The 72,089-nt window shown below is 32.2% G+C and overlaps 7 protein-coding genes across 11 annotated transcripts; 4 read left to right on the plus strand and 3 right to left on the minus strand.

Moving 5' to 3' along the window:
- Positions 1–3,455: 3,455 nt before the first annotated feature.
- Positions 3,456–8,906, plus strand: LOC102623670 (26S proteasome regulatory subunit 6B homolog). Its single transcript, XM_006464896.3, has 6 exons — positions 3,456–4,028; positions 4,530–4,760; positions 6,978–7,136; positions 7,303–7,455; positions 7,554–7,637; positions 8,464–8,906. The coding sequence occupies exons 1-6, from the start codon at positions 3,552–3,554 to the stop codon at positions 8,596–8,598; spliced, it is 1,239 nt and encodes a 412-aa protein (XP_006464959.1). The 5' UTR covers positions 3,456–3,551; the 3' UTR covers positions 8,599–8,906.
- A 327-nt stretch (positions 8,907–9,233) lies between these two features.
- On the minus strand, positions 9,234–9,908 carry LOC127898873 (uncharacterized). The gene has a single exon (XM_052431371.1). The coding sequence runs from the start codon at positions 9,636–9,638 to the stop codon at positions 9,234–9,236; it is 405 nt and encodes a 134-aa protein (XP_052287331.1). The 5' UTR covers positions 9,639–9,908.
- A 7,114-nt stretch (positions 9,909–17,022) lies between these two features.
- LOC127898874 (uncharacterized) lies at positions 17,023–18,288 on the minus strand. Its single transcript, XM_052431372.1, has 2 exons — positions 18,277–18,288; positions 17,023–17,853 (listed from the first exon to the last, which is right to left on the minus strand). The coding sequence occupies exons 1-2, from the start codon at positions 18,286–18,288 to the stop codon at positions 17,023–17,025; spliced, it is 843 nt and encodes a 280-aa protein (XP_052287332.1).
- Positions 18,289–22,276: 3,988 nt separating this feature from the next.
- LOC102622990 (probable inactive receptor kinase At5g58300) lies at positions 22,277–27,038 on the plus strand. 5 transcript variants are annotated; one of them, XM_006464895.4, is made up of 3 exons: positions 22,277–22,806; positions 23,565–24,919; positions 26,121–27,038. In XM_006464895.4, exons 2-3 carry the CDS (start codon positions 23,641–23,643, stop codon positions 26,747–26,749), a joined length of 1,908 nt encoding a protein of 635 aa, XP_006464958.1. In that variant the 5' UTR covers positions 22,277–22,806; positions 23,565–23,640; the 3' UTR covers positions 26,750–27,038. The 5 variants fall into 5 exon arrangements, with proteins under 5 accessions (XP_006464958.1, XP_052287381.1, XP_006464956.1 ...); XM_052431421.1 differs by having other exon boundaries at positions 22,277–22,763; XM_006464893.4 differs by having other exon boundaries at positions 22,277–22,755.
- A 2,409-nt stretch (positions 27,039–29,447) lies between these two features.
- LOC107176304 (uncharacterized) lies at positions 29,448–30,215 on the plus strand. Its single transcript, XM_015528595.1, has one exon. It carries the CDS (start codon positions 29,448–29,450, stop codon positions 30,213–30,215), a length of 768 nt encoding a protein of 255 aa, XP_015384081.1.
- Positions 30,216–41,816: 11,601 nt separating this feature from the next.
- Positions 41,817–43,135, plus strand: LOC102622695 (pathogenesis-related genes transcriptional activator PTI6-like). The gene has a single exon (XM_006464892.3). The coding sequence runs from the start codon at positions 42,069–42,071 to the stop codon at positions 42,861–42,863; it is 795 nt and encodes a 264-aa protein (XP_006464955.1). The 5' UTR covers positions 41,817–42,068; the 3' UTR covers positions 42,864–43,135.
- Positions 43,136–51,801: 8,666 nt separating this feature from the next.
- On the minus strand, positions 51,802–53,000 carry LOC107176301 (uncharacterized). Its single transcript, XM_015528591.1, has 2 exons — positions 52,466–53,000; positions 51,802–52,394 (listed from the first exon to the last, which is right to left on the minus strand). Exons 1-2 carry the CDS (start codon positions 52,998–53,000, stop codon positions 51,802–51,804), a joined length of 1,128 nt encoding a protein of 375 aa, XP_015384077.1.
- Positions 53,001–72,089: the final 19,089 nt, after the last annotated feature.

Genomic DNA, 72,089 nt, shown 5'->3' on the forward strand with positions numbered 1-72,089 from the left:
CAAGGAGAACAATTAATGGAGAAATTAAGGCAGTGTGTAATCATTGTGGCAAAGGTTTTGCTGGACAGCAATCAAGTGGAACTTTGCATTTGTTAAACCATATTGATAGGTGTCCCAAACGGATACAAGAATTAGCTCCAGCTCCAGCTTCTAGCCCTAGTCAAGCATCTAAGGTCTACAAGAAAAAAGATGATGAAACTTCAACAATTTCAGCATTTGATTCCACTGCATTTGATAAAGTACTTGCTAGACAGAAAATAGTAAGAATGATAAACCATCTGTTAAGTGGAACTTCGCATTTGTTAAACCATATTGATAGGTGTCCCAAACGGATACAAGAATCAGCTCCAGCTCCAGCTTCTAGCCCTAGTCAAGCATCTAAGATCTACAAGAAAAAAGATGATGAAACTTCAACAATTTCAGCATTTGATTCCACTGCATTTGATAAAGCACTTGCTAGAAAAAAAATAGCAAGAATGATAAATCATTTGTTAAGTGGAACTTCGCATTTGTTAAACCATATTGATAGGTGTCCCAAACGGATACAAGAATCAGCTCCAGCTCCAGCTTCTAGCCCTAGTCAAGCATCTAAGATCTACAAGAAAAAAGATGATGAAACTTCAACAATTTCAGCATTTGATTCCACTGCATTTGATAAAGCACTTGCTAGAAAAAAAATAGCAAGAATGATAAATCATTTGTTAAGTGGAACTTCGCATTTGTTAAACCATATTGATAGGTGTCCCAAACGGATACAAGAATCAGCTCCAGCTCCAGCTTCTAGCCCTAGTCAAGCATCTAAGATCTACAAGAAAAAAGATGATGAAACTTCAACAATTTCAGCATTTGATTCCACTGCATTTGATAAAGAACTTGCTAGACAGAAAATAGCAAGAATGATAATCATGCATGAGCTTCCTTTGAGATTTGTTGAGTATGAAGGGTTTAGGGATTTGATGAGTTTTGTTCAGCCTTTGCTTGGTAAAATTTGCAGGAACACTGTGAAAAGAGAAGTTTTTAAGCTGTTTGAATTTGAAAAGGCTAAGACAATGGCTTTGTTGGAGGATATTACTAGTAAAGTTTCCATTACTATGGATATGTGGACATCTAGCAATCAAAAAAAGGGATATATGGTCGTGAGAGCGCATTTTATTGACAATTCGTGGACTCTACGGAATCAGATCTTAAGGTACCAGTTTAAAAGTTTAATAAATTTATTTATATTTTATTATATGTACTTTATTTTATTTATTCTTCTAGCGGTAATTTGTTTTATTTTTTATGAATTGTGTAGATTTATATATGTGCCTTCTCCACATACTGTTGAAGCACTTTCTAATGAGTTGGCTAAGTGTCTATTGGATTGGAATGTAGATCGAAGGTTATCTACAATAACCATTGATATTTGTTCTACTAATGATGTTATGATTCTGCTTTTGTTGGCTAAGTTTCCTCCCGATTCATTCTTATTAAATGGAAAATTGTTGCATGTGAGATGTTATGCTCACATTTTAAATTTAATTGTTAAGGATGGGTTAGATACGATAGGAGATGGGATTGAAAAAGTTAGAAACATTGTTAATTACTGGACATCATCACCTAAAAGTATAGAGTTATTTGAAGATACGGCTAATCGCCAATTGAAGTTAAATTGTTCTAAGAGTTTAGTGCTTGATTGTAAAACTAGGTGGAATTCGACATATTTAATGCTTGAAGTTGCTTTGATTTATAAAGATGTTTTTACTCGTTTGAAACATCGTGATAACCAATATAAGCACTTGCCTACTGAAGTGGAGTGGGAGTTGGCGAGAGTAGTATGTGAGCATTTGAAACCCTTCTATACTATGACTGAGATGTTTTCTGGCACTAAATACCCAATAGCTAACTTATTTTTTCCAATAATTTGTGAAATTAGATTATCATCGAATGCTTGGCTTAATTCTTCATGTGATATGATAAAAAAATATGGTGAAAAGTATGTTAGAAAAGTTTGGAAAATATTGGGATGAAATCCATGTTGTGATGGTTGTTGCTGTTGTATTGGATCCTATATACAAAATGGTTCTAGTGGATTATTTCTTTCCTCAAATTTATGGTAGTGATGAATCAACTCATATTGATAGAATCCGTACTCTCTGGTCTGACTTATATTCAAAATATATAAAAAAAAAAAAAAGAGTATGGTTGGATCGAATTTGGCTGAAGGATTTGGTGAGTCTAGTGTTGTTTGTAATTCTAGTTCTAGTTCGGTTGTGATGGGCATGTGGGATGTGCAAAAATTTAATGCATTCAAAAACCAATATATTCATAAACGAGTTAAGTCGAAGTTAGATACTTACTTGGAAGAAGAGGATAAGACTACTCCAGACTTCGATATTTTAATGTGGTGGAAGGTGAATAGAAGTAGATATCTGATATTTTCTGAGATTACTAGAGATTTGCTGGATGTTCCGGTCTCTATAGTTGCTTCCGAATCTGCTTTTAGTGCGGGAGGTCGATGTTTAAGCCCACATCGTAATAGACTTCATCCGAGTATAGTAGAGGCCTTAATGTGTACTCATAATTGGATATGGACTCAATTAAAAGGTATCGAATTCAGCTCACTTCTGCACTTATTTGATTTTGATAGTATTTGTTTTCTTTATATTTTACAAGTTTTTTTTTAAATTAGGTGAGATTCCTAAAGATAAGGTGATGAATGGGGAAGAAATAAATAGAGAAATGATTGATAATGATGATGAAGAAGAGACCCAACCATGTTCTGAATAGTGTTTATTTTATTTTTTATTTTTTTTGTATGTGCTTGATGCTGATTGTGATGTTCAATTATGAATGATCATGGTCCTAAATAATACAAATTATTTAGTTGTTTAATGTTTTGCTTTAATTTGCAGATTAATGATGATGATCTAGTTGGAGATTAATGATGTGTTAGAAGATTGGAGATTAATGATGCGTTAGAAGAATGAACTTTTTGTATTTAATTTTAAATTAATTTTTAATTTCATATTATAATTTTTTTTAATTGATAGTTTTGATATTTGTTATGTTTATTATTTTTTATTTGACATTAGAACCTAATACTAATTTTAACTATTCTATATTATTATTTTTATTTTATTTTTTATTATTTTTTATATAATAAAAATTAAATATCCATGAATATCCATATCTATATAGATAAAATCCATATCCATATCTAATATTAAATATTAGATATAAATATAAATATATTCATCATGAATAATTATGAATTTGTATTTGGATGGATATTATCCATCTATAATTGGATATTTATCATCCACGGCCCAACTGCAAATTGGACCCGAATTCAAGTCAGAGCCGAAAGGCCCAACCCAAATTGGATCAAATTCAAGTCGGTTTTCCCTTCGATAGAGTATTCGAATCTTAAGTAATCTATATTTAACGACGTCATATATAAAAGGGGCTCGGTTCCTTTATTAAGAAAAAAAAAATTTTGACAATCATCAATCGACCAATCCTTCGTTACAATTTCTTGCTGGTCACTCCAAATTCCTCTCAACAAAACAATGGCAGCCTCAGCGATGGTTCTAGACCCGAAGCCAGTATCGGAGCCACCACCGTCAACAAGATCCGATCTGACGGAGCAATGGTCGGACGAAGACGACCTCTACAGCCGACTTAAATCCCTGCAACGGCAGCTCGAGTTCATCGACATCCAAGAAGAGTACGTCAAAGACGAGCAAAAGAACTTGAAGCGTGAACTGCTACGCGCCCAGGAGGAGGTGAAGCGGATCCAATCGGTGCCGTTGGTAATCGGACAGTTCATGGAGATGGTGGACCAGAATAACGGCATCGTGGGGTCCACCACCGGCTCTAACTACTACGTCAGGATTCTTAGCACTATTAATCGGGAGTTGTTGAAACCGTCCGCTTCCGTCGCTCTCCACCGTCACTCTAACGCCCTTGTTGACGTTCTTCCGCCGGAAGCCGATTCCAGTATTTCTCTTCTAAGCCAGTCCGAGAAGCCCGACGTTACTTATAATGTTAGTTATATAAATCCTTTTGTTTTATTTAAAACTTCAATTTTTTTTCCTTTTACTTGCTTCTTCTGCTAGGGTTTGGTTTTTAGTACTAGGGCTAGGGGTAATTGTGTATGTTTAGTTAGTTTCGAAGTAACTGAACTAAATTAGGGCAACAGTGTCTTAAATATTTCTTGCTTGAACTAACATTGCAATTGCTGCGGTCTGGGCTAATTCTGCAAGGTTATTTGGGTTTAAGTAACTGAAGAGAAAATTACTTGTGTTTTTCATGTTTGGATTGAATTTTCCTGAATTATTGCTTGTTTTTATTGTAGTTAAATGTATAGTTGAATTTTTTTTTTGGTTTCTTCGGTTGGGTGAATTCACTTAGTTTTCAAATAATTGAAGAAAAAATTAGGGGCAAGAATAAACTTGAAGAGGAAAAAATGGGTCTTGGTGCATTTCTCTTGTTTTTGGGGATTCAATTCTTGTAGCTAATGTTTGGACTGAACTTTATTGTGCTAGGATATTGGAGGATGTGATATTCAAAAGCAGGAAATTCGTGAGGCTGTGGAGTTACCGCTGACTCACCATGAGCTATACAAGCAAATTGGTATAGATCCTCCACGTGGTGTTTTACTTTATGGTCCTCCTGGAACTGGTAAAACTATGCTTGCGAAGGCTGTTGCCAATCATACAACTGCAGCATTCATTAGAGTTGTTGGCTCTGAGTTTGTTCAGAAGTACCTGGGTGAGGTATGGTTGAAACATAAGCAAATATTCTAGTTTCACATTATAATTTCTATTCATATGCTATTGCTGGATAACTACATAAATTATGCTATTGATAGAAAGTAGTATTACTCCCTGGGGAAGGTGATCAGGAGAAGTATACTTATAGAGATAGTTGAGCTGTGACTAATGCTTCACTATTTTGGCAATCTGACTGGAGAGTTTTATATCAAGTTGCGTAGTTTAAGTGAACGTTTTCATTTTGCTGGCTTTTTTTGTTGTCTGTTTCTAGAGAAAGTGATGTCTATGCTTGAAATATGCAATTATTATAACTAATTTACTTCCTTTACAGTATTTCTAACCAAATTCCTTTTCCAATGATTTTCCGCCACACCTGTTTTATGAGTCATACTTATTATACTTTTTTTTCTGGTGATGCCATATGTTCATGCAAATAATCTAGAGAAAGTGATGTCTATGCTCGAAATATGCAATTATTGTAACTAATTTACTTTCTTTACAGTATTTCTAACCAAATTCCTTTTACAGTGATTTTCTGCTACACCTGTTTTATGAGTCATACTCATTATACATTTTTTTCTGGTGATGCCATATGCTCATGCAAATAATCTGTTTATTTTTGTTTCAACTACAAACCTTGTTGCCATACTCTATTTGAACCACAATCATAGCTTGTTTTCTCTCATTTGTGAGCCATAATTGACTAGGGGTGTTTGCGGATTGGATATCAATCCATATCCGATCAATGATTTTGCGGATTGTAAATTTTCAATCCAATCCAATCCAATCAAATCCACAGATTGGAGAATTCAATCCAAATCTAATCCATACATCTGTGGATCGGATGCGGATTTGACCAAATCCATATCCAATCCACTATTTTGCGGAGTGGTTTGCTGATTAAAAAATTTAATTATGTTCATTCTACGAACTAATTAAGTAAAAAATCTAATATAAAAATAATTTTACTACCGATTAAATTCAAAATTGAATAAGATTTAATAAATTAAGTGTTTAAATAAAGTTAGAATAATACATTCAAAGTCTCGAAATATAACACAGTGAAAAGAAAGAATCTCATTTGTTTAAATCAGTACATGAAAATTAACTAAAATTATAAAAATCAACTAAAATTAATTGTTTAGAAAGGTATATTTGTTTATTTAATTATTCAGTTATCTAATTATGTATTATATATTATTATCGTATAATACATGTATAGTTTTAATGTAACTACATTTTAACTTATTTATTTATTAATAAGTAGTAACACCACATTTACAAGTTTTATTTTTTAATTAAATAAATATATATTTTTAATTTTTTTGTCGTAAATCCTTATCCAATTCACCGATTGTAGATTTTAAAATTTTCAATCCAATCCAATCCACCAATCCGCAGAGCGGATTTTTACAGATCAGATTTTTGCGGATTAGACGGATTGGATTCTGAACACCCTTCAGCACTTCTTCTGCACTGCTGGTTACCAGGCTATAAGATGGGCTTCTTTTTTTTTTTTTTTTTTTTGCTATGTGTAAAGATTGCCGTGTAAAGATTGATTTGTCATTAAAGTTTCTGTATAGGGGCTAAATATTTGATATGAAGGGTGGGATGTCCTGCTATTGCGTCTCTATATATGACTTGATTATTGGGCCTGTAAAATGTGTGGATGCAAAATCTTAAAGCCTACTTTTAGTTGATGATTTGGGATCCCTTTGTCTCTTTGGGAAGAATATCCAGTATTTTAAACTGACTTTAGGGTATTAAAAATTTTCTTATGATGTCATTTGATGAGTTCTTTGGGGTGGCCTTGAGTAATTGGAATATGATTCTGAAGTATTCTTTTCATGTTGCATTATTCTTATTGTAATCAGGAACCTCTGTTGAGTTGCTTTTGTAAGTATTAGAGTGATAGCCAATGGTCTTGATGTATCACATTTATGGTTTAAGCAACAAATAATCTGAAGGCCATCTTTCGTGATTTGTCCTCGTGTTTGCATGTGCTTTATCTTTCCATTTTCTTTCTCTTTCATATATATTTTGTATATCTGGTAATTTTGAGTTTAAGTTGTGTGAATGTTTCAATCTGAATGGATTTTGTTAAACAGGAAGTTGGTTTTTGGTTAATAAAGTAAATGTTACAATATGATTTGGTGATTTTTTCTATTGTTTTATATCTGTTTGATCTGGCACTAATTGCCTAATAATTTTTGGGTTAAGGGTCCACGAATGGTTCGGGATGTTTTTCGTCTTGCTAAAGAGAATGCCCCTGCTATTATTTTTATTGATGAGGTAGATGCTATAGCTACAGCTAGGTTTGATGCTCAAACTGGAGCTGATAGAGAAGTTCAACGAATCCTTATGGAACTCCTCAATCAGGTATGGCTTACTATCTCCTGAAATTCAATCAACTAGTTTTGTTGATATTTTTGGATATTTATTTCTATAGAGATTATTATTTTAGGTTTGCAGTAAAGAAATCAGGAAATGCTATGAAAGTTGTTTATCTTTCTAACTATGTTGTTTTGATTAAATGCAATTCTAGATGGACGGATTTGATCAGACTGTAAATGTTAAGGTCATCATGGCAACAAATCGGGCTGACACATTGGACCCTGCACTTCTCCGTCCTGGAAGGCTTGACCGAAAAATTGAATTTCCTTTGCCTGATAGACGACAAAAGAGGCTCGTTTTTCAGGTGGCTTTTGTATGCATTCCCATTTGTAATGTCTTTCTTTGTCATGAATGGCTCTCAGAAGTCTAATCCATTTTATGCCATGGCCTGGTTTTGCCCAGGTTTGCACGGCAAAGATGAACTTAAGCGATGAGGTAGACTTGGAGGATTATGTTTCCCGTCCGGATAAAATCAGTGCTGCTGAGGTCAGTTGATTTTTTACTTCTTTGTACATATTTGTTTCAAAAACTTAAGTTATTATAGTTGTCACTTTGTGTCATAAAGCACTGGAACTTTGAACATTTAACATGGTTCTTCTTTCGGCCATTCCTCTCTTGTCACGTAGATGTACTGTTTTGAATCTAATGGGATGGAGTAGTAAAAGCTGTATAACCTCTTGAAAGTAAAAATTCAAGAATAGAATACAAATTTGAAAGAAGTATAAGCTAGTAGAAGTGTAGAACATTGCCTTCAAAAGCTCTCTTTCCAGCCATTTGAAGGAGGTTGCTGACCGCACGAAAGCCTTTCATTTCGTTTTAGTTCATTTAGCAGGAAAAGCTCTTTTGTCATTTTGTTCATCCTTGCATTAAAGTTTATTAGTTTTCCGACAAGAGGCAGTTTGGTCAGGGATGCAGGGTAATTGACTTCCTTTTACCGTGTATGTACTTCTTTAGCACTGCAGATGTTAGGAGGCTGAAGATTCTAAAGGATTATGATATTAAAACTAAAACAATTTTACCGCAGATGTGATGTTGCTAATAAAAATTATGTAAAGTGTACTTCATGAATCTCATTGACTTGCATACGGATGATCTATGCTTTGAATTGGCTGGTGGGTTAACTTTTTGCCCTTCTAATGAAGGAGAGAGAGCAGGGGAAGGTGATTTTTGGTGTGTTGTATGGGATTGGTGTAAAATTTAGGTCATTTATGCTTAATTTATGATTTAAGATTTGTTCACATCATAAATTATTTAATTTCTTTGCTTATATTTGGGATTGTTAGTTAATCTTCTTGGTGTTCTTTGACGACAGATTGCAGCCATCTGCCAAGAGGCAGGAATGCATGCTGTGCGCAAGAACAGGTATGTCATACTCCCCAAGGACTTTGAAAAGGGTTATCGGACCAATGTGAAGAAGCCCGACACCGACTTCGAATTTTACAAGTGAAGAGGGCTAGAAGAGTTTATGAAGATCACTTTGATAATGTTTGTCAGATTGTCTCGCTCACTATGAACATCGTTGCCATTGGTCATGCATCGCCACAACTTGTGATATGGCTTTATTAGACTTCATTGAGCATTATATTCCAGCTTAAGTTAGAGTAGCGTTAAAAATCAGAAAAATCTGAATTAATGGTTTGATTTATGTCTGATTTTGCGCCATATTATGACTTTGAATTAATATTTTTACGAGGCCTAGTGTGCACAAGTACGTTTGTATTTTTTAAATTTTATTATTATTTTTGGGCTTCATTATATGCATATTCAATTTACCACATATAGACGTCAAGTATTTCATTTTGTATTATCAAATGGCAGCCTTCTAGTGTCCCCCGCATTGGTTTTTGATCCTTGGATTCGGTCGAGGGCTAAAAATGGCTGTCCAAACACGAACAAAAATTAAATGATGAGATTCATAAAAGTTTGTGTACAAGTGCATGGTCAATTGGGTTATTTTTACATACCTCCCCTGAGGTTTCACCTAATATCAGTTTAATAAAAAGTATCTCTGTATTTTTACATCCCTCTCCTGCAGTTAGTATAAAGTTATGTATATCATCAGTACGCTAAAATCGTAAAAGTTCATTTAAAATTCGTTTTAATCGTATCAAGTGGCATCATAATCAAAGTCGATAAACCACCAACCATGGCTGCACTCACTCCCTGAAATGCCATCACAGTTTTTGAATCCGGCCTAATCATCATCATATCACCCTCACGGTCACCATATTTCCTGCGCAAGAAACACCCAACTCCACCCCAAACAAGCCTTTGAGCAACGGAATAAGACGCCCACCAAACTGCATTTGATGGTGCATTTGTCAAGATTGAAATCCCGAAACCCATATACAATCCTCTAACCCCATCATTTCTAACAATCTTCCTAAACATATCAACCCCATTTACGTATCTAGCATCGGCCCCATTAGCCACCATAAGCCTCTGAGTCACAACATCAACTGGGGTCCAGACAAGCTGAGCAGCCATGGCAGCACTCAATCCACCAACAGCACTAGCGACCGTCGCCGCCGCAGTAAACCCTAAGTCACTAACAGCAAAGCTGCCAACATTAGTTAAATAAAATTAATTTATTTGCTTTGATTACGATTAACAGATGCAGATCTTTGTGAAAACTTTGACCGGCAAGACCATCACTCTCGAGGTGGAGAGCTCCGACACGATCGACAATGTCAAGGTTAAGATCCAGGACAAGGAAGGGATTCCACTGGACCACCAGCGGCTGATCTTCGTCGGAAAGCTCATCTTTTCATAAACTTTAGGAAAAGACCCCATCACCATCATCGTGACCATCTGCTTCCCTCCTTGTTTGTTCTTCCTTCATTTTCTTTTTATTTCTTCTTCGTGGAACCGATCTTATTTTCTTCTTTTCTCACTGGTGCAGGTTGTTGTTGGCAGAGGGACGAATTGTGTTTATTTGCTTTTAGAATTGGCTAATTTAATTGATATAAATTATTTTGGTTGTGCCGCGGACATAAATTGAAGTTTAGTCGACAGTGCTTTCATAGCAACATTTGGTGCTGTTGTTATGGATACCAAGCTAAAGTTAGATGACGTTGGACATGTTATGAGGTTTAGTTTTTTCGAATTGATTTTTTATTTGAATTTTTGGGGAAAAATATCAAAAATGGAAAGCTTGATTTTAAGAAAACAAGGATGTGGTTTTGTTGGTGAGGTGGTACAGGGGATTTGAGTTTTTGTTGGATGAAAGAAGACTGTCAACCTTGAAAGGGTATTTTCGTCCTCTTGTTAGTCCACTAACGGTCAACTGACGGAAATACTAACTGCAGGGGAGGGATGTAAAAATATGGAGATACTTTCTATTAAACTGATATTATGTGAAACCTCAAGGGAGGTATGTAAAAATAACCCATGGTCAATTAGCTTATCCCTTTGTGGTCATGTAGGGAAATGGTTCATTTATCTTACATCATGTATATTATAGCCATAACAAATTTTATGATTTTGTTACTATGTCCAATTTTTATTATTTTGTTACAATGTTCAATGTGATCATTGCCCTTCCAAGTTTTGGGTTACAAGACACAAGTCCGTACATGGAATGAAGCTTTTGGAACTGTAAAGAGAACTTGTGGAGGGTGCAGCAAATTTGTAATGGTAGAGATTTTGATACAAGCTAGTGTCTCATTTTCAGTCGAAGATGGTGACAAGAAGTGTGTGTGTGTGTGTGTCTATATATATAATGGAGTAAAGAACTTTTTTTAAAAAAAGGTCAAAATTCGTTTGTTAGGAAGTAGGAGAAATGTTGGTATCGTTATCAAGAAGAATAAGAATTAGGATTTATGCATGCGTGATGTGATGCGATTGAAAGATTCTGATGGCTCTGATGAACAACTTATAAGTTGGACAAAGAATGTCTGTCAGGTAGCAGCCCGCTATCTTTGTCGCTTGCCTTGTATTTTTCTTAATTCTTTTCAGACGTTTTAATCTCTATGTTAATTCTGTAATTGGCGAGTCCTTGTGCTTGATTAGTTAAAAAAAATACTATATTCATCTCTATAAAAGGACAAAAGGACGGGGTGGCAGATATATTGAGCCTGACAAGCCTCTTTCTCCATCAATACTTTTTCTTTTATTTTAGGAAAATTGAAATAAATATGCAAAATTAGTTGTAATTTTTATTTACTATTCTTTGTCGAAATGGAGGTGTTTATCTATGTATTTAATATAAATTAAACATCACACTAGCCCTTTTTAATAAGATTCAAATTTGATTCCAAGAGCTAGTTCTTCTGCTATCGCAACAAACCAAACTATTAATTTGGAGCAAGAACTAGAAAATGTTAATTCACATTTACCAACTCAAAATTCACAATCAATGATGTATATATTATGCCCTTTTTCTATAATCATCTAGAAAAATGCAAAAGCAATTTTAGTAATAAAATAAAGGTAAATGATTCATCAAGTTATTGGAAAATTTCTTAGTACGTTGATAAAATTAGAGTGATGCTAATTAAAGCACCTCAATAATATCTTGATTATACCTTTTTTCTGAATAATGCACAACTTATTCACTCATCCAGTGCATCTGGCTAGCTTCATATAATTATCAAGCATGCATATTCTCTAAATCATGTAATAAATAAATTAAGACACTATTTACTTTATGGGAGTCACTTAGTTAGCTGGGAGTGTACTGTGTATACGTGGTTACCTAAATTCGAATAACAATGGAGGACAAGAGTTGCTGTTTGGTAGGTGAGATTTTGATTCATCCAAATTTAAAAAATAAAAATTAATACAGTATTCTTATTTTTTTTTAAATTAGGTGGGACTGCTTGAAACTACTAAAATACTGTCTATACCAATTAGTCCACTACACTGACTATAGAATTTTAAAATTTCAAAATTTTAACTTTTACTCTATTCACCTATTTAAATACCGAAAAATATCCTTATAAACTAAAGTCAAAGAAATTTGTGGACAAATTTTTTTTTTCTCTTCTCTCGCTTTCTCTCTCTAGTTTTTGTACAATTACTTGCACCTCTCTTCCTCAGTTGTCAATAAAAAAATACACAATTAAAATAAAACTTGGGCTTTATTTTAACAAACTAAGATCCCATCAATGTAAGAATAGCGAGAAGTAACGATTAAGCTTAGCAATCGAAATGTTATAACTCACGTTCGTTGATAAAATTAAATTTATTTCAATTGAATATTTGCTATTAGGGTTATTATCATTTTAGTACTTTAAAAATTGTTAAATATCAAATGACTATAACAAATATTGTCTCCTATCATTTTTCTACTATATCTTTATAAAAATATCATTTTACTATTTTTTCGTTACAACAAATATCATTTTACTACTTTTCCGTTACAATCGTTAGTTGACCCGTTAGTTGATCAGTTAGTTGACTAATAAAATATCAATTTTACCCTTCATGGTTAAAAAAAAAAGACAAATTTATAATCCATATATCATAATTCCAGCAAAAAGAATTATGTTGATATTATATATCCATTTTAATAAATATATTACAAATTTATTTTGTAAATAAGTTTCAAGTATTTATTTTTTAATCATGAAGGGTGAAATTAGTATTTTGTTAGTTAACTAACGGTTATAGCAGAAAAGTAGTAAAATGATATTTTTATAAAAATATAGTGAGAAAATGACAGGAGACAATACTTATTGTAGTCATTTAATATTTGGTAATTTTTGAAGCAGTGAAATGATAATAACCCTTTGCTATTATGTAGACTTGCTACTTGTGGCAAGAACATTACCAGTTTATAAATACGAAGAGAATAAAATGGAGAAATTATTTCAGCAATCGTCATCATCTATTTAACTCTTATTATTAAAATTCTAAGTTTTATAGCTAGAATCATATAACGATGATTGATATTGAATAAATTTAGGGTTTTAAGATAGAAAAATTATTGACTCCGAGTATGGATGACTAATATTATTTATTTCTTAACTTATAATATCTAGTAAGGGGAGTGTTAGAATCGATTGCCCACTGACTTAGTCGCTGACTTCTTCTACTGACACAACGTGCCTTATTTTTTAGTTTGTGTGTAATTTTTAAGGACTCTTAAGTAACTTACAACCACACACATAAACAATACGTGATCCATGCAATGTGGTTAAAATTAATGTTGAAATATTAATAACTTTTAGTTTTGTTATACTATTATTATCTTTATGTATAGTAAAGATACCACAATATCCTTATCTCCTTCTCGCCAAGTTTTCTCTTCTTCTTGTTCTCCTGCCACTGCAACTTCCCTTTCTTCTTCTTCAATTTCTTTTCTTTCTTTTCTCCTTTAATGAAAGCTTGAAAAAAAGAGACATAGGTAAAAAAAAAAAAGAGTTTAAAAACAAGACACAGGGAAAAAAAAAGTTTAAAAGCAGAGTCTTCTTAAAAAAAAGTAAAATAAATAACAAAATATTCCTTTTGCTTGAAAGATTACCGTCTCTCCACTTGTCCGACTTCAGATTTGATACGATATTTTGTTTTGGGTGTGTAGTAGGATCTACATGATTTAGATAATTTTTTTTATTTATTTTTAAAATAAAATATTTTTTAAAATTTTATTAAGAAAAGTATTTATTTTTAAATTTTTTTCCTCTTTGTCTCTTTTTTCCAAGCTTTTATTAAAGAAGAAAAGAAAACAAAGAAATTGAAGAAGAAGAGAAGCAATTTGCAGTGGCAAGAGAACGAGAAGGAGAGAGAAAAAAAAATTGAAGAGAGAGAGGACAAGGATATTGTGGTAAATTCACATACATAAAAATAATAATATTAAAATAAAACTAAAAGATATTAATATTTTAACATTAATTTACAATTACACAGAAATTAAAAAAAGACGTGGCAGCAAAGGAAATGGCGACCGTCGCTAGCACACCTCTTGCGATAAATTACTTAATAAGTTTTATAGTAATAAAAAAATTGTTAATAAATGATTGTAAAAATAATTCTAATGGATTTAAAAAAATCCCACCCTTTTAAATTTTGGTCACTTAAAAATATAAAATATGTAACCGCCGTATATTATCCTTATGTATGGTAAAGATATTTGTTTTATTATTATTATATTTATTTTTAATTCCACTATCAAATATGTGGATCCATGGCCTTCCATGCCCTTGACCTAATTTAATTCAAAAGTCAAAACTGTTGTTGTAAAATTTGAGTAATCCTTTTCACACCCCTTTAATTTCCTTATAACACCCATTCCTATAATCATAGTTTTATTATTACTTAAAATTACATAACATGACGAATACAATTCTAATTAAACTAGAATGTCTATACAAATCATAAACTCCTAACTATTTTTTAATCCTAATATATAATATAATTAATTTTTTTGATAAATAATATCATAATAATTTTGAAACAATAAAGAAATAAATTAGCTAGTAGTAATAGCTTTATTATAAAAATGTATATTTATAATTTGATTAGCTTATAGTAAATAATAGTAAAACTTAATTAAAATTATAATTATATTCTTATTTGTAATTTCATAAAAGAAAAAGTTATTAATATAAAAAGGGGAGTTTGAAATTTCGCTCTTAGAATTTTTCTAGCCAAACTCTCCGGCCCGCCCTACCAAGTGACTTTGAGTTCCCCTTTTATACACAAAATAATAAATAAAGGAGCTTTAAAAATAAAAGTAATTGCAATTACTAAACAAGCAAAAGTTAGATCATTGTGGAAATTCATGACTTCCAAATTCCAATATCAAATTTAAAATTCTTCATATTGTCATATGAGTAATGCTACACATCTCAAATTTTTTTATCCCAAAAAGTTATCCCAAATGATGTGTCATTTATCAATTGATTGGTGAGATAATACAATTAATTCACTTGGATCTTATAAAGAATTATCAACCACTCAATTAATGACACATAATTTGGGATAACTTTTTGAGATAAAAAATTTAGAATGTGTAGCACTACTCATTATCATATAGTGGCCTTTCAATTTAAATTCTATCTAATTTTACAAAACAATAAAAAGAGTTTAACAATGTACAATGCTGCACATACACTGCTAGACAAAACCTTTTTCCTTCGTTTTGAAATTCCTAATGATGAGGTAAAACATTTTGTGTGAGTCCGAAAATTGTTTTAAGAGATTTGAAAGAATCACACAATTAGGACAAATATTTTCTATACTTCTTCATTACAAATTAGTGGACATGAAAATCGAAATCTCTATAAATTTCTTTTTTTTCTGTATTTTTCTTTTTTTTTAAAGGGTCAAGATGGCGAATGGCCTAATTAATTTGTTTTGGATGGAAATAAAAAAATTTTACTCACAAAACACCAACCCTTACCCCATATTATTATTGACTGTAGATGCAAACATACTCACAAAAATATTATTGACTGCTCTTTAAAATTTCTACATATAGAGATTAAAAAAATTAATTAAATAATCCACTACTTTCTAGAATTTCTTAATGACGTAGCACGTTATTTGAAAATTTTAAGATTTTAGTAGTAGTAAAACTTTTTGATGTTTTCATTATGGGGATCCAGCTGTGGTACCATACAACTGTGGCACCATACAACAGTGGTACCACAGCTGGATCCAACCATTGGATCTAGCTCTGGTGACAACTGTGGGCTAGATCCAATGGTTGGATCCATCTGTGGTACCATACAACAGTGGTACCACAGATTTGTCCTCATTATGGTATTTGTTTAATCTTTTATTTCCAGTTTAATTCTAATTTGGTTTTTCTATTTGAATTAATTTGGAGAAGTAAATTTATCCTATTATAAATAAAAAAGTATTGTTATTATTTTTGCAAGCTATTTTGATTAATAAAAATCTCTGTTTATTTTGTTCTCCTGGTGGGTTTACTATCTTTATCTATTACTAAGTGTTACTATAAAAATCTCACAATATTAATGGGTTGGGTGAGGCTATTTGAACTCATTTAATTACTCATTAAACTCATTTACTAAATAAACATACTTTTAAAATTTAAAATATGCAATTTTGCTTTACTAACCCATATTAATACCCAAAATACCCTTATTGAACTAAATTATCATAATTTCTCTCATCATTTTCTTTCCACATTATTTCTCCTTTCTTTGTTCTTTTCTTCTTTATTTCTAGATTTCTTCCCATCAGTATTTTATCCCAAATTCTTAAACTTGTTATTTTTAATTTTTAGTAGATGTTTTCCCCTTGATATTTCATGCATTTGGAATAATACACTTAAAAATTTTAAATAAACAACTGATAAGAAAATTACAAATACATTTATAATAAATAAAACATTCAAATAATTGCAACAGTTCTTGCATGGTTTTTTTTTTTTTTCATTTTCTTACATAGAAGAAAGCTTACTGAATGAGAAGAAGATTCGTTGTCCTATCCAAAGAAATTGGAAATGATGAAATTAGATGGTGGAAGTCAAGAGGAATTGTGCTAGCTTTCATCCAAATGTATTGAAAATTCATTAAAACTTCGTTCCATTAAGAAAAGTCAAAAGTGTAAATAAGGAAAAATAAATTTAATTTGTGGATTAAAAAAATCATTGACAATGTGAAAACAATACATCGAGTAATAAAGAATATGTGAGAAAAACTGTAATTTTTTATGTAATTTAATTATATAGTCTTGTCTATTATAGTAATTTTCTATATGGACATTTTAATAATTAAAAAATTTATTAAATATTGGATTTAATAAGTATTTTGGTGAGTTCAAATAGCCTTGCCCTAATGGATTTACTTTCTTTATCTGTTGTTGAGTTTTATTATAAAAATCTTACAATATTAAGTCGATTGAATTATAATATTATCTATTATTATTATTTTTTGAATGAAAGTAATCATTTCATAAATCAAACAACACTGTTTAATACATTCAATATCTCGGCTGGAATGTGATCCAGCCAGACAGCTGAAGTATTTGCTCCTATAGCAAGCTTTGCCAAGGAATGGGCACAAGTGTTACAAGTTCTTGGAATATGTCTGAACTTGACATCTTTAAAGTCACGTCGTTTCTCCTGGATGTATGAGATAACCCAGCTTATACCTGTTCTACTGCCCTTGGTGTTGTTAAGTAAGTCCACCACTTCTTTGCAATCTGCCTCCATGATCAAAGCGGATAGAGAGAGTTCTTTTGCTACCTGCAAGCCCCACTCCATCGCTTCATCTTCTGCAAAGCTCACTCCCTCCCTCAGTGGAACTTGCTTTGTGCCTGCCACCACTATCTTGCCACTTGGGTCTTTTATAACAGCTCCCAACCATGCTACTTGGTCCCTGTTATTTATTGCTGCATCCACATTAACCTTGAGGAAATTTCCAGGTGGGGGCTCCCACTTTTTCTGCACAATCCTTTTGACATTATGAATGTGAGATGCATCTGGTTTTCGAGCTCTATGGTATGCTTCTAGAAGTGATTCAGCCTTTGCTGCTGAGGCTCTTGGGTCTAACTTTTTTCCTTCGAAAATCCTTTTGTTTCTTGCAAACCATACTGCCCAACAGAAAGCTATTGCTTGCTCAGCCTCTGTTTTTCCCCAAGTGCTCCACACCTCATAGATGAATTCTAGAATATCATGATTCTGGGCATTTGGTATTTGGACTGAAGAAGTGGCATGATACCAGATTTTCCTTGCTGCTTTGCAATCCAAGAGTGCATGACTGACTGTCTCCACCTCCCTGTTGCACCCCTGGCATATTTAATCCATCATAAGTTAGATTCTTTTATCAAAGTGATTCACAACCATCACATCAAACTTAGATCCATATACTTAATCTTTGTGTGGAGTGAGTGGATTTTGTTTTAAAATTATTCTACTTCCGTTATCACGCTGCCTCATCACTTATAGCTATTGCTGAGATAAATATGAACCCATCACTCGCTCAAATCTGTTTATTCAATTTCACGACTAATATGATTTCGTGCGATGAAATGAAGTGTGCCAACTCAAGATCAAGAATTTCCAAATTTAACTTGTTTTCAAAGCATCCAAATCGAGGTTATTATTACATTCTCCGCCAAACAAGGGCTATTTTATAGTAAATAATAAATATGGGCTCAAGTATAATAAAAAGCACTTTAAAGGTTAAATTAATAAACATGTAATGATAACCAATTCGGCCATGATATTCCCATTTTATGTTTTCGGCACTATTTTTATTTATTAGATCTCCAAGCTCTTGACAACTCAATACAAAATTTTAATTACAGTCATCATGATTAATCAATAAAAAAAGTACTTTTTGACTTTTTGTCTTTTTAAAATGTTAATGAATTAAAAAAAATCTCTTTTCAATAATTTTTTAAACATATATTAATATAAATTTTTGCTTATTTTGATTGCTAAAATTTACATTTAACATAAATCTTCCCCTCCCTAATGATTATTAATTAATTAGTCAAAATTAATAGTTGAGATATCACAGTTTATAAAGGTGGATCTGATCGATCATGAAAAAGTTTCAAGAGTTAGCTAATTAATTGAGCTTCATTTATTTAAAGATAACCTGGAAACATCCATCATTATCATATATAAAATTGAATTTTCACTTATTATTCATTTGACCAGATTCAATAGCAAAGATTATGACTTAATTAACATGTGCTTTGCAAAATTACAGATTAAGAAGTTAAACGTTAATAATATTTTTTAAAATTGAAACTTAATTAATTTCTTAATTACAAATATCATATTGATTTTTTTCTTCTTTATGGGGTTTTATAAATGTGGGTTGAATTTTTTTTTTAATATTCAGAATCAAATTAATCAGACCTATTTTGAGCTCTAATCGAATTGAACTAAATTTTCTTTTTGTTAATTATAAATATCATTAGATTTGAATGTAATATTTAAAATCACATATTGATACTATCCATGTACAAACATATAGATGGAATTTGTTGAAACATTGATAATCTCTTCTAATAAATTATCAATCGTCAATCATTATTAATAAATTTATGAGAGCATTTAAACCACTATTTATTAATAAATTTATTCATATAAACATGATCGTCAATCGTTAGTAGAAGAATCCATGTTGCATGGGTACAAGAAGAGCATAGAAATTAATTTGTTGGGAGTGGTTAGAGTAATGAAATATATAAAGAGGGAGTAGTTGGATCAACATTATCATCATCACAAGTACTCCTTAATTAATCAATTTAATCTTCATTTGCAGCTCCTCAATTTGGTTATTATTGTATTAATGCTTTCAATACTCTCTCAATTTAAAAGCACAAATTCGAAATCACTCCCCCCCCCCCCCCCCAAAAAAAAAAAAAAGATCAAGGACCACTCATTAAATGCTAATGGTTTGCGAAGATGCATAGTACCAAAGTTGTTTATATATTTATTGAATTCACATAATTATGGACCCAATTCCACCGTCATCACGAATTTCTGCATCAACCATTTCAAATATGCACTCCTAAAATTATTGCGTTTGTTATACATTTATACTCATGTGAAATCTACAAATTTTAGTGCAAAAACATAGTGGAAATTTATGGAAATTAGCCGAAGTTTTGGCCATTTATAGATTTAGGCAGCTTCCCATTTCCTTTCTGCGTACGTATTTGTGGATATAAATATTTTAATTTCTTTTAAAAGGTAGATGAGTGGATAAACAAAATCAACTTTTAAACATCTTTTTTTTTTTTTAAGATTTGACTTGAACTGAGGTAACTAATTCAATAATCAACTAAATAAAATTGTTTGATAACCGCTCGATAAAAATATCTTTAAAAAAAATATATGTTCTAAATTTTTCCTCTCAAACCAAAGTCAATTGCATTAGTTTAGTTAAAAAAAATTTCATTTTTTGTCTTTTAATCAAGTGTCAATAAATTAACGTTTTGACTTACAATGATTCTTTTGACTATAAAAATAAACGAGATGGTTAGTGGGCTAACATTATATAAATAATTCTTAAATTTTGAATATTTTCATTTATTTTTCAAAATATATATAGAAATGCAACTCATAAAATCTAATAAGAAATGGTAATTTTTAAAAACCTCCCCTGAGGTTTGGGCTTGTTGCAAGTAGATGGCGAGAATTGATTTATTTGTAAAAAACCCCCTACCGTCAGTTAAGTTTAACATTGACCGTTAGTTGACCGTACAAAGACAATATTATCCTTAACAATAGTTTGTAAACGAAAATAACTAAAAAAAAACTAAAATTATTGGTGCAAAAAGCACAAACCCTATTTTTTGATAATTTTATCCTTGTCAATTCTAAAAATTTACAATATCATAGTTAAAGATTATGACTATTTCATTTTTAAATTTTAAATTTTAAATTTTATCTTTCTTGTAGGAATTTTAAAGAAATATCAATAATTTAAAGAGGATTTAATTTTTTAATTTTAACTTTTTTATAGAAACTTTAAGAAAATATCAATAATTTAAAAAGTGTAAAATAGCTAATAATTTTGGTTTTTTTTTTAGTTATTTTCGTTTATAAACTATTGTTAAGGGTAATATTGTCTTTGCACGGTCAACTAACGGTCAATGTTAAACTTAACTGACGGTAGGGGGTTTTTTACAAATAAATCAATTCTCGCCATCTACTTACAACAAGTCCAAACCTCAGGGGAGGTTTTTAAAAATTACCCAGAAAGAAACGAAGAAAAATTAACGTCAAAATTTGAGGATTTTGTGTTTGCGTGTCTCTCTCTCTCTTTCTCTATATATGTACATATAATTGAATATTTTAAATGCCAACCACTTTCTCCCCTTCAATTGATCATCCATTATTGCGAATGAGAATGAGATACGTGAATGCATTGAAATACAAGAAAAATAATTAAATTTCTGACAGCCATTAAATAAAATAATTCAGAAGCATTATTTAACACACAAAAATATATGTTGTTGTTTAAATATGTTATTATTTTGTTTCGAAAATAAATCTGTGAACAAAGTGAAAAAAAAAAAAGCCCTCAAACATCATACATTTCAATGATGATCATTACTATTATTATGCAATATATATAATTAACAATGCAAAACGTGAATAGCAAGCTAAACAGTTAAAACATCGTTTAGTTTCTATATTTTAAAATTAATATCTGTTTAGTTTATGTATTTTTAAAAGCATATCAAAATATTCTTATTGTCAAACTAGTTGACACTCCTGCTATTATTTTTTATTCTTTTAGTTTATTTTTGTAATATTATCCTCTTATAATAATTTTTTTGACATTAATAAAGAGAAAAAAATTAAATTATCAATTTAATTCTAAAAAATAAAATAAAATAAAGAGAATATATATTAGTTTTTGTGGGACATTCCGTTGAGAAGTTAATATATTAATTTTTTTATTATGTCTCAAAAAGTGGTAATTTAATTTTTTTTATAACATTAATTTTTTTGACATACGTGAACTTCTATAAAAATTAATATTTATTTTTTATGTTTTGATTTTATTTTGCAGTTAAATTGATAATTTAATTTTTTTATTAATGTTTAAAAAATATTATTATAAGAGGATAATATTATAAAAATAAATAAAAAAGAATTAAATATAACTACAAAGATGTGATGCTAATAATAATAATTTTTTAAAAATTAAAATATTTCTAAACTGATGCTAAATTAATAAATAAAATAAAAGTGAAGCTACTCACCCAACGCCGGTGTGAACCAAGGACAAAATAGATTAGGTCATGTTTGGGATTGAGGTGCTGTATATTTTAAGTTACGCCTGTTGTGGATAAAAAATTATAATTATAAAATAAAATTTAATAATATGTAGTAAACATAAATTTCAAATAATTATTAAACATATAATAGATTTTTTATATTACAAGTAAAAAATTATATCAACATAATTTTCAAGTTACAGTAGTTAGTGTTTACCAAACACTTTAATACTGTAACTTAAAAATTACAACTGTCTAACTTTAATTTCAAACGCACCCTTAAAGCCCAGAACAACGGTAAAGAAATGCGCATGTAAATAAATAAACACACACACATATAAAATTAAAAAGTGTATAAATAAATACATTTTAATGCCAATACTAATTAACTATTAAATTAAAAATAATAAAGAATTGTTGTCTGTTGAACTTAAAGTTAAATAAAGATGGAGGACGGACACTTCACTAATGAAAGGCTACAGTCCCTGTTGCTCCGTTGTCCTTTCACCCTCACTCACTAACTCTCTCCCTCTCTCTGTCTAGCTCGCTCTCGCTCTCTCTCTCCATCTTCAGTCAAAGCCTCTTCTCCTTTAATTCTAATTTTATAATTAATTTCCCCCTTTTATTTATTTCTTTTTGTTTTCAAAAAATAAAAAAATAAATTCTCTTCTCCAACCTCTCTGGTACACACAAAAAGCTCAGAACAACTGCTTCTAACATGTTACACAACCAGGCCACGTGTTTCGTTTGAGTTGAGTTGTCGAGCTACAGCTTCTATTCTAATCTAATGTCGGATCTGGAACCAACCAATGCCGTTACAAGAACAACAAGCAAATCTCATGTTTCAGCTCAACGGTAACTTCTCCACTGAGCTGAGCTGAGCTGAGCTGTCAACTGCCTGTTGGATGAGAGGTCTTGCTTCTTTCCCCCATGTTTCCAGGTTCACTTGTAATTTGCAGATCTGATTACTTCTCAACAATGTTATTTGTTTGTGGGTATTTCACTTTAACAAGTGTTGTTCTTTATAACAATCTTTTTCTCTTTTGCATTGAATCTTTTTTCATTTTTTTTTTGGCCTGCCTTAGTCTTTTAGCTATTAGATATTTTTTTAAATTGATAAAGATGGGTGCATTTTCTAATGGGGCCTTTCAAATGTGGTTCATTTTTCCTTTATTCTCCATATCTACTCCCTTTGGATAATGCTTTGCTCTCTTTTTTTTTGTGTACTGTATTTGTTACTTAACATATAATTTAATACGAAAAAGTAAAAAAAAAAAGGTTGGATGGTTTCCCTTTTGAATACGTTTCTTGATCCATATGTTTCAATCTCCAAAATTGTTGAATTAGCATTGGAATATGAAATATGGAAAACTGACCGCACTGCCCTTGTTTTTGGGTGCTCATCATACTTAAAAGAATTTCATATTTTTACATTTAATTATATGTTGTTTAACTTTAGTAGGTATGAACCTCTTTCAGCTCTGTGCTCTTAAAGATTGATGAGTGCTGTTAGGCTTAGATGTAGCTGGATTAAAGGTCATATTCTCGCGAAATTTGCATTTGAGATGCTCGAAATTGTTTGCTGCATTTCCTTTTATGATTTGAAAATCTCTAGTAGCTTTTGACACACATCATGGTTTGAGTAGAGATGGGACTAATTGTCATGTTTTTGGAAGATGAGTGTCTGATGGTGGTCTTTTTCTTTGTGCTTCTATCAGTCTAATGTTGTTGGCTTTTGGCTTTATTCAGGAATATAGAAACGCTTCTGGGGTTACATTTCTGTTACAGCAGTCACTTACTTATACCCTGTATTAAACAACTCCTCATGAAGTTCAGCTCCGCTGCCCCACTGTTTTTTCCCCTCTGTGTCATAGTCTCTCTGCTTCCCCTGGCTTTTGCTGATCTGAACTCAGATAGACAGGCCCTTCTTGACTTTGCTGATGCTGTACCCCATCTTCGGAAGCTCAATTGGAGCTCCACTAATCCCATCTGCCAGTCTTGGGTGGGCATCAATTGCACTCAGGATCGTACTCGTGTGTTTGGTCTCCGGCTACCAGGAATTGGACTTGTGGGACCTATCCCAAACAACACTCTAGGTAAACTAGATGCCCTTGAGGTTCTCAGCCTTCGATCCAATGTACTAACTGGCGGTCTTCCTTCTGAAATAACCTCCCTTCCTTCTCTGCGCTACCTCTATCTCCAACATAATAACTTCTCTGGCAAAATTCCTTCCTCCTTTTCCCCTCAACTTGTGGTATTGGATCTCTCATTTAACTCTTTCACGGGGAACATTCCACAAAGCATACAAAATTTGACCCAACTCACTGGATTGAGCCTCCAGAGTAACAACCTTTCAGGATCAATCCCCAATTTTGACATCCCTAAGCTAAGGCATCTGAATCTAAGCTACAACGGTCTTAAAGGTCCAATCCCGTCATCCCTTCAAAAGTTTCCCAATTCCTCTTTTGTAGGTAACTCTCTCTTATGTGGTCCACCGCTAAAAGCTTGCTTCCCTGTTGCACCTTCTCCATCACCTACTTATTCTCCACCCCCATTCATTCCTCGAAAGCAAAGCTCGAAACAGAAACTTGGATTGGGAGCTATCATTGCCATTGCAGTAGGAGGGTCTGCTGTGCTACTTCTTGTAGCTCTAGTTATCTTATGCTACTGTTTGAAGAAAAAAGATAATGGGAGCAATGGTGTATCCAAAGGGAAGGCTTCTAGTGGTGGCAGGAGTGAAAAGCCCAAAGAGGAGTTTGGAAGTGGGGTGCAAGAACCTGAGAAAAACAAGCTAGTTTTCTTTGAAGGTTGTTCTTATAATTTTGATCTTGAAGATTTATTAAGGGCTTCGGCTGAAGTGCTGGGTAAGGGTAGTTATGGCACGGCATATAAAGCTGTCCTGGAGGAGTCAATAACAGTTGTGGTGAAAAGGCTGAAGGAGGTGGTGGTGGGGAAGAGGGACTTCGAGCAGCAGATGGAGATTGTGGGACGGGTTGGACAGCACCCAAATGTTGTGCCACTCCGTGCTTATTACTACTCAAAGGATGAAAAACTCTTGGTCTATGACTATTTTGCAAGTGGCAGCTTATCCACACTCTTACATGGTATGGTTTCTCCACTACTATATTATTCTTTTTCTCATAGTTGAAAATAGTTAAAAGAGCAAAGAAGGGGTAACTTTTAACTTTGATTTTGTTTTACACGTATAATTTGAAAGCTGGTAAATACATTTTAGTTTTTCTTGTGAAAAATCTTATGGCCAGAAATGTGGTGGCCTTTGAAATCTGATGCCTTATGCTTTCTTATTAGAGTGGAATGCATAATTTTTTTACCAGAGCACCGTGGTACTCTAATCTGACAACCCCCTTTATGATGTGACCCACATAAGTAGTCAATTTTATTATAACACTTAATCAGTGCAGGACACTAAATTGAATTTTATGCCATGTCTTTGTATAAGGATTCTTTAAATTTGATGGTACTAGAGGTTTTGAATAATTCTGTGTTACTATTGGAAATTCAAAATTTTTTAACGGCTAATTCCGAAGAACTGACAATAATATTGGCGATAATATTGTCACCAAGAGCATGTGGGAAGTATGCAGTAATTTTATGTAAACATGTTAAATATGAGCATATGGTTGGGAAAAGAACTTGTATTATTAGAGGTGATGACTTCTAGTTTGTATGGACTCGGAGAATGTGTCCTATTTTGACATAAATTTTGATATTAGATGAATGAAGTTGTTTGGTTGGTAAGACCAATACTTGAATCTTTCTTATTGACTTTACCCTGGTCGTTGAGTCTAATAACTTTCATAATTTGATTACGAACAAGAATAAGCTTATGTAGGATATCCTCGTAAGTATCATGCCTTAATAGTTCAAATGACTTGATTTGAAGACATAATAGATTTATTGGAACGATGTTGATGCGAATGATATTGAAAAACAAATTGAACTCTAGGAATATAAACCGGTGAGACAAAGCACGTCCACCTTAAGTTAAAACAGATGAGTGGAGGCTCAATTACAATATATCTAGGCTTGAGGAGTCTTACTGCTTTTCTTGCAGGACTATTAACATTGACTAGAACTGTAGGTCTATATGTGAAGAATTGCTCCGCATTGTATCCATAAGAAAAATGAACATTCAACTTGCACTTTTTGATTATTCTAGTCAAGAAGTGCTTAAACATTCACCTGTCATAACTCAGACGGGAATATCTACAGGAGAGAGCTATCCATTTGCTCATTAGAAGTCATGTCTGTATAATCCGACACCCAATTTTTACTTGATGACAGGAAATAGGGGAGCTGGTAGAACTCCACTGGACTGGGAGACAAGAGTAAAGATATTGCTTGGGACAGCAAGGGGCGTTGCCCACATTCATTCTATGGGTGGTCCAAAATTCACTCATGGAAATATTAAAGCCTCAAATGTCCTCATCAACCAAGATCTTGATGGATGCATCTCTGATTTTGGACTGACCCCTCTTATGAATGTCCCTGCCACACCATCTCGGAGTGCAGGCTACCGTGCTCCTGAGGTGATTGAAACCCGTAAGCACAGTCATAAATCAGACGTGTATAGTTTTGGTGTCCTTCTCCTTGAGATGCTGACTGGGAAAGCTCCACTCCAGTCACCAACGCGTGATGATATGGTTGATCTCCCTAGGTGGGTTCAGTCTGTTGTTCGGGAAGAATGGACAGCTGAGGTTTTTGATGTCGAGTTGATGAGGTTCCAAAACATTGAAGAAGAAATGGTACAGATGCTGCAAATTGGCATGGCCTGTGTGGCAAAGGTGCCAGACATGAGACCCAACATGGACGAAGTTGTTAGAATGATTGAAGAAGTCCGGCAATCTGACTCAGAAAACCGGCCATCTTCTGAAGAGAACAAATCCAAAGATTCAAATGTTCAGACCCCGTGATTGCCAACAAAGTTGGTGCTGTTTGATTTCAAGTTTTAATATTAAGATTGAACATTTTACATGCAAACATGCACAGAAAGGTTTTCTCGAGCATCATTCGAAATTTACATCCATTTGTGGCTTCTTATAGTGTGAATCTGTCCTTTGGGCTATTTTTCTTAGGGGCATAGTTTCTGATTTTTTTTTTCAATTATTATTCTCTTTAGGTGGGTTTTTCATTACATGATTTGTTGTAATAATTTTTATTCCAATGTTATGAATCGATTGATGAAGTTCAATTTATTTTTGACATCTCTCTGGGGGTGGGGGATTCTGGAGATTTATCAAATAACCAGCAAGCCATCAATCTAAAAGCAGACCTGTGCTTTGTTATGGGATCTATTGTACGAGGATAAATATACAGACATGCATATGTTGTTAATATTCGAATCGAATCATGGAATTGATGACAGTTCCCAAGGCTACTAGATTTTTCTGAAATTGTTACCACCCATATGATTAGGAGTCCGGAGGCATCATAATTCATTCAATGTCTAAAAAGTGATGTTATTTTTACTTAATTGGGATACTTAATTTGTATCTCAACTGATATGCCACTAATAAAAAAATATTATTTAAATAAAAAATGATAAGAATTAATAATTATCTATTATTTGAATTAACATATGGTTATATGTTGTTTATCACATCAGTTTGTATAGGGATGACAAAAATTCCCACGGGAACAGGTACTCTCCGGGATTTTCCCAATTTGGGGAGGGTATGGGAATAATTTAATACCCAATTTCTTATTTGGGGAGGGGATGGAGAAATTTTTTTACCCAATTTCTTATTCGAGGAGGAGACGGGGATGAGGTGGAATCCCCATCCCCTACCCATTTCCCCATTTTAATTTTTAATTTTTTTAAAATTACTAGTAAATAAATAATAAAATTTAAATTATAAAATTATAAATATTGGTAAAAATAAAAAAATATCAACATATTTATATTATTAAACTTTTAGGCCTAATTAACTAATTAAAGTCCTAAATTTTTATTTAGGACATTAAAAAGACCGAGTAGATTCTATTAGCCCAAAATTTTTTAATTTTAATATTCTTTAAATATTTTAAACTTAAATCTATTTTTTATTTATTTTTAGATGTTATAATTGCCCACAACGAATCACAATTTTAATATCTACTCTATTCTAATCTAATCTAATCTAATATTTGCTCTTGATTTGCTCCGATTTAATTATTGTGTTTATAGCCCACATTTATAAAGTGCCCACGCCACTATTGAAAAAGTTAATTTTGAATCTAAATTCGATTTTATTTGTAACAATTTTGTATTAGACTATTAATTTGCTCATGATAGTTTGTAAAAGAAGTTTGTATCCCTTGCATGCTGCGTTACTTACTAATTTAATGTATATGACTTTTGTAATGGATATTAATGTAAGATATATTTCAAACTTTACTTTTATTTGAATTTTTTATTTTAATATGATTAACTCAAAATCAAAAATAAAAAAAATGTATTAGTTATTCGGGGATCGGGGACCCTCGGGGATCCCCTGTTATTATTCGGGGAGGGGATGAAGATTCTCTCAAGTAATTCTTACGGGGACGAAGAGGGGATGGGGACATACGTAAAATATCGGGGATGAGTACGGAGAGATTGATCCCCTCCCCTCCTCTCCCCATTGCCATCCCTAAGTTTGTATATAGTTTGTATCCCAATTAAGTAGGTATAAGCTGTATAACATTAATGATGTCGAATATTATTAACATGGAAATTTATTCCCACGAATATTCGGTGGGGCTTGAACCTATATTTCTAGATACATTCATACAAGCCCGGTAAGGCTACTGGAAAGTCTAGAATATTTTAGCATGTCACGCCTTTTCTCGTAATAACAAGTATACAATAAGTTACGTGGATATATCCTGTCATTCATATGCCTGGTAGGATTAGATGGCTTCAAGTCTTCAATCTCCACTAGAAGTGAAGAACTAATTAACGGTGTTATAAATTATTTACTACATAATTACATTATAATTAAACAACGTTAGAGATTTTGGAATAACATTCGATGATAAATTTATCTATTAGTCTATTGTATATACAATTAATCATTAGAATCATGACATAATGTATGATGTCTGTAATTGTTTTATGGGTGTTATGATTCTATCAGTTGGAGAAATTTTAGAATATATTAAAAGTAATACAACCAAATAATGCATATATGACATGTGTATTTGGATTTAATATAACTACTATTTATATGATAGTTTTCAAAATAAACGCACACATGTCATAATATAATTAATTTATTTTTATATGATTGACATAGCATCTCTAATGTATTTTACAATTTCTTGGTTGACCTCACTGTGCATACTTGTGATATATAAAAGTTTTTCTCACATTTTGGGATATGCAGCATTAATTAATACGTTTACCATAACATATGGTATAACAGTGTCCAAGCAACATCTGCTTGATTAAACAAATATGAAAGATGATCAAAACAATAATTTTTTCATTTTGGTTATTTGTTTTAGATTTACCATGAATAGCTGGCGGTCCTCAGCTGCTCTGGCCAACGAAAATAAATCTCCAACGTAGGAATCAATAATATGAAAGCTCAGATTAACTCATTTGTTTGACCATCAAGGTTATCAATTAGCTCAGAAATTCTCTGGGCAATGGCGGGGTTTGCAGGAGCATCATCAAGTCAGGAACAGCACCTCCAGAATCCAAACCCGCCATTGCCGCAGCATCAGCATCAGCAGCAGCGGACAAAGCGCGTTGCCTTCTCTGAAATTCCTGGTAAACGAACAATGTACGAGGACATTCAGGACCCCAACTCCAAAGGGCATCGCTCTTGCCGCTGTTTCACGTGCTGTGCATGGATATGCATAAGCGTCACCGCTTTCCTTATAATCATCTTCGTGTTGGGCTTCGTTGCCGTAGGCATCCTCCGTTCATCTCTGCCCCACATCAACGTCTTAAAAGTCCACTCTTCGAATATAAGCATCTCTGAATCTTCCCGACAGAAGTTTCTAACCATGGAGATCAGTGTTAAACTTGAGTTCGAGAACGAAAATGATAAAATGAGCTTGCACTACGAGAAACTGAGAGTCGAGATCAAAGCCGAAAATGTTAGAATTGGACACACCGCCATTCCAGGGTTTTCCCAAAGGAGTGGAAATGAGACCAAAATAGATGTCAACACCACAACTACGAATACTCGAATTGATGATGCAAATGCCGAGATATTAAAATTGAGATACAGACAGAAGGCCATGTTGGTTGATCTGTTCATGACTGGGGATGTTGGTTTTAGTTTCGGAGGGTTGAACATCAAGGGCTTGCCTTTCGAGGTTAATTGCCAAAAAGTTAATGAAGCTTATATTAAATCTGATGATCCACCTAAGTGCTATACTAAGCTTCTTTCTTTCAGGGGATTGTGATTTTTCATTAATTTCTGGTTAACTACTTTTTCCATGATTAATTGCAACAAGCATCTGTAAATTGATGGAGGAGATCGAAGCTGAGGTCACAACAGTATTTACCCCGATCGATTATGAAGATGAAATTTTTTTTTTTCTTGGTTATATATTTATATAGGAGGTTTTTATTTATTGTGTGACAAGGGCAATGGCACTACTGGCAGCCATGTGATTTATTCTTTTTTTTTTTTTTATTTTGTACTGATTAAATTATTTACCAAATACTAGCTTTTGTAATTAGTTTTGTATCGGAATCTTCCTTGTTTAATGAAGTAGAAAATTGTTTTAATTTATTACTTGTACTTAGTCTGCTTTGTAAGGAAATATTATGCTGGCGGATCCAAATCAGCCAGCTGATTATTACTCAGCATTACCATGAAGCTAATTTGCCAAGATTTGAGCAGCTTCATTACAAGATGGTATAAGATGAACATCAACAGAGTTCTTTTAAGCTATTAATTAGATATATACTTGAAGCGAAGTTCTTTGGTGTTTATTATAATGATTATTTGGAATATATAACTATAATCCAAGATCTTGGAATGGATACTTACACACACACCAATGAGAGTTCTCGCACTTTAATAAAATACAGGAACATTATTTACTATCTTTTGTATTGGTGTAATATTGTAATAATATAATAGGCATTACACCGTTATGCCATATATATAGAGTACTGATCTTATTCAAAATTTTAAATTTTGTAGAAGTTCACCAAAGATATAGAGTATATAGTTTAATAGAATAATAACATTATAATATACGAGCTGAGAGCAGAAGGATTATTAAGTATACACGTGAATCCAATGAAAGTTTGTAAACATTTGTAGCCCAAATGCATGTGTACCTTGAATATAACATTGAAAATATTGCTCAACATCAACACGAGTTTTGAGATAAAGGCTACAGTTTAATCCCATGTTCGGGCCCAGTCACAACGGGTTTGGAGAAATAAGGCCCAAGTCCACACCTCACATAAAGGCTGGGCTTAAGCCTTGCGGGCCCAGTCGGACAAGGCCGAGGCTTGGGCTCCTAAGCATTTTTTTAAGGCTAGTGAATTTCAATTGGAGCCGTTGGATTGAAATCTAATGACTCTTAAAATCTACAAATGGTGAGTCCTACCATATGTAAATTTTAAAGTAAAAAAAAAAGTCATTTTATTCAAATTCAATATATATGGTAAAAGTTATTTACAACCCTAAGGTTTGTTTAAATAGTCACATAAATTCCTCTAATTTTCTAAATGAGCACACAAACCCTTTTCTCATTATTATACACTTGATTATTGTCAAAACATTTTAAATAAATACAAATACAGTTCTAAGATAAAAATAATAAATAAAATAGCATATACTAACAAACAAAATATAATAAATAAAATATCACAGAATAACAAACAAAATAAAAAAATAAATTTAATAAATGAATTATCATATAGATGTCATGAAATTATTTTTAATATTAGGCTATTATTAGCATGTCCTAACAGATTTTATTAATAACTAAATCCATTAATTCAAAAATTAATTTTAAAATTTATGCTAATATTAACATGGTATAAAAAAATTATGAATAAAATGTATAACATAGATTTTGCAAATTATTTTGAATGTTAAATACAATTATTTTAATATCAATAATCGGTGAAATATATTTTATTAACATTTAAAAATTTAATATACAAAATAATTTATAATTTATTTTGTAAAAATTCACATTATTTAAATTATATTATATTTTTTATAAAAATTTATTTAGAGTTGATTTTTAGGTTTCTATAATCCAAGGGTATAATATTAGTGCTATAATCTTGGAATTGATGCTAGGAATGACAAACAATGTAAATGGTAAAAATTTGATAGTATTTACCGTTTACAGGCTGTGTGTTTTAATTTATTAGTTTACTCACATATACAACCACTTCTATCAGGGATTCGGGTGTATGGCTGTGAATTGAACACATGGAAGAAATTTAATTGTATGTAAATCAATGAGACTAAGCAGGTGGCTTAAGACCAAGTTAAAATGACATACTACGCATCAAATTAATGGGGTGATTCAATTATTAATTTTAATTTGATCGACTTTAAGGGAAGTAAGTAATCGCTTGATTGACAAGCAATGAGGGGTTTCTCCGGTCTCCAACTTTAGTGCATAATTGTTTTCTCACATGCTTACTCTTCGAGGGACCCATTAACACGCCTTTGCTTCACCTTCAAGCCAAAAGAATAAACATGTATAATATATTTTTATTACAATTGTTCAACGTTTATTTTAAATTTTTTAACATGTTTTTCTATTCTTGTTTGCAACTGCTTTTAATTAACTATATATCTGTTTTATATATACCTTTTTCACCTGAGATATTTGTTCGATAAAATATTCTCAAAGCCCTTCTCATAAACATAGTCTTTAGAATAAAGACTTGTACAAAATATATACGGAGAAGAATCCATGATTGGAAAATTAAAAATTAAAGACATATAACATAGAGCAAATAAAACATTCATATATATATATATATATATATATATATATATATATATATATTTTTTTTTTTTTTTAAAGTCATGCAACAGCTCCTTGTCTCGAGATCAGAACCATCGGTTGCGAGTTCTGGTTCAAGCTCTTCTGGTGAAGCTGAACCGTTCATTTTCCTTGGAGATGAAAATGAAGATGACTGCTTGGAAATATTTTCTCCATTAAAGCATTCTTAAAGCCTTTTGTAATCTTTAGCACTTTGTAATTATTTGAATGTAAAAAAAAAAAAAAAAGTCTCTATACTGGTATTAGAGCTTGAAGGAGCCACTGCACCAATGATTCCAAAACAACTTGAGCCTAATACATAGTTGCAAAATGTGACTCAATATTCTGATGGTAAAGTCAAACTATCCTTTAGGAGATCTACTTCATCTAGATTCTCTGATAAGGATTCATGCTCAAGTATTCCTTCATTGGAAATGAAATTTTCAAAAATTCCTTCCGTTATAAATCTCCCTTTTCAACCTTTAAAAAGTCAACCTAGGTTTTCCACTTCAGATATACCTAGTTCTTCTATACATACTGTTGACTATACAACTAGTGTTCCTCATCCCATTTACACTAGCCGTCAACATGAACAAAGCCAGGAAGAGAAGGAACCTTCTCCTCCAACTTCTCCTACATTTTTTGCTGTCACAGAAAATATAATTAGTGTCATAGAAAAAGATTTTGAATTGGATAAAACTCTTCTTCAAAATGATTTTTATTCAGACACTAATAAAGAAAAAAGACTTTGGTTTTTCAAACATTTCTTAAACCAAAGAAAAGAAATCCAGCAAGTTTATTATGACTTTGAAAATTTGCATAAAGTTCATATATTATTTTTTGATTGGTTTGAAATGTATGCATCGGACAACAATATTACTTATCCTTTTAAAGAATCAAATCCCATTACTGTTAGAAAGAAAATCATTGAATGAAATCTTTCTGATAGTGATAGAACTATAGGATCTGAACACTCGCCTCTTAGGAGTCTAACCATTGATCATGGTGAACCTCCTATTCAGATAAAAGCCTCACCTTATAAAATCCATAAACCTAAAGATTCAGAAACAGATTTAGATAGCATTATTCAACAAAATAATTTCTGTAATGCCAATCTAAATATAATAGGAAAACAATTGACTAGGATAGAAAACCAATTCCAGAAGTCAACCATAGATGTTTCCCCTGTTACATCAAAATCGGATTTTGACAAAAAGCTTAAGGAGCCTATTTTCAAACCTTTTCAGGTTCCGAAAACTAGTCAAAAGCTTATTCAAGAGTCAAAATCAGATTTTGCTAAAACTATTAGAGAATAACTAGATAGAATAGAAGCTTCTTCTTCCTCGTCTATTAAAATCCAAATAGCCCCTGACAGTGCCCAATCTAGTAAGATTGGTGTACTAGAACAAGACAATGTTTCTATAGCCTCTTCAGATATAGAAGCATTTAAAGAAGAACATGTTTCTAAAGCCAATAAAATCCATTGGAAATTAGCCCTACCTACTGTCAAGTCTCCACCTGACTTGGCCATAGACAACAGACCTGCAGCATTAAACCAATCACGATTTAATGCATCCTCTGTCTATGAGTGGAATATTGATGGTATGTCTGAATACATATTCTAGGATTGTTGCAACAAATGACCATGGCAGCCAATACTTATAAAACCCAGTCAGAAACTTCTGACAAAGCCATTGCAGAAATTCTCATTGCTGGTTTTATTGGTCAACTCAAAGGTTGGTGGGATCATCTTATCACAAAACAACAATAATTAGATATCCTTAATGCCATTCAAATTGATGAGGATGGGACACCCATTCTTGATGAATTCAATAGCCCAATTCAGGATGCAGTTGCTACCCTGATTCTGACCATATCCCTTCATTTCATAGGTGATCCTTCACACCTTAGAGATAAAAATGCTGAGTTACTACACAACCTAAGATGTAAGAAGCTTAGTGAATTCCAAAGCTATAAAAACACTTTCTTTACCAGACTCTTTCTTAGGGATGATGCAAATCATATAACTTGGAAGAAAAAATTCCTTGCAGGATTACCTATCCTCTTAGGAGAAAATGTTAGAAATTCCATCAAAGCTCTTTATGATAACCGTATTCCTTATGACGAACTCACCTATAGTTAATTAGTCAGTTTTATCAATAAAGAAGGTTTAAAGATTTGTCAAGATTTGAAACTTCAGAAGCGTCTAAAATGAGAACTTAAAAAGTCTAAGCAAGAATTAGGCAGTTTCTGCAAATAATTCAATTATGATCTCTTTAAAGCCTCCACTTCTAAAGATTGTAATGGTAAATGTTCTTCAAAACGTTACAAGAAACATTACAAATCTAAAGGCCACAGGAAACCCTTCCATAACTTTAGAGAACCTTTCCATAAGAAACCTTCGAAGTCTTATAGGAAATCTCATTTCTCTAAAAAGAAAACCTCTAAAGATACGACAAAAACCCCTTTTAACTACAAAGAAGCCACATGTTATAAATGTGGAAAGAAAGGCCACACTGTAAAATTTTGTCGAATGAGCAGAAAGTTCCATGAGCTTGGACTTGATGAAGAAATATTTTCTAAAATAGCTCCTTTGCTTCTTGAGTCTTCTGACTCTGAGTCTTCCATGACGGGAGATAGTGAGCCTCTACAGATTGATGAATTAATTGACTCAGATACATCTGTATCCAGTGATAGTGATTCTGACACAGAATCCTACTTAAAGAAGATTAATGTGTTGACTAAGGAACAAGAAACTTTTCTTGAATTAGTTAAACACATTTCTGATCCAAATCTCCAAAAAGAATACCTCGATAAACTTTTGAAAACACTAGAACTTAATAAAGCAGAAACTTCCAAAGCCCCTACCATTAAAAAGAATACATATGATCTCTCAGAAATCCTTGATAAAAAGAAAATAAAGAAAACAACTCTTAATGTTCAGGATCTTCAAAAAGAAATAAAAGAAATTAAGCTTGAAATAAAAGACTTAAAAGAAAAACAAAGAAATGATTCAAAAATCATCCAACTTCTGTTACAAAAACAGTTAGAAGATAATTCTGATAAAGAAATTGAGTCTGATGGTGAAAATGAACAAAACCTTGAAAACATTGAATTCATACCCAATGATTTCCTCTTTGTTCTTAAACAAATCACCACTCGAAAATATTTGATTAAAATCACCTTAATTCTTTCTAAAGACTTTGAGATTGACACCATTGCCCTTTTTGATACCGGTGCTGATTTAAACTGCATTAAAAAAGATATTGTCCCTAAAAGATTTCATGAAAAAACAAATGAAAGACTCTCAGCCGCCAATAATTCAAAATTGAAAGTCAAATCTAAAGTTGATGCCTCAGTGCATAATAATGGTTTTGAATTTAGGACTTCATTTCTTCTAACAAATGATATCCATCATACTGTTATACTATGAACTCTCTTCATTAATCTTATCACTCCTTATACTGTCAATTATGATAGTATCTCTTTTAAAGCAAAAACCAAAAACTTGTTTTTCCTTTTATTGAAAAACCAAAAACAAGAAATTTAAATATTGTTAAAGCCTGTTCTGTTTACCAGAACTAAATCAATGTCCTTCTCAAATCTAAACAAAATGACTTGATTTGTTTAAAAAAAGATTTGAGTTTACAAAGAATTGAAAACCAATTACAAAATGAATTTGTAAAAAGAAAAATCTTTGATTTTAAAGACCTCGTTGAAAAAGAAATATGTGCAGATTTACCATCTACATTTTGGAACAGAAAACAACATTTAGTTGATTTACCTTATGAGAACTCTTTTGATAAAAAACAAATACCTACAAAAACCCGTCCAATCCAGATGAACATGGAATTGGAGCAACATTGCAGAGATGAGATAAAAGATTTAGAATAAAAAAGGCTCATTGCAAAATCTAGGTCTCCCTGATCTTGCGCCGCTTTCTATGTTAACAAAAACTCTGAAATAGAAAGAGGAACACTTAGACTTATAATAAATTATAAACCCTTAAATAAAGCATTAAAATGGATTAGGTATCTTATACCTAATAAAAAGGATTTGCTCCAGAAATTACATTCTGCATTCATTTTTTAAAAATTTGATATGAAGTCTGAATTTTGGCAAATTCAAATTCATCCCAAAGACTGTTATAAAACTGCTTTTACTGTTCCTTTTGGACAGTATGAATGGACTGTCATGCCATTCGGATTAAAGAATGCACCTTCAGAATTTCAAAGAATTATGAATGATATTTATAATCCTTTTTCTGAATTTTGCATTGTCTACATTGATGATGTGTTGATCTTTTCCCAAACGATCGATCAACATTTCAAACATCTAAAGACTTTCTACCTTGCCACTAGGAAGACTGGTTTAGCCATTTCTAGTTCTAAAGTTTCTTTGTTTCAAACAAAGATTAGATTTCTAGGACATTACATTTTCAAAGGAATTATTACACCTATTGAGCGATCTCTTGTTTTCGCTGACAAATTTCCTGATAAAATCCTTGACAAAACCCAATTGCAAAGATTTTTAGGCAGTTTAAATTATGTTCTTGATTTTTTTCCTAACATTAACAGAATGTCAAAACCTTTACATGACAGATTAAAAAAGAAACCTTTTAAAATTATTTTGGTATATCGGCTGGAAAACAGAACGTGTGAGATATTGATATGTTCTAAGTCAGATCTGGTCTCAAAGGCAGATTAAGTTCTGCATTGATCTGGTAACAACGCCACGTATTGATTTAATTCATTAATTAAAATTTATAAACATAAATCCTACTTAATTTACATCCATCTTTCGATCCTATTTCCTACTGATATATATATATATAGTAAGTTTTTAATAAAAAATCCTTAAACATATTAAAATCAAGAATAAGTTAAAAAATAAAAAAATATAAATTTTAATAGAGTGATGATACAACCACAAACTCTTGTATAAATTTATCTTGTATAAATTTATCTTGTATAAACTGATATGGATTTAATTAATTGGTTGAATGAAAATATAAAATAATTAAAATAAATCATGTGGGTCAAGAGATATTTAATTCAACCAATTTTATCATGCCACATAAATTTATACAAAATAAATTTATATAAGAATTTGTGATTATATCATTACTCATTTTAATATAATAGACCATATTAAAATACGTGTTCTTCACCTTTTAACTTACACACAAATACACCGCAATAGAAGTCCCTGATTCGAACATGTATACACAGACACGAAAGTCGTATATATATATATATATATATATATTTTCAGATTCCCTTTAAACGTACAGAGTTACACATCACTATTGACTAGTCTTTTCAACTTTTCATACACTTGTGAAAGAGCCCGACAACATTGTTGATCTTTTAAATTTGGACCCAAAAACCAGCTCGAAAGTCCAAACACAAAACGGGTTCCAAAATTTTTATCTTTCGAATTTCCCTTTAAATACATAGACTTACACAACATTATTGACCAGTCTTTTCAATTTTTCACATACTTGTGAAGGAGTCCGACAACATTTTTAATTTCTTAATTTTAGACCAAAAAACCAGCTCCAAACACATAACGCGGGTTTCAATAATTTTGTTCGAATTTCAGCCTAAAGATATCAGTTTTCAAAGGAAAGAAATCCGTTCTAAACAAATAATTTACTGGAGAAATCTACTTTTATATGTGTAATACAGGCAAGGGTTAAAAATACCATTTCTCCCTAAATTAACACTCTTTTCATTTGAATCTTTAATTTTAAATTATTTTTACACTCTGAAAAATCTTCAGAAGTTGACGGCAAAAAAAAAAAAAAAAATCCTTTGCACTCTCCTTGCCTCATCTTTCACATAAATAATAGGTGGTAAATTTTTTTAAATTTTGTTATCTCTATTTTTCTCTCCAAACTTTCTCTCTCTAAAAAACTCAAAACACTAGATCCCAATATAATTAGTCTGAAAAAAAATGAAAAATAGATTATTTAAAAGTTTTATAAACTAATTGAATAGATGAGTCATAAATTAAACAAAAAATAGATTGATGATAAATCTGTTGCAACAAGGGGAAAAATAAGCATACATGTGGAAGCAAAAGAGAAGAAAGAGAGAGAAAATATAAATGGGTTCATTATATCCGTATTTCTCCTTGAATATAATTTCCATGGGAAAGAGATTTTATCAATATATCCAAGGGGTGGCAAAAGCACCACTCAAAAGAAAAAAAAAATCTAACAATTTGGGAGTGCAGTGATGACTTGCATAATTTTTGGGTGCACGCTGTAATTTGTAAATTATTATGAGTGTTGAGGGAATTAACCCAAAAATAAATGTCAAGTTTTAGGGATAGTTTGGAATTACGGTGGTTGATGAAATAAGCTGTTTCAACTGGGTGAATGAAATAAGTTGCTAATTCAAAAAGTAGTTTGGTATTTGATAAAATGTGTTGTTGCAATTGTTATGAATTTAAAAAGCAAAATAAAAACGTTGTTTTATTATATAATAACTCAAATAAATATAGGTCTAAATTGTGTTTTATTTATATATTAGGATTTATAGAAAAGTACGACATAAATGTTTTTTCTTATTAAAATATAAAGGTTATAATAGAAAATTTAAAAATAAGTGGTGATTTATTTAATAAATTGCTTATAAAAAATAAACTCTTACTGCTTTCAAAAGGTACTGTGAAAATAAAGAAACTTATGAAATAAGTAGTTTTTAAGAAAATTTAACAAAATACTATTTTGTTAAAATGTACGAAATAAGCAGTTTAAAACATTTAAACCTTAATCCTAAATGGGCCATAGTTTCAAAAATATTTTTATCACTATTGTCATTGATGTGTAATAAAATCAAACTTAATGATTTTTTTTTAACTGGTACAATCTATACATATTGGGAATCTAGATGCATACATTTTTCTAATTGATAAAATCTATATATACGGTATATATACGACAAAATTGGATATATTTGGATCTTTAAAAATATATTATATATAATTCAACTCGTAAATCTATCGAGACTTGTTTAAAAATCTACTCTCACTAATAATATTAAATAAAAAATAATTTTTATTTCACATATTTGTGAAAGGGAGAAAAGATCTTATAAATATTCGAATTAAAATGTTGAGAACACCAACTCAAAATGGAGTTAAATGTTCATTTTCACGCTAGGTAATATTGAAAACAATGACCTTATGAATATCATAACCAAATCTACTAAGTAGAAATATCCTCAAATCACCACAGTTAATGTTAAGGACAACTCTATCCTTCAACTAAAATTTATCATTATGAGAAAATAGTGATCCTCTAATATTAAAATATACATGTGATATATCAATCAGGATATGTGTAGGTGCCCAAATTTGTACAGTCCAATTCTGTTGTGACGCGTGCTCAATATTTTTAAATATTAAAAATGCACAAAAAAAAATTAAGGAAAAAGGAAAAGTAAATTCTCAAACCTCAAAAAAGAGTCCACTTTTAAAAGAAAAGAGTCAAAAAAAAAAAAACGAAGGACTAATCCGACATTTCTGGACATGACGAATTTGGTGCAGCTTCACATATTGACAGATCACATGAGCCAAACTCAGAAGCTTCCTCAAATTCCAAGCACTAGCAAGCACTTCATATAGAGTGTGAGTGCCGAATGGGAGAGTGGAGAAGACTTGGAAAATAAAAAGGGCGATGACTTTGGGGTGGTTCAATACAATTAAAAAATAAAAAAATATATAGAGAGAAAACTATTTACTATCCACCCACACATTTGATACGTCAATTGAGGCAGCTGGATTCATTGCCCCGCCCTTACGTTGACCCATTCACGCACCACTGGTGGGTAATTTTTAAAAATCTCCCATGAATTTTGGGTTTATTGTAAGTAGATGGTGAGAATTTATTTATTTGTAAAAAATCTCCTACAGTCAGTTAATTTTAACATTGACTGTTAGTTGACTGTACAAAAAAAATATTACTTTTAACAACAATTTATAGACTGATATAACTAAAAAAAAAATTAAAATTGTTGGCGCGAAAAGCACAAATCTTATTTTTTGATAATTTTATCCTTGTCAATTCCAAAGATTTACAATATCATAGGTAAAAATTATGACTTTTATTTTCAAGTTTTTAATTTTATCTTTCTTGTAGGAACTTTAAGGAAATATCAATAATTTAAAGAGGATTTTTCAAATTTTTAATTCTATCTTTCTTGTAGAAACTTTAAGGAAATATCAATAATTTAAAGAGGGTAAAATAACCAACAATTTTAATTTTTTTTTAGTTATATCAGTTTACAAACTGTTGTTAAGGGTAATATTGTCTTTGTACAGTCAACTAACGGTCAATGTTAAAATTAACTGACGGTAGAAGGTTTTTTACAAATAAATAAATTCTCGCCATCTACTTGCAACAAGTCTAAACCTCAGTGGAGGTTTTTAAAAATTACCCCACCACTCGTCACTGGTCACTACATGACCGCGAGACAAGACCGAGACCAAAATTAAACTTCCATCTTGTTTTCTAAGTCAAATTAAACTTCTTGGATAATGGCTAATTATTATTGTTGTTGTTGTTTATACATGTATATATAATTTTCTTTTTTCCTTTTTTTTTTTTGCTAAACAAGGATATCTTTACTTTAGTAAAATAAAAATGATAAATGAAAAATATAAATTTTAATATATTAAATTTTTTTTATTTTAATAACATCTTCACTTTAATTAAAAAGAATTATATATATATTGTGTAAATATAAATGCAAATATTTTTTTTGTACGGACACTGTATTAAATTATATAATTTAATTGTAAGTGTAAATATACTACTAAATCATATAATTTTATAATAAATTAAACTCTACTAAATTATAAAAAATAATAATAAAGGAGAAATATAATAAATATCCGCTTGTTTGGTTTAAACAAAATTTAAGGAGGAGAGAAAAAGAAAGGAGAGGAGGGAAAAAAAATAAAGATAAAAAAATTTTATGGAATAAAAATTAAATTGATCCTCCTTTTACTCATTTTCTTTCTCACTCTCTTTCCTATTTCTGTCATCCCCAACCATTTTTTCCAACCATGAGCTAGGTGTACCCCTCAAAAAAAATAATAATAATAGAGGCGCCGCACCTTATAATTTATAAATACACACACACAGACACGGGGGCAATTTGTCTCCTCCCAATTTCAGTTTGCAGTTCTCTCTAGCTCTTTAATTTCTATTCCTTGATCACTTGCTCTCAAATCTCTTTCCCGCCAAAATCTGCTGCGGTTTTGGCCTTGTTCATGTCTCCAAAATCCGACATGATCATCAAGTTCACTGAACACGTGGTCACTACCGATAAGCCCATAATCAGTACTCCAGCACCTCAAAAACTTGTTCGAATCATACTTACCGACGCTGACGCCACCGATTCTTCCAGCGATGATGAACAAGTAATTAACCACGTTCGAAGAGTCAAACGACATGTCAAACAAATCAACCTTAATAATCATCATCGACGACAACACCAACAGCAGCAACGAGGACAACAGAGCAATAAGCTTCAGCATAATAAGAAGATAAAGAGACATGCGCACCAACCGCCGCCGCAAAGTGAAGTCACTCACCGGAAAAAGTTCCGGGGAGTCCGCCGGAGACCATGGGGAAGATGGGCCGCCGAGATCCGAGACCCCAATCGGAGGAAACGCCTCTGGCTTGGCACTTTTGACACTCCTGAAGAAGCTGCCTCTGTTTATGATCAAGCTGCTGTCAAGCTTAAAGGCGCTAACGCCGTTACAAACTTCCCCAACCCCGTTTTAACGGGAGATGATGTCGTTAACGGTCAACGTCAACGGACAGGCGTTGATTCGTTTGACTCCTCTGACATTAGCTCTCTGTCGTCGCCAACATCTGTACTCCGTTACGACGAGTTCACGCCGTTTGATAGCTGTTTGTGTTACGGTGACGGCGATGGGGACGTTTTCGGTTTCGGGTGTGAAGTGCCGTTATGTCCGCCAGATTTGATGCTGTCAGGAACATCGCTGAGCGAGGACGCATTCGGTGAGTTTGACGTTAACGATTTTTTAGTGGAAGTCTAGTGGTTGCATAGAGCGCACGTGTCGTGTTATACTCGTGAGGACTTGTTAGTGATTCAAGATTTTTATGGGGACTTGTTGGTAATTGAATATTCTCAGTTGAGTGTAATTATTGTCAGTAATAGATTTGGAAAAGTATTAGGCAATTTTGATTGAATATGTAACACTTTTTAGTAAACTTTTCATGATTGTTGTAATATTAATGTAATTTTTATATAGATGTAATTGTACCAATTATTATCATATGGATATAATTGTGCCAATTATTATTTTAAGAGTAATGATACAGCCACAAACTCTTGTACAAACTTATTTTGTACAAACTGACGTGGCATTAATTCATTAGTTGAATGAAAATATAAATTAATAAAAACAAATCATGTGGGCCAAATGATATTTAATTCAACCAATCTTATCATGCCACATCAGTTTGTACAAAATAAATTTGTACAAGAGTTTGTGGCTGTATCATTACTCTTATTTTAAAGATATTGACAAGTAGAATGGGATTATGGAGTCTGTTTGAGGAATTCTTTAAACATCACGCTTAGACTAAAAAGAAAATAGATTTTTATTATTTTAGTTAAAGTATTTAATTTCTTTTATAGCCGAATCCAATAATGACTTATTATTTCTACATATAGTGGGAATAAATAAAACAAAATACAATGGACTCTTAGACGAGGGATACTGCATAATAGTAGATAGTAATAGTGGATAATAAATTTTCTTAAAAAAATAAATTAAATTAATGATTTTACTAGAAACATATTTATTTTTATAAAAAAAAATTACTGGTGGATTCTCGTTTTGTGGATCTTCGAATGAATCTTCGGCAGCATACATGGAGCCCCTAAAATAGAAACCACGTGGTAGAAAAGGCTTCCCTTGATAAATCCATTCGTTTCATTATTGCCAATGAGGTTGGCTTTTGTCGCATATTTTGGGCTCCACTCCTTTTCTATAAGATAGATCCACTGATATTTTATTCCATTTTATTATTATAACAATAGTCGTCGTCGTTGTTATTATTATTTCGTAATTTTGATCTCAAATCATGATTTTGATTGAAAGTAAACAATTATTTGTGTACCATAACAGTCCTGAGTGTTTTTTTTCAGTTACTTTATTTCAAATAAGAGGAGTGCCAGCAACAGTCGCTTATGCGAGCAACTGTTGCACTCGCTGCTTCCTTGGATGACGTGTTTCTTAGAGCGTGAACAAATGTGTCAATTCCATAAATTAGAAAAGCACTCATATTTTATTTTTTTTACACCCTCTACTTGAGGTACAAAAATTACAACGCTACCCTTGCATTCTTATCAATCACAGTTATGCTGGTTGATGACCACAACAGCTCATCAACTTTGGTTAATTGGTTCGTTGATTAAATTATGCTTCCATCTTTTGCAATTTATTTATTTTTATTAATTATTACACTTATTAGTTTTCACCAAAAGAAATTGCTCTAAATGTTTCACCAAAAGAAATTGCTCTAAATTATCTCAAATTCTGAGCAAAGTCGCAATCCACATTCTTTTTATCATTATTTTCATTAAACCATTTACAATTTAAATTTTTTAAAATAAGATAAAATTATTATAAGATTATGATACATCTAAAAATTTATTTAATATTGCAGAGGTGGATAAATTTTACTGGACAAGAATACATTTCTACAATCATTTTTTAACCCTCTTTAGAATACTATTAACAGAGAGATTGTATTTAATTCAAAAGTGACTTACTTTTTATTCAAAAAATAGAGAAAAAGTAGGTAAGAGAATAAAATTTTGAGGGACTAATGATAAGGACAATCACTATCATTTTTTATTTTTATCTAATACTCTCCTTATCATTTAGTCTCTCAAAATTTTCTTCTCTCACTTGCTATTTCTATATTTTTATATATGAAAAAAAAAGTAAGTTTCTTTTGAATTAAATACAGTCTCATAAAATCTATCCCTAATTAATCATTATTAGGACCTTTGTAATATTAAATAAATTTGTAGACATCATAATCTTATAATAATTTTATCTTATTTTAAAAAATTTAAATTGTTAAATACTTTAACTAAAATAATGGTTAAAAAAAGAATTGGGGGTTGGGGCTGTGGTCAAAATTTGAGATAATTAATAATTTTTTTTGTGAAAACTAATCAGTGTAAAATTAATAAAAAAATTGAAAAACAAAAACTGCGAAGGATGTCTTGATGAGCTGTTGTGGTCGCCAGCGTAACTGTGAATGCTAAGAAGATCAGGGTAGCGTTGTAATTTTCTTAGCTCAAGTGGAGGGTGTAAAAAAATAAAATATGAGTGCTTTTCTAATTTAATGAACTGACACATTTGTTCACACTCTAAGACACGTGTCGTTCAGAGAGCCAGCGAGTGCAACAGTCGCTTGCATAAGCGACTGTTGGTAGCACTCCTCTTCAAATAAAAACTATTGTATTCGATCAAATCCAAACTCAAAGGTAACAATATAAATGTGAAGCAAAATATTTTATTCATGCAATACAATGAGAACAATATAAAGTAAATTTAGACAGTACGATTGCTACTTGGTTTAAAATTATTTGAGACATGAATCTGAAAGACACTTTCGTATGAGCAATAGTTGAACTTTATTAATAAGCCAGAGAATAATGGTATGTTTACAAAATTAGAATATAAAATTTTTATCTTAAATGATCTTTGTGAAATTGTCTTATTAATAACAATATTAAAAGTCAACTATTACTAAATATATGATAATTATAAATTGGTGACATATCATTTAAAATATAATTTTTTTATCCGACTTTGTAAAGCATATCATTACTATGTAATTTGATTACAAGTTGGTAGTTTTTTTTTTTTTTTTTGAGTGGCGATCATCTTTTTCCTTACCTTATTCTTGATGTCGAGAGTATGACTCTCCCATCTATAGTATGTAAATACATTTTTTTTAAAATAACTATATATTAGAATTTTGATAAATTAATAGCCTTGGGATCATGAAAAATTGATTAATTTTGGTCAATATTAATATATCAATAAATTAATAATTATTAATTTATAAAAATAATATCACGTTCATAATAGGTTTTTTTTTTATGAAGTATAAAGGTAGTATAATTAGAGAATTTAGTGATTTTGTGGAGCTGTTTGATACGTTTTTTATTTAATCTTGGTTGAGTGAATCAGTCATTTGATATTCCTTCGGTTAGATTGTATGATTAGGATCAAGATTACAAGATAACTCATCAAAGGAGACTTTTTAGAGATAATATATTAAGCTGATCTCTCTCTTATTTCTCTTAACACGGCACATAAAATACAACAATAACTTATCATCTGAAAGGTGTGAGGAAAATGATAATTAATAATTGATTAAATGCAAAAAGCATAATGTCAATTTGTCAAAGAAAATCATAAACATATCATATATATTTAATTTCAAATTAATTAATTATTAATTTATGTATTAATTGGGTCCTATAAAAAAACTTCTTTTTAAAATTTTATCTAATAAATTTATTAAATTATTAATTTAATGGTGTTGGGCCCAAATCGAGATCAACAAAAATTACTTTTTGATTAAAGTTATCAAACTATTATTTAATTAAAATTATTAATTAATCAAACATTAATTTAACGGAATTCTATTGTATCTTTATCTTTTAGTTGGTGTATCATGCTCTACAAATTACACTACAGTAGTGATGAGTGAAGTTCTATGCTACTATATATTAAACCAGAAATAATGTGTGCAGAATCTAAATTGGATTAGGCTATTGGGGAGTAGGGGGATCGAAATCAACAGGAGGCTGGCGGCTGCATAGAGATGACAATAATGGAAGCAAAGTCCCTATGCTCTTTGCTATTCGCATGCGCTCATAATGATGAATCAAATTTTGGCCTCTAAAATTAAATTTTGAAGTAACTGTGAACAGTGAACCGGCGGCTGCCAAAAAGCAGAACGATGAAAAGTCAAAGAGAATTGAGGGATTTAGTGGACCCCACGGTTGGTAACCAAACAAATACGACTACGATGATTTGCCACGTTCCACCACCAGCCTACAAACGACACCCGCCCTCCACTATCACCATTTTCTATTCTTAATTCTTATGAAAAAGTATTTTAAACTTACTTTACTAAAAAAATTTAAAGACAATGATATTGAGCCATTAAGAAAATATAATCAACGTAGAAATAATAATATTGCAGCATAATATTATAGCCAGGGCGGCTCAATCATATTTTAGGCCTTAAGCGAATTATTTTAATTAGGTTTTTCAAATAATTTGAGGTAAAAAGTATGTATTAATTTTATTGAAATTTTATTTATTTAAAATCAATTGCTCTAGCTTTTGAGATGTAAAATTATTAATCAAATTTTTATATTCTAATTTTCCTAATATATATTTCTCAATAGACAATATAGTTAACCTATTTAATATTTCCTATAACATAGATGATCTTAAATAAGTTTTTATCAATGGCTCCTTTTTGAAATTAAACTAACTTTTCTATTCTTCTCTTATTTTTGAAGTTTTTTGTGTCCTCGTGCATATTTTTTTAGTAGACATTTTTTTTTTCTAGTGAAACAAGAGTAATTAAGCAAACAATTATGCTAGATGATTACAAGAAAACAACCTATGAACACAATAATATTTTTAAAAAGAAACAAAAACAACTGAATAACATAATTAATTAATAAGAGAATGGAAAGATATAATCTGGAAATTTGAGAAATTTAACTTTAATGGATTGAGGCTCTGAGTGGCAGTGATCAATGGAAAGTAAAACAATTGATTTTTTTTTCTTAAGTGAAAACTAGGGTAGAGAAAGTAGTTTTTTCACCAAAGCAATGAAGGTTCCATGTGTTTTTTTTTTTTTAATTGGAAAAAGATATTAATGGATAATAATTTTTAAAAATATGTGGCCTTTCTAAAGTTTTAGATGAAATATATGGAGGAAATAAATGAGATTAAAATTGTTAATTATAATGTTAAAAGGAGACTTTGTAAGGATTTAGTAGTTTGTTTATGGAAAATATAATTATAAAATAATAATAAATTAAATCAATAATTAATAACTATAATTTAGGAATAAAATTAGGGACTTTTATCTATAGTGAAACCCTAAACAACTGCTTAAATTGTCTAGGGGAAGAGCAGCCTATGATTATAACATAAATAATACTGTCATTTGTGTGCTACAGTGATATTGTAGTATGAACAATAATTTCATTTTTGTCTTGATGATATCTTCTTGCTATTTAACTATTAATGCTCAAATTTAAATTTGTAAGATTTTAAAAACTATTTATGAGTTTGACATTAATTGCATAAGTATCAGGCAAGATGTAAGAGCAGGATGAGAACAAGATTATTTTAAAATTTGGATACTATTATTACGTAAAATTATTTGCTTTAGGGCTTTTTTTATATTGTGATGCTGTAACTTTTAGGATATATATATGTTGTAAAATAAAAGCTTTGGTTATGAAATAATAAAAATAGATTGTGTTTGATAAATTTGACTTCAGATAATTTTGATAAAAATAATAAAATTATTACAAATTTTCTCCTCAAACAATTGTGAAATAAAATTATTTTACCTTCCAAACAACAACTACAAACATTTAATTACTTGCTGTTGGGTGTTGCAGAGACTTGCAATGCAAGGAATCAAGGGGTAATGTCTATATATTTCCTGAAAATTTTAAAATACAGTAAAAACTCTATAAAATAATATTGTTGGGACTAAGAAAAAAAATATTATCTTAACGATGTTATTCATTTATCAATAAATAAATAATTTATCAATTTATTGGTAAATGAATATATAGGTTTGAGAATAACTTTATATTTTAATTACTTATAGCATCTTAGTTTGTGTACTACTCTTTTTACCAAGATTCATGTATGAAATTTATCATGTATGTACTAAACAAAACTAGTAAATATTATGAACATATACAGAGAAGCTAGAAACTAATTCAAGTACGTTGTACATATTCATAAAATTGGTGTACATACTTTTCAATTTTTAATACTCTAATAATACTCAGAAGATAAAGAGTTTCAAATGCTTAAATTACATAGAACATAAACTTCATAAATATATCAATTATTAGCTTTATTTTTAGTCTCAAATCATTAAATGTATTTTATAATAGAATTGAGAAAATGGAAGTTGTCAAGAAAAGAAAATTCTTAATTTTATGAATTTTATATATTAGTTATCATTAGTATTTTTATTATTTAACTAATTATTAATTTATATTTTCATTTGACCTTAAAAAATTCAAAAAAATTATTATCTTATTTATTTAGCAAGATTATTAATTTATTACATTGTCCCAAATTGGGACAAAAAAATTCTATTATTTAGTATGATTATTAAATAATCGAAAATTTATTTATCAAAGTTTTACTGTATTGTGTTCAGAGGACTATTAATTGGGTTCTTTTGATATTAAGGTCTTGTAATTTTTATATTCTTAAAAAAATTTCTCTTTATTTCTTTATCCCTCAAGAGTCTCACCTAGCTTTAAGGGGGATGAGATGAGAGACAGAGACATAGAACGATGAATATGATGAAGAGAATGTTAAGTCAGTGACGAAGCCACTTGATGGCTAAGATGGGCAATAGCTAGCCAATCCAAAATTTGAGAAATTTTTTAAATAAATCCTTCTAAATAGATTTTTTAATAATGTTATTATTAATATTTTCAATATTGTTAATAATATTTATATTTATCTTTATACTTTTTAATTTATTCATCTCAACTTCAACTTATTTCTCTCTATCTAAGCTTCTCTCACTCTTTACCCTCTAACCTTGATGACAAAAAAAAAAAAAAAAACACATTATTAAACGTTTGAATTTTATTTTTCTTCCTACAATTAAAGATTTTGATTTACAGTATAATCATCTTAAGTTGAATTTTAATTTAATATTACGAATTTATTCAATATACCTTGATTCACATGAATATTATATGATTTTTTTTTCGTTCATGATTCTCTCAATAGAGTGTTAAGAAAATTATAAGCCAACTCAGTTTTTTATTTTTAAATTTTTGAAATTTAGGTAAAGATAAATTCTTATTCACTCTTCTTTTAGTTAAAGATAAAAATTATAAGCCAACTCAGTTTTTTATTTTTAAATTTTTGAAATTTAGTTAAAGAAAATTATAAACCTTTCAATAAAATACGTACATATTATATTTTTTAAAAAAGTAATTTCTATATAACCCACCATAAAAAATCTCTTAATTAATACGTTAACAAAAAATCATATTAGCCCACGGCCCACCCCTAAAAAAACTTGGCTTCGCTCCTATGCCAAGTAACTAAAGATTAATTTGATTAATTTATGTTTCCACTAGCTGTGAGTCTGTAAAATAACATAAAAATTGATTGTTAGGTAAATATATTTTACTAATAATATTTTTGACTGTATGAATAAAAGTATTGTCAATTTTTAATTTATCAAACAATTGTTGGATAAAATTGCAGCTCTACAAAAATAGTACCCAACGAACTGATGGCAATGAGAAAATGAAGCCGGGTTAAGGACTTAAGGTGCATGCACGAACTATGCCGCTTCTTGATGCGTTCGTGGCGAATATAATGGATACAATTTTTGGCCCGTTGCTGTTTTATCTTCAAGTAGAATCAATATTTGATTGATTGAACTATAAATTTACACTAATTTTTCAAAAATAGTGGACACCGAACCACAACTATTATTAGAACAGTGGCAATGTTTATGACCGTTAGAAAAAAAAAGGGAGTAAATAATTAAAAAAAAACAAAAATACAAATGGCACAAGGTGATTATATGGAAGCACAGGGCACACACTTGAAGAGATATTTTTTTTGGTGGTTCCTGAAATTTAATCTAACAGGAGTTAAGTTCAAACAGTAATATCTTATTATCATAAGAGTATTTAGAATTCAATCGATCTAGGGCACATTTAAAACCTAATATAATTTTAAAAATTTAGTTATTGCATTACTTTGAAAGTAATGATATTTACCCATGCAGGGTCAAGAATGGCACTAGAAATACACTGTATAATGTCTTTTTTGCTAACGAAACAATCAAATAACGTGAACACAACTTAGCATTAAATAATCAAATAAAATTATTAATAAGCAAAAAGTTCTATCAAATTCCTTCAGATTAAGATTATTTGGCAAATATCCATACCAAAAAAAAAAAAAAAAAAAAATCTCAAATTTTGATTGAAATGACAAATTGACTAAACAATAAAGAGAGTAAAAATTTACGTATTTGTGTGAAAGCTTAAAGAAATGGAAAAAGAGGACTGGATGGGAGGTAGGAGTGATTTGGATTAATTAGAAATTTGAGAATTTTTTTTTTATTTGAACGTGAAAAGGCCAAAACACATAAAATCATAGAACATTAATATGTGATATTTTTAAAATTCAGAAGAGGCATTTTCAGTGTTTCAAATCAATAATAGGCTAAATTTAAAAAATGTATTTAAAAATTTTCGAAAGTCCAGCAGGAGGTGAACGGCGAAGCTAGTATTAACAATTAGAGACCACATGAATGCTAAAAAAATTTGTGTCATTGATACAACATAAAAAAATTGAAAGGTTTTAATTGTTCGAATATTTTTTAAAGAAGGTGAAGTCCAGCTTTAACCGAGAGATTAATACTCCTTAACTGAATTGCTCATTCGCCTCCTCACCTCTTCTTTGAGGCTGAGGGTTCGAGAATTAACCATGCGAGTTGTATATTTATTTATTTATTTTAAATTCTAAGCTAAATTTTAATATGTTGAGACAGGTCTCAATATGTATAGGTCCGAATTTTCGATCTCGAATTATTTGCGTCGTACTTTCTTATGGATTTGAAAATGACTTTTCTTTTTTTTTTTTGAGAAGAAAGTAAACCTTTCCATTTAAAACAACACTAAACCAGAACATTCATCACCTCTGCTGGAATATGGTCTACCCAGACAGCAGGCGTATTTGCTCCCACAGCAAATTTTGCTAGGGAATGAGCACAAACATTACAGGTTCTAGGGATATGATTGACAATTACATTACAAAAAGTTCTTTTTTGGTTCTGGATCTCTTCAATTATCCACCATAGTCCTGTTTTGTTGCTCTTTGTGTTGTTTACCAACTCAACCACTTCTAGGCAATCTGACTCTATGATCAAAGTGGAAAGAGCTGCCCTTCTAGCAAGCTTTAATCCCCAATCAATGGCTTCAGCTTCTGCATAGCTGACACTCTCCTTCATACCAGTTTGCATGATTCCTGTAGCTACAAAATTGTTCTCTGAGTCTCTAATAACAGCTCCTAGGCCTGCCATTTGCCTCTTGCTGTTTATGGCTGCATCCACGTTAACTTTGAAGACATTCTTCGGAGGAGGCTTCCACTTATGCTGCGGTACTTTGCTGCTGGTATGGATATGAGTGGCTCCATGGTTCCTAGCTCTTTGGAAAGCATCAGTCACTGCTTCAGCTTTAGCTGCGGAGAGCCTTGGGTCTATCTTCTTACCTTAAAAAATAAACTTGTTTCGAGCATACCAAGCCACCCAGCATAGTGAGATCAAAAGCTCGAAATCAGACTTCCGCATGTTGGAGGGCATATCTTGGATGATGCTGAGGATGCTCTGGCTTGGAATATTCTGAAAATTGGGCTGGAGAGAAGATGAGCCCATATCTTCTTCGTTGCTTTACACTCCATCAGAGCATGGTGAATGGTTTCTACACTCCTACAACACCTTTTGCAAATTGGATCTTGGAGGCATTTTCTTTTCCACAAGTTTTCAGCTGTTGGAAGAAGGTTTTTAGATGCTCTCCACATGAAGATTTTGATTTTTTCAAGCAAGTTAAGGGACCACAGATTGTTCCATCTTTGGGGGGAGCTAGCTGAGCTGCTGGCCTGATTTGGAAATTTAAGCTTGAGAGCCACCTGGTAGCCACTTTTTACAGTGTATTCCCCTTTTTTGTCAAAATGCCATAGTAAGGAATCCTCTTTATGGCTTGGGGGGAGGGAAATTTTGAGCATAGCTTCTGTGTCCTCCTCACAAAAATGGTGCTTCAGCTTAGCTTCATTCCAAGTGCTGTCCGCAGTTATCAACTCAGCCACTGTAGTATCCATGGGCAGTGTTGGAGGGGATATCGGTTTGAAAGTATCCAGTCTTGGCAGCTGCAGCCAGCTGTCTTTGTACACCCGAATATTGCTCCCATTCCCAATTCGCCATCTTGCCCCTTTTTTTATGACTTGCCTACCCTAGAGGATGCTTTTCCAGATAAACGAAGGATTAGAACCTTCCTTTGCATTTAAAAAAGAGGAGTTCCTGTAGTATTTTGCTTGCAGCACTTTGGATACTAGGGAATTCGGAAACTGAAGCAGCCTCCAACCTTGTTTAGCCACCATTGCTTGATTGAAACTTGTAAAATCTCTGAAACCCAGTCCCCCTCTACTCTTTGCACAACTTAATTTCTCCTATCTAGACCAATGGATTGCTTGCTTATCTTGATTCGAACCCCACCAAAATTTAGCAATAGCTCTTTGGATGTCTTCACACAGCCCCTTCGGAAGTTTGAAAACGCTAATGGCATATGCTGGGATGGCTTGAGCGACTTCTTTAATAAGAACTTCTTTTCCTCCACTAGAGAACATTTTATGGTGCCAGCTGGAGATTTTGCTTAAGACCTTTAATTTGACATCCTTGAAAAAACTCATCTTCTTCCGGCCTATCATGGATGGGAGGCCTAAGTATCTTTCATACTTGGGAACCACCTTGAGCTTGAAAATACTCTTGATCGCTGAAATCTGCCCCTCGGAAATTTTACCACTGAAAAACATAGATGACTTTTCAAAGTTAAAAATCTGCCCCGAAGCCTTTGCATAAGTGTCAAAGAGACCTTTTAGATGCTTACAATCAGCCACTGCAGCTTTTGTGAAAATTAAACTATCATCCGCAAAGAGGAGATGGGAGATAGTAACATCTTTTGCGAATATTAATCCCTTGATTTGCTGATTTCTTTCTGCTTGGGACAGCAAGCTGGAAAAGACCTCAGCACATAAAAGGAACAGGTATGGGGAGAGTGGACACCCTTGCCTAAGCCCTCTTTCAGGAAAAATCAAGCCTCTTGGTACTCCATTGATGATAACTGAGTAAGAAACAGTGGTAATACATCTCATTATTAAACTTATCCATTGATTTGAAAACCCCAGCTTCCTCATAGTTTGCTCCAGGAAATACCATTCTACTCTGTCGTAGGCCTTGCTTATGTCTAGCTTAAGAGCCACTAAACCATTTCTTTTGCTTTTGCTATGCCTAATCTTATGAAGGCATTCATAACCAATAATCACATTGTCCGTAATGAGTCTATTGGGAATAAATGCACTCTGAGTCGGGGAGATGATTTGGGATAAGGTTGGTTTCAATCTATTAGCTATTGTCTTGGCTATGATTCTGTACACAACGTTACATAAGCTTATTGGCCGAAATTCAGTGACTTTTCGGGGCTTGGCAACTTTAGGCACAAGGGCAATGTGAGTATGATTAAGAGAATCTAAGTTACCTTTGTCATTGAGAATATGCAAACAAGTAGCTATAACTCCCTCTCTGGTTGAAGGCCAATGTTTTTGGAAAAAGGCAGCCAACAATCCATCTGGACCTGGGGCTTTTGTTGGACCCACCTGAGCCAGTGCTTCCACTATCTCATCTGCTGTGAATGGCTCATCTAGCTGGTGGTTCATCTCTGAAGTTACCTTTGGCTGCAGCCCTGATACAGCTTCTTGAATCTGAACATAGCTTGGATTGGAAGTTGTGAAAAGATCTTGAAAAAATTCACTAAACTCCCTGTCAATATCTTCTTGGTTCTTCAGCCATTGACCATTATTGTCTTCAACTCCCTAAATTTTATTTTTCCTTCTACGAGCTGAAGTCTTCGCGTGAAAAAATTTGGTGTTTCTGTCACCCTCTTTTAGCCATTCTGCTCTTGATCTTTGTTTCTAGTATATCTCCTCATCCATTAGCATGTTGCTAATTTGATTCTCCAGCTTCCTAATTTGCCTCCCATTCATAGCATGGCCCGAGCTTTGTTTAGCTACCTTAAGCTGCTCGATTAGCTTATTTTGCTATTGTTCCCGATCTTTGAATTCTGAGTTGTTCCAAATTTTGAGGTTGGCTAGGGAGCTTTTAGCTATCTTTTGGAATTGCTGCACTGGATTTGCCTTCGATCTCCCTCCAAACACAGCCCATTCTTTGTTAATAATGTTGTTTGCTACAAAGAACTCGATCAAGCCTTTCCTCAATGAATTGGGAATCGTATCTCCTATTTGACCATGTATACTTGTATCCACTATAGCCAACATCCATCAAATTACAGGCCTCAACTGCTTCTCTAAAGCTAGCTACCAAGTTCGGGTTTTTATCCCTCCCTCTCGATTTCTCATGCAAATACAATACTTCATTAAAATCTCCTAAACAACACCAAGGAAGAGAAAAAATACCTGCCAGCCTCTTTAAAAGTGTCCAGGTGTGGTGTCTCTGAGAAGTTTCAGGGTGGCCATATACCCCCGTGCACCTCCACACTTTTCCATTGTCATTGTGAACCAAGGTGTCAATGTGATGCTTACTAAATGACTTTATTTCAACCTTGTCTTTAGCATTCCAAAACAAAGCTAGACCTCCTCCCATTCCATCTCTGTCCACCACAAAACAGTACTCAAAGTTAAAATTTTTGCCTTCTACATAAACCTGCTTAGCCAGCATTTTAGTTTCACAGCAAAAAAAGATCTCTGGCTTATACAGGTGGAGAACTTTCTTTATGGCTTGGCGCATTTGAGGCTTCCCCAGACCTCGAACGTTCCAGCTTAGGACCTTCATGATCGCCAGCGGGGCTGGCTCCTAGCTCCCACCGATATGTCCTCCTCCATATGTTCTAATCCCACCACTGCATCATGCTCTGTATCAATTAACTTTAGCTGAAGCTTTGCTTTGGGAGAGCTGAGGAAGTTCCTCCTGTGTGGTTGCTTCAAGGGGCTTAAAGTTTTAATGCGTTTACTATTCGGGCTAGGCCATGTCAGCTTACTGCTTGGTCTTTTTGTTCCTATCTGCCCAACCGCGTTTCCACTTTCACCTCCTGAAGATCTTGCTTGCTTTTTCCACTTCTTGATTTTGGGCCGAGGTTTGACTTTGTTTGGCCCATTGTCCACTCCTTCTCCATCTGACGTTGACTGGTCCTCTTCTAAAATATTTGAGCTATTCTTATTCACGATTTTTTTCCGCCTGTTTGCACTTCCCGCCTGAGGGCTCTTGGTTCTAGTGCTGCTATCACTGCCATTTTCCTTACTCTGCACCTTACTGCTTACGTTGCCCATGATTTGACTTTCCGCTGGTAACTTTCCATTTGGGTCCTTTGCCAGCTGGATCGATTCGTTTGCAATGTCAAGCTTTTGATTTGTGGCTCCCGATGCTCCTTTGTTCTCCTGCTCAGTTACCATGGTGCTTGATTGTAGTTTTTGAGATTCAATCAGATTCAGTTGGTTCTGAGTTGGTTTTGGGACGTTGACTACTGCATTACTATCTTTGGTATTGACTTGTTCTTGAAAGCCTTTCTCCCTCATTCGATTTAGTTTTATTCTTTCCGATTGTGTCATTGCTCTCATCCAGCCTCCATAAGGAAGCTCCTCTTTAGATTGACCCTTGTACTTCAAACATTCTCTATATTGATGGCCGATGTGAGCACAGCTAAAGCAAAAATCTGGTAATTTTCGTATAGAACCGGCATTGGAATTTTGGTCCCGTCTACTTGCACAAAAACTACCTTCTTCAAAGGTTGAGTAACATTTATGGAGATTCTAACTTGAGCAAACTGGACAATGCATTCCCCTGCCTCATCCATGTCAATTTCTTCTACCTTGCCAATCTTTTTCCCAACCTCTGTGACAACTTCCTTGTTCATGCACATGATGGGTAGATTGTGGATCTGAACCCAAAATGATGTGAACATGAATGTTTGTTCCTTTATATTCCCCACCCCATTTGGCTCTGTTAATACTAGCAGTGCACGATCGAAGTGCCATGGTCCTCCCATCAGTATTCTTTTTTTCTCCTTCTCTGAGCCAAACCTGAATAGAAAGACATTATCACTCATGCTTTCTACCTTGATTTCTTTAACCGTTCTCCAAGCTAGTTGCATAGCTGCCTTTAACCCTTCCTTGTTGACCCCTCGTGTGTGAAGGATTTTTCCCACCAAACTATTTGCAGCAGTTTTCTTCCCTTTTGTCTTCATCCTTCCCATGAAAGTTACGACATCCTCTTCTTCCTCTTTTAATGCGATAGCTTGACATTTCCTGATTAGTTCCTCTGTATTCATTCCGAAGATTAGAGATAAGCCAACTTTAAAGATGCTTAACTAGAGTTGCCTTCTACCGATTGTTTGACCTTTGTGGTTTCTGGATGGTAGGCGTAAAAGTAGATTAAAATGAAAAGAGATAAAAGATGATTAAAAAAGAAAAGAGATAAAGGCTAAAAGGAGGCGAGAATCAGAAAAGAAGAAGAAAAAACACCCAATCTTGGGGTGACGAAAGTTAAGCCATGATGGCTTAAAGCAACTTTCATTCAAGCACCTTTTTCAGAGAAAAAGGCACTGTAGAAGAAAGAAATTTACTCCCCCTCTGTTACTATGAAAATGACTTTTCTTTGACAACAAACAATCAAGTTCAATTTCTTTTTACTGCAGATGGAATGATTGCGAGGGAAATCTCAAAAAATGCCCAATAAAGGGGTGGGCTTTTGGTTTGGGTGGACCTGAACCGAATCCAACCTAGATTTTTATTCATTTTCAGTTTGATTTGAATTAGAGTAATGTTACATATCTTAAATTTTTTATCTAAAAAAGTTATCCTAAATGATGTGTTATTTATCAATTCGTTGGTAAAATAGTATAATTAATTTACTTAAATCTTGTAAAAAATTATCAACCACTCAATTAATGACACATCATTTAGAATAATTTTTTAGGATAAAAAATTTAAGATGTGTAGCACTAGTGTTTGAATTAAGAATCCTAGAACCCCAACGAATTATATCTTCCAATTCAAAATTCAATTAGGGATTAGGAAACCGATCTGGTTAAAAGCTTAAAAAAAAAGGAAAAAAATTCACAAAACAATTTCATAAAACAAAGCTCCAAACCTGATCAGCCGATCCGTAACCCCAAATTCAAACTCTAACAGCCATATCCTCTCTCATCCGGTCATCCCTCTTGCCGGCGGTTCCTCCACGCCGCACCACGTCTCATTATCGCAGCCCCCGACTTCGATCCCCAAATTCCTAATTTCGCAAAACAAAACAAATACTAACAGCCACATCTTCTCCCATCAAGTCATCCCTCTCAGTTCGAAGGTTCCTCCACGCCGTTCTACGTTAGCACAGCTCGTCGTCACAGCCAACGACTTCGGCTCACGACTCTCTCTCTCTCTTTCTCTCTCAAATCATTGTCTTAGTTATCAAAAGCACAGTGTTTAGTTTTGACCCCAAGTCTCGAAGTCGAGTAATCCTGAGAGCACCACCAAAACTCTAGCGGCATGGTATTTTTGTTTTTAGCTTTTTCCTTTTAGTTAATTAGATTTTCATTATAATATTTATTGCCGGTAAATTTTTATAATTTTATGAGTAATTAGAGTTAATTGATGAGTATTTTAGTTGTGGGCAATTTGACTAAGACTTGGAGAGATAGAGACTATAATCAAAATTTAAAATTTAATTAGAAATGGGTGAAAATTGTTGAATTTGTTAATTATATGGATACTTTCGTCACTTTGATATGTGAAATTAATTTTTTTCGGGATGATAATTAAGGGCAGTGGAATGTTTAGTTATTCTGCTACTTTGCAAACTTGCAGATTGCTTATTGTGCATTAAAAGGGCGAGTAATCTTTAACTGTAAACACTTAATAGTGGATTTGTAGCACATTGAATTGTTGGTACTTTGAAAAATAAGATGTTCATTGCTAACCCAAATTATTAACCCAAACCGTATTTCAACCCAAAATTAATAATGAAATTAAAATCGAACTGAACCAAAATTGAAAGTAGCGTTTGTTTTTTAACTTAATGACTTAAAGTGACTTAACTTAATTAATTAAGTTAATTAGAGATGTTTATTTTTATAACTTAATGTGACTTTTTAAATAATTTTGACTTAATAAAATAAGTCTTTTTTTGGCTTTTTACTTAATAGAGACATCTGAATTAAGTCAATTACTTTCTAATGTCAAAAATATCCCTGCTTTATGATTTATTTTTCATGTCTATCCCAAAACTCCCCCATAGATACTTACCCCACATAATAATCTCATCATTATTTTTTTAACTGTCATGAAATCCCTCCTCACTTTGGTATCAACTCCTCAAGTATTGAAGATCAAAATTACATGTGACAACTTCGAGATGAAATGGCAAATCAACTGTTTCAAGCATCTTATTATTATTTTTTTCTTATATTATATACGATAAATTTGAAATTTATGGTATTTTATATATTAAAATTCCAAAATCATTATGTATTCACTTGAATATAGTTTTACTTATAAATGTTAAAATATTGTGGTATTTAATATATTATTTATTTGACATTCAAATTTAATAAGGATACAAATGTAAAAGTACATATTTTCAGTTTTTTAAGTTGAAAAAAACAAACAACTTAATAATTATTTTTCGAGATTCAGATGAAAAAACAAACATATTATTCAGATTCAGACATTCAGATCTATTCAGAATTCAGACTAATTCAGGTCTATTCAGATTTCAGATAAAAAAACAAACGCCACCAATGAACTAAATTGAACCGAATAATTTTTCAACCCATTTAGATTGAATTATTAAACCCAATTGGTTTGTAAACCCAACTGAAAACCGAAAGAACTAAAATGGCCACCCCTATGTTTTAAGGGTTATTCAACGCTTGCACCTAAATGTTTCAAGAAATGGCACCGCACACTCACTTCTTTTGAAGCCTTTTACCGCGCACCCAAATCGTTTGTTCTGCTGTTAATTTTGACAATCGAAGGGGGGAAAATTGGTAATTGTCGAGACAAATTAAAAAATACATATATACTAAATAAAGTGTCATCATTCACCTTATTTTCCACCCTTTCCTTTTCCTTTTTCTTTTTCTTCTTACAGTTCTTGAATGTGGTAGCGACAGTTCCATTCACGCTCAAGAGCGACGATATTCATAGAAGGTGTTGGTAAATGAAAACAAATTTTCTATTTGATAAAATTAGCGGAATCTAGTCTTTTACTATTATTATTATTATTATGTATACATGCATAGAGTTAAAATTATACTTCGATTTCATATAGAATATCTTAAAAAGACAACTGTAATTTTTTCCGTTGCTATTATTACAATATGCAAAGTATGGTTGCAGTCTTCTCTATTATTCTCAATTGTCTTTCTCACACGTGTTTGTGCATGTCGTAAACCCTAATGGAAATCCTATAATATTCTCTTTTCTTTTACAAAGAAAAATCTCTATATTTTATGTATGTTCTAATTTCTTATCCTTCATATAGGTACTAAGTTTGATTAGGAACTGAGCAGATAAAGGGTGAGCAGACATGGGTTTCCTTATTCCCACTTACCAATTAAGGCTCAATCATCTCATGATACACTAATGCTATGTTTATTTATTGGAGTGGGAGTGAGAAGTGTGAATTCTTCTCACTTCAGTATTTACTTACATATTTTAAGGGAGATGTGAGAATTCAATTCGGTGGGTCCCATTTATTTTTGAATTGAGGTGTGAGATTCCCACCTCTTCTTTTTCTACTCTTATTTTATTAAATTTAATCTTCTCTAATTATAAATTAAGTAGTCTCTTTTATTTGTATTTTTAGATAATTAATTTATTTTGTCGAACAAGGTAATCAATTAAAGTCTGGAGAGTAATTGTGAACAAATGATTAAAATGGAAGACAATAAAAGAATTATCGCAAGATTGGCTAAAAAGCTAAAAGCCAAATTTCAAGGGCAAGGTTATTGCAAAATAAATCAAATGGGCTTGATGCTTGGATTTGCGCGGATTGATTAAGGGTGCGTTTGGGATTGAGGTTGGGCAGCTGTAGCTTAAAAGCTACAGCACTAAAGTGTTTGGTAAACACTAACTGTTGTAGCTTTTAAGCTATATTGATATGATTTTTCACTTATATAATACAAAATCTATTATATCTTTAATAATTTTATCAAAATTATTATTTAAAATTTATATTTACTATATATTATTAACTTTTGTTTCATAATCACGGTTTTTTTTTCACAGCAGCTGTAGCTTAAAAGCTACAGCACCTCAATCCCAAACGCACCCTAAATCTATTGTAAGGCTCGCACGTGAAAGAAGCGTAATTGTAAAGCCTGCATCTTCACATGATTTGACTTGAAGAATGGTGGCCAAACAACCTAATTCTACAAGGATTCAACGTTAACTTGAAGTCGGCCATAAGTATTATAAAAACAAAGCCACTGGGTTTTGAAAATAAGTCCAGAGACAGACACAAGATTTAGAGATGCCGCCGATAGCAATTGAAGAGCAACAGTCAGGGGTTTGAGAGGAGAGATTTTTAGCCGTTTGGATTTATTAGAGTTAAGGATGAAGCTTTATTTAATAAAAAATATTATTTTTTATTCAACTAATTTCTTAATTGTGTGCTTTAATGTTTATAACTCTTGTTTCACATGATGGGTTATTTTTAGAAACCTCCCCTGAGGTTTGATATAATTTTACTTAGATGGCGAGATTGATTATATTCTCACTTACCTCCCCTGCCATTAGTATACATACATGTATAACGTTAGTATTTGAGAGTAAAAATGTAAAAGACAAGCTGAAATTCTAAAAAAAATCAAATAACAATAAAAAATAGTTTAAAATCTATTAGATAATTGTATTAATCGATTACACACAATATCCATTGTGTAAAAGAATGCATTTCTCTTTCCCTAGCACAAAAAAGCAAAGGAGATGATATTCTCTCACAATTTTTACTCTACTCCCCTACTCTCATTTGTTGGAACAAAAAAAAAAAAAAAAACCAAAAGCATATATAACCTATGAAGAAGAAAAACATAGGTGGTCGGAGAAGGCTACCGATCGGTGACGATCGACGGCGACCGAGATATGCTACTATTATTGGAGTTTGTAAGAGGTTAGTTACTTTATCAAAGTCTAAAATTTTTAAATACCTTTGATTTTCTTATTTTTGGAGATTTTATAAGTGGTTATTGGTTATGTTTGATTTGTCTTATTCATGGGTTGGTGGTGGAAAAATTGATTAAAAGGAGAATGGGTTCAGCCCTATGTGGCTATGTGGTAGTGTCGTTAAGGTGCACCAAATTTAAAACCTTACCATTAATATAAATAATTAGTACAGAGCGAGTAAGGATCGATCCCACAGAGACTATGCTAGTTATATTTATTATTAACTCCAAAGCAAGATTTAAAATAAAATAATAGTAATAGTAATAATAATAATAGTAATAATAATAATAATATAAATTAATCTAACTAAAGAAAATGCCAATTAAAAATAAAAGGGGGTTTATGAATTTTTAACTAAATAGTAAGAAGTAAAGAAATTAAAACTACGAATAAGAATTTAATAAAAACTCTAATTAAATGAGAAAGAAATAATAATGATGAAAACTTTGGTTAAAGGATCATTCGCCACCACCAAACATGCACATAATATATTAATTCTATCATCAATTTATATTGAAACTATCAACCGTAGACAACAATAAGCTCTGTTAGTCTCAATCTTTCCTTAGTGTGTCGTTAGGCAAAATAAGCTATTCACCTAATCTCTAACCATTAAATAATTTAAAACAAGCTCTTTAAATTTAAGATAATGGAAGCATTAAACAAAGAAAGATATTAGGTTGATCTAGGCAATAAACACACAAGCTCGGATTATTTAACCTAGGTTATGTTCTTCAATTGAAATCACTAATTCCAACCTGCTACTAATGATTAAAATATCAAGACAATTACGGATCAAGAATTTTAATCTAGCAATAAAATTTATTCAAGTCCTATCTAATTGGCCACTCAAATAAAACAAGAATAAACCATGAACATTAATTATAGAAGAACATAAATAATCTCAATTAAATAAATTAAATGATAGAATTTAAATTTAATTGCATAGCATGTTTAGGGTTTTGAATTCACCCTCAACCAAATAAAAATCTAGCCTAACATAATTGAATTGAGAATAAGAGAATTGATAAAACCAATCATGGAGATTAATTCAAGCGGCTGCCTTTTTCTTCAATTTAATTCCAGCTGTTGGCTTTTTTTTCTTCTTCTTGCTGCCGAATTGGATCTGCCCTGCCCTTAAAGTCTCTTGCTGCCCAAATTCTTCCTTTTCTTATTGCTTCCGCTTGATCTTATTTATAATGCTTCAATTGTGGCTTTGTTTAAATCCTTGCCTGGAGAGAATTAAATTCCAAGCTCAAAACCGCCACCTCATGCTTCAATTAATAAGCCAATAATGATTTCCTAAAGCCAAAAGGCTTTATTCTCTTTCCTTTCACGTGGCCACTTTTGGTTTGCAATCTTTGTTTTCCAATTTTGCTTTCAAGTGATGGCTTGGCTTGTTAATTGGCTTGGCTTCCTTTTTGACTTCCATTTTCTAATTTTAGCTCCATGTGCAACATTAATTTTGCTCGGCCCATACAAGCTTTAATTAAATTTATTTTCTAATTCTTTCCAATTCTTGGTCTCTTGTGCACTTTTGTCTCTCAATCTTCAATCAAATTTCTTTCCTGAATGCTCCGATTTAATTTCTCTTTAATTCCAGAATATACCTAAAATAACAAAATAAATAAAACTAAGATAAAAATTAACACAATAAAATATAATTTACTAAATTAAAAAATAACTAAAATATTTAAGACCAAAGCAAGAAAAAGATAGAGAAATTAATAGCAAAATATATGGAAAATATACAATTATCACTATGAGTTGAAAAAAACTAATTATTGATTATTTTATTTTTGTGATTTACACCATACATAGTGTAATAAGACAAATAAATCCAATAATTTGTTATTTTTATGCAAATGAGTGTGTAAAATAGAAGTATTCTTAGTTATAATATTTATTTTTCCCGCCAATAAGTTTGCTTATGTTGACATGTTTATGAATTTGTAGTGTTTCTGTACACCTGTCACACAAACACAGTTCGTTTGTTTTTGGGTGACAAGGATGTCTCCCGTGCGACAAATCTTTGTCACACTAATACATTTTATGTGTTTTTGGGTGACATTGTTGTCACACGTGCGACGAACTTATGTTGCACGAATTCAGTTTATGTATTTTTAGGCGACAAATTTTGTCGTACGGGTGACAATACTTGTCGCCCAAAAACACCGTTTTTGTGTTTTGTGCGGCGGCATACTCTTGTCGCGCATACATACATTCTGTATTTTTAGGCGACAAGTGTTGTCTCCCGTGCGATAGTTTTTGTCGCAAGAACACAATTTCTGTTTTTTCAGGTGATAGACATATCACATGAAAAACATTAAAATGTATTACTATTATCATTATTTTTCTTTATTATTTTAACTGTTATTGTTGTTGTTTAGTAATGTCATTATTATTATTATTATTCATAATTATTACTTTGCTTTGACTTATTAACGTGTGCTTGACGAAAGGCTAGTTGAGCCGTCTGCTGTTCCACTGGAACCTGCAGTAAAAATGGACTAGTTTGACTTAGTGGACGAGAATGAGTTTGCTCTCCTTGATTTGAATGATGAGGTTCATATTGAGCAAATGATGGCAATAGATGATTCTCTTGAGAGGGTGGCAGCAAATGATGATGGAGATGTCTATGTGGATGAACCTGCAGAAAATAAAATTGAAAATGATTTACCTCATGCTGATAGCGAAGGTGAGGTTAATGAAGTTGTTGGCGCTGCGCTTGATGATGGGTTGGATGACTACCAATCTGGTGATGATAGTGGTTGTGATTCAGATGAGACCGATGATGAAGCTGCGAACGAAACTTGTTGTTAATATGAGCAAAACTCAAGTGGTTTTCAGTTTGCAGCCGATGGTGAAAATATTGTACTTAAACTAAGTCAATTGTTCAAGGATGTAGATGAATTTAGGAAGGTTGTGAAGGTGTATGCAATAAAGAATGCATACATATTAGAAAGAATGAAGAATGAAAAGTCAAGAGTTACACTTAGGTGTGCTGCTACAGGATGTACTTAGAGGCTATATGCTAGTCCTAACTGGAATAAAGGCCATTGTTCAGAGCATACTTGTGCAAGAAACAGTGAGAACTACAAAGGAACATCAACATGGATAGCTATTTCCTTTCTTCATCTATTCAGGGCTAATACTCAATTGCCAATTGATGTCATTACATCAGAACCATTTAGAAGATATGGGATAACTTGCTGCAATCAAAGGCTATTTCGAGCAAGAAACAAGGTATTAGAACTGTTGAGACAAGACCATAAAGCAAGCCACAACAAACTATTAAGGTATATGCGTGCCATACTTGCTTCGAATTCTGGATCCACTGTATCATTAGATGGAGATTGGTTAAGGGGTGGCGTGGATCCTTAGTTTCGGAGATTCTTTGTGTTCTTTGATGCAAACAGAAGGGGATTCTTTGGGGGTTGTAGGCAATTCATAGACATTGATGGTTGTTTTCTAAAAGGACCTTATAAGGGAGTGTTGCTGTCTCCAGTTAGTGTGGATGCCATTATGACATTTACCCATCGGCCATATGTGTAGTAGAAAATGAAAACACAAAGCCTTGGGTGTATTTTTTGGAGAAATTGTATGAACAAATAGGCTGAAATGATGGGGAAGGTTTTTGTTTTATGAGTGACAGACAGAAGGGGATACTGAATGCATTAGACAAGGTATTTCCTCAAACTTTGAAGAAATACTGTTGCAGACACATTTATGCTAACTTCAAGGAAAATTTTCCTAGTGTTTTGCTTAAGAAACCATTCTAGCAAGTGTGTAGAAGTGCAAATGTTTCTGATTTCAGGAGACACATGGCTGAGTTGAATGAAATTAGTCCCGCTAGACATGATTGGTTGATGTAAATACCAGTGGTTTGTTGGGCAAAGTATTGTTTCCCTGCCCATACTAAAAGTAACCATGTCACCAATAACATGTCCGAGTCTTTCAACAACTGGATAAAAAATTATAGGGGCATCCTGATCCTCCGAATGCTTGAAGAAATTAGGAGGAAATGATGACACTCATTCACACGAGACAACAAGAAGTTCCCACTTGGCAGGATGAGTTGCCTTCAGTTGTGAGAAGGAGAATTACGAGAGAAAAGGAGGCGGCTAGATCATTGACTGTGATATTTGGTCACAACCAAACATTTGAGGTCATGGAAGATGTGTCCAAGAGGACTGTTGTAGATTTGTTAGGAAAACATTGTGATTACAATGAGTAGGACATATCAGGGCTGCCTTGAAAACATGCAATTTGTTGCATTGATGCCATGAGGTTTAACGTGAATGACTATGTCTACTATTTGTTGAAGAAAACATCATTTCAGAACACTTACTCTCACAAATTATATCCAGTGCCTAATGAGAGTAAATGGCCTCTACTTCTGTACAATAATCTTCAACTACCAATTATCAGTAGATCTGCTAGCAGGCCTTAGACCAAGAGAAAAAAAGAATTGGGTGAAGAAAAGTCCTTCAAAAGGAGTTCCAGTGTGAAATGCTCGAGATGTGCTCAGTGGGGCCACAATAAGAGGGGTTGTAAGGCACCTATGCAATGTTTAAAGTTGAAGAAAGCGGAACTGAAGCGAAATTCAACAAAGGTTAGTGATTAGAATTTTGTAGTTTATTTTTATGCATTAGTATTTACCCTTCAACATATCAACATATCAACATATATATATATATATATATAAGGAAAAGGTCATTGCTTTAGTTCAAAGTATGCTGATGATGGCATTGCTTCAAGTGCTGCATCTACTGAAATCATGGTGTCAACTCAGTCCAGTGTCATTAGACATGATATTATCTTAATAATCTCATTTATATTTTGTTTAAAATGATGAAATAATATATACATGAAAATTAAATAATCTTCTAATTATGTATATTTACAATTGAAGGACAAGTAACTCAAGAATAATAAGTACGAAGTACAGTGCATTTAGCAGCATGTTCGTAGCACAAATGTCACATTTTTTTGTAAAGATAGCAGCACCCGAGCTAATCCCATACAATACATTCTTTTGAGGGATCTGATGATACAATACATTTTTTAATACGAGCAAGGCAATTGAGATGTCGTATCATCTTTTTGTACTCAGTCATAGGCACAAAATTGAGTTTTAGTATATTTTGTATAAATGTGATACTAACATGGTGACAATGCCATGTATAAAGTATAACTCAGCTATCATGGCGCACTGTTAGTGTAGTTAGTTTTTTTGTTCCTTTTGTGTATATATGCAATTGTTGGATTTATAGGCTGATGAAATTCAATCAAATTGTGATTGTGACCAACTGTAAGCTGCGGAAATGCACATATGACAGTTATTTAAATTATGATGTCATTCTACTTAGTTTTATTTTTCAATTCAATTAACTCATACCAATATTTTTTTCCTCTCGGCATAAATAAAAATGTTTGTTATTTGTTATTTCTGTTGCCGTTTGGTGACATACAACTCGATGGTTTCAAATTTACTTGTTTCATTAGACAAGTAAAATATTGGTGGTTCGGTGGAGACTAGTACAGTTTGTTGGTGAGAGAACTAAATTATGATTTTGTAATTTTTTATTTCACCTTTAGGCCTACAAGCATTCTGTAATTTAGGGAGTCAGACACTTGTCGCTCGGTAGATGTCATTGAATCAATATTTTTACAGATTTTCTCAGAGAATGATTTTTTGATTAAAGTTAACGATTATCTAAATTTCATGAGCATATCTAGAAATATTATATGGCTTTTAAGAATTTGTCTATTGATGAAAGCTCCAACATTTTTAATAAAAAAGATATAAAGTTTGTTATCATCAAAGTCAATATTATAGACATATTCATGTTAACATTCTCCCCCCCCCCTTTTGATGATGACAAACCTTACAAGATAAATGGAAAAGAAAATGTCGATTTACTCCCCCTAAATATATGCTCCCCTTAAGTATATGACTAATCAATTTTTTTAAAACCAAATTATGTTTATCCAGCAAAAGCATATATCTCCCCCTTCATCATCAAAAAGAAGAAAAAAATAGATAGGTTCAAATATTACCCATTTTGTGTCAACAAAAATTTCGGCAGAGTCTCTTCTTAAAAATGAGCATATCCTCAAATACAAAAATAGTTAAAAAAGGCATTCCATATCAAACAAACTCTACTCCAACAACCAAATCAAAGTACTCAACTTCATTAATCCAACAACTCAAAGACAATATCCAAAGCAACAATCAACACGCATATAACCATCAATCATCAAAATCATCAAGTTAAAATCATCCATGCAATCCAAATACCATCGTAAAAACTACATTAGTACATATGTCATAATCATCAAAAATATGAAATGAGAGGAAAAATGTATGTGCGAAAAACATATGCAAAAACTAAGACAGGGGTTGCGATGAGAAACCACTAGGATGGGGAACCAAGAATAGTAAAAATATGGTGCTGTCCATCAAGAATTTCTTGTTGCTGATCAAGAAGCTCCTGTTGCTGTACAGAAAGATTTTGAACGTCACTAACCAATTTTTGCATGAGGTCATTTGAAGTTGGTGGATGCTCTAGAGCTGGAGGCTGATTAGTATCCATCTTATGCTCCTCAGAGTCAGAACCTATTGGAGGTTGTGATACAGAGCCACGGCAAGGGGGTGGAGGTCTAGCTCTTATCCTAAAATCGGGTAACTGATCATGAGGGTAGACATTATTAAGCATGCGATTGTCTTCTGGAGAAACAAAGGTGTCTAGGTTCTTAGAAGTAGATGTCTTAACCCACTTTTCGTTCTTCAAAGAAAATTCGATACTCGTCATAACTTCCTTACCAATCCTCTTTGTCTCCTTATAGACTGATTCTCGAATAGGTACTTGAAAATGTCTCAGTATCTTTAAAATAATACTACTATATGGGAGCAATCGATGATTAACCCCAAGAGTACTCAACATGTGTCTTAAAATAACATAACCAAGGTTAATAGGTTACCTCTTAAAAAGACTATCTAATAACCCGACATCCATCCTTGTCACCTCTTCTGAATGCTCCTTTTTAGGAGTAACAATTTACTATAATATAGTGTGGAGGATCCTAACTTGTAGAGGTAATAATTGCGACTGGAAATGAAGAGCACAAACATCACTTGTAAGATCCCTACGTCGACGAATGTTTCTAACACCACTATTATGAACAAATTTGGTAAACGAGAAGGCTTTCCTAGAGTTATAAATCTCATGTTCGACATTCAGAATTCCTAGGGTGTTGTTCAAATCCTCAAACATCGAATTCTCTAGAGACACCCCCGACATGAGTAATTATCCTATCTAGTCTATTTGCAGAAATTTTCATATTCAAGTAAAGACACAGACTAGTTTAGGATAAACTCATTCATCAAGATCTAAAGCCAAACTTTTAAGGTAATAACATGTGTGTAACACTTCCACCACACATAATCAACTTAGTAAAGTCCTCCAAATCCACATAATAAGAATCAATTACCTTTCGTCTCATAAAACAGGATTCAAAGTGTTTAGCTATTGGACGTGTGGGAAAGTGGATCCTTTCGAATTCGGAAGTTTCCCGTGGTGACATTGGATTCCTACTGGCGACATTTTTTTCTCTTGGGAGCAGCTCTTGTGGATTCGGCCATGGATACACCAAGGAAATTTGAGATTTTTGAAAAAAGATAAAAATGAAAGAAATAGAACCGATTAAAAAGATAATGGAGGATAGAGGAAGTGATTATGATGCTTAATTTGGCCAAAAAATGACAAAAAGTCGGCCAAAATTGAAGAAAATCGTTCGACTGCCCTTAGGGTTTTGATTTGAGAATTTTTTATTTGAGGCTTGATTTGATGTTTTAAGTTGATAAAACAAGTCTAAAGATGTTTAGAAAGGTTCCTATCGGATTAATTTTGCAAGAAATTACAGTAAAAATGAAGGATTTTAGAGAGAGAGAGCTTAGAGAACGCGGGTATGGAGAAAACAGTGAAAGGTTAAGTGAAAGTGAATAAGAAAACATGGGAATAATTTATATTGCAAGAAAACGGCGAGCCATTTTCTGTAATCAGTGATCCGATAATTTCCAAAGAGCTCCAAATGAAAGATGGTTGATCCAGTTGCCAATAATAGTGAAGGGTTAATAAAGGTTAACTCACTGTTTTTAATTGGTTTACCGTTTGTGACAAACGGTTTACCGATAATTTGCAAATATCATTTTCTTGTTTATGTATTTAAACAATTAGCCGTTTATTTCAACTATGATTTCGCACATTTATTTTAATTTTTGGCCAACAGTTAATCCATTCCAAGATCATTTCATTGATCCAAAATGTTTTAAGGACTAGTTTAATGCATGATTCATTAATGCACAAAACTTAAACAACTAATAAGCAATCATATAATAAGATAAACTTGATATCATATAAAGCTATACTATTGTGCAATATTAATCATTCTAAGCTCATGTCTAATTTTAGTAAACTGTTCTTCATTAAAGGGTTTTGTCAAAATATCAGCAAGTTATTTTTTGGTTGAAACAAAATTTAATGAAATATCTTCTTTTTGAACACGATCTCTCAAGAAATGATGTCTAATCTTTATATGATTGGTTCTTGAGTATTGGATAGGATTCTTTGAAAAGTTCATAGCACTAATATTATCACACATGATAGGAATTTTATCAAGGTGAATGCCATAGTCCTTAAGAGTTTGTTTCATCCAGAAAGCTTGAGCACAGCAACTTCCAGCTAATAGTGCAACCAAATTTTGTTTCTTGCTAAACTAAGAGACTAGAGAATGACATAAAAAGTGGCATGTTCCACTAGTGATTTTCCTATTAACCTTATATTCAGCCAAATCAGCATCCGAATAACATGTTAAGTCTATATGCATTCCCATAGGATACCAAACAACCCAAACTCCTTTTTACTGCAAGCAAATGAGATTCTTTAGGACATGATTGAAATCTTGCACACAAGCATACACTAAATATAATATCAGGCCTACTAGCAGTTAAGTAAACCAAGGATCCGATCACACGTCGATAAGTTTTGATATAAACTTCTTTGCCTTTTTCATCCTTGTCAAGCTTGATTATTGAGCTCATTGGAGTACTTTTAATCTTTCATTCTTCAAGTCCAAATCTCTTGAGTAAGTCCCTTAAATAATTAGCTTGATTGATGAAAATTCTTTCTACAGTTTGTTGTTTTTGAAGCCCATGAAAGTACTTCAATTCTCCCATCATGCTCATGTCAAATTTTTTGTTCATGCAAGATGAAAATTCCTTACACAAAAACTCAATAGTAGAACCGAAAATAATATCATCAACATAAATTTGGACAATGAGAATATTTTGATTTTTATGCTTAATGAAAAGAGTTGTATCAGCCTTGCCCATTGAAAAACCATTATCCGGCAAGAAATTTTTAAGCCTATGATACCAAGCTCTAGGTGCTTGTTTTAAACGATACTATGCTTTTGTTAACTTATAATCATGATCTGGAAATTTCTTATTTTCAAAACTAGGGGGTTGTTTTACATAAACTTCCTCCATAATATAACCATTTAAGAAAGCACTCTTGACATCCATTTGAAATAAAATGAAATCTTTGTGACATGCGAATGCTAAGAGCATCCTAATGGATTCTAATCTAGCTACAGGTGCAAATGTTTCATCAAAATCAATTCATTCTTCTTGATTGTAACTTTGAGCCAATAATCTAGCTTTATTCTTTACAACCACACCGAATTCATCTATTTTATTCCTAAATACCCATTTAGTACCTATAATGAATTGATGTTTCGGTTTAAGAACTAATTCCCATAAATTGTCTCTGTCGAATTGATTCAAATCCTGTTTTTCGCATCCGTAAAGGATTTTGGTTAATTTGAGATATGAATGCTGCATGTTCACAAGTATTTCTAAATGATCCTCTTGAAGGATCGCCTAAAATTAAATTCTTA

This window comes from Citrus sinensis, chromosome 7 (assembly GCF_022201045.2).
Source record: "Citrus sinensis cultivar Valencia sweet orange chromosome 7, DVS_A1.0, whole genome shotgun sequence".
In the NCBI taxonomy this organism is placed as follows: Eukaryota; Viridiplantae; Streptophyta; class Magnoliopsida; order Sapindales; family Rutaceae; genus Citrus; species Citrus sinensis.

Coding starts and splice junctions, on each gene's coding strand:
- LOC102623670 (XM_006464896.3), top strand. CDS start 3,552: ATGGCAGCCTCAGCGATGGTTCTAGACCCGAAGCCAGTATCGGAGCCA. Junction 4,029..4,529: donor AGCCCGACGTTACTTATAAT/GTTAGTTATATA, acceptor TTATTGTGCTAG/GATATTGGAGGATGTGATAT. Junction 7,456..7,553: donor AAAAGAGGCTCGTTTTTCAG/GTGGCTTTTGTA, acceptor GGTTTTGCCCAG/GTTTGCACGGCAAAGATGAA.
- LOC127898873 (XM_052431371.1), bottom strand. CDS start 9,638: ATGGCTGCTCAGCTTGTCTGGACCCCAGTTGATGTTGTGACTCAGAGG.
- LOC102622990 (XM_006464893.4), top strand. CDS start 22,721: ATGAGAGGTCTTGCTTCTTTCCCCCATGTTTCCAG. Junction 22,756..23,564: donor TCTTTCCCCCATGTTTCCAG/GTTCACTTGTAA, acceptor GGCTTTATTCAG/GAATATAGAAACGCTTCTGG. Junction 24,920..26,120: donor CTTATCCACACTCTTACATG/GTATGGTTTCTC, acceptor ACTTGATGACAG/GAAATAGGGGAGCTGGTAGA.
- LOC107176304 (XM_015528595.1), top strand. CDS start 29,448: ATGGCGGGGTTTGCAGGAGCATCATCAAGTCAGGAACAGCACCTCCAG.
- LOC102622695 (XM_006464892.3), top strand. CDS start 42,069: ATGTCTCCAAAATCCGACATGATCATCAAGTTCACTGAACACGTGGTC.
- LOC107176301 (XM_015528591.1), bottom strand. CDS start 53,000: ATGGATACTACAGTGGCTGAGTTGATAACTGCGGACAGCACTTGGAAT. Junction 52,395..52,465: donor ATGCCCTCCAACATGCGGAA/GTCTGATTTCGA, acceptor TTATTTTTTAAG/GTAAGAAGATAGACCCAAGG.